Raw genomic sequence first — 59,149 nt, forward strand, 5'->3', positions numbered from 1 at the left:
TCCTCATCTAATAGTATTTGGTGCAGCTGGAACTGCACAAGACTGAGAAGAAACTGGTCCCAAGCTCCAGCGTGGTAGGCACCTGGAACTCATCCCCATACTCTGACCATGTTGGTAGAGTCCAGTCAAGTTGGGATAAATCCATAATAGTCATATTTTTCATTTGTATTTAGCCAAAGGACTCTTTTCAGTACTTCATTTGATCCTCCTAACATCCCTACAAGGTAGGGAGAGGCAGGCATTATTATTATCCATCCCTCATCACTTTGCAGATGAAGCAACTAAGGCCCAGAGAGATTAAGCCCAAGGTCACACAGCAGGCCGATGATAGAGCTGGAACTAGAACCAAGGTCTCCTGCCTCTCTTTCTACTAGACCTCCCTACCTCAAATTCATGAACAAAAGGTCCATAAAGGGAAATTTAGGAATTCAGAATGAAAAATGAGGGTCGTTAGATGATACATCCATTACCTTTACGACGGAAGCCATGGAGGAGACAGTTGGGTTGGATGGGCCATCGGTCTGACCCAGTAACGACGCTGCTTATGTCCTTAGGTTTTCGGGTGCTCCCAATCGGAATGTGTCAGAAAAATAGGTAGGACATAAAAACATCAGAATGAATCAGTCTTAACCAGAGTATCTTTGGTTTTCGCTGCTAGTTTGTTTCTGGCTTTAAATGTAATATAGTGTTATGCCTTTATTTTCCTTCAGGGTTTTTTTAAGGATCATATAAGGATTTGTTTCCATGGTAAGGCTTTTATATTATATTTTCTTTAAAATGGATTTACCCATTTACCCATTTCAGACTGTTTCTTCTAGCTTTCCCTATTGAGATAACTGCTAAAGGCTCACCTCACCCCAGTAATGAAGGGTGACCTTGGGTTGGCCCACACCAATGAAAGTCTTTGATTTTAAGTCATGAAAATTTTCTAGATATGCTTCTTTCATAACTGCTAATCCGTGAATCTAGTTTGAGGGTCACAGACAATTTTGTTTTGCTTTGTTTTAACAGTATTTGTTAAGCACTTACTATATGCCAGCCACTGTACTAAGCACTGGGGTAATAATAATAATAATGATGATGGTATTTGTTAAGCGCTTACTATGTGCCAAGTACTGTTCTAAGTCCTGGGGTAGAGGCAAGGTAATGAGGTTGTCCCACGTGGGGATCACACTCTTAATCCCCATTTTACAGATGAGGTAACTGAGGCACAGAGAAGTGAAGTTACTTGCCCAAAGTCACACAGCTGATAAGTGGCAGAGATGGGATTAGAACCTCTGACTCCCAAGCCCATGCTCTTTCTACTAAGCCACACTGCTTCTCGTGTAGATACAAACTAATCAGGTTGGACACAATCCCTGTCCCACATGGGGCTCACTTTTAATCCCCATTTTATAGATTGAGATAACTGAAGCACAGAGATATTAACTGTTTTGCCAAGGAAACATTCTCAGTCTCCTTTGCAGGCTCCTCCTCCCCCTCCCATCCCCTTACTGTAGGGGTTCCTCAAGGGTCAGTTCTTGGTCCCCTTCTGTTCTCTATCTACACTCATCCCTTGGTGAACTCATTCACTCCCACGGCATCTCTACGCTGATGACACCCAAATCTACATCTCTGCCCCTGCTCCTTCTCCCTCCCTTCAGGCTCGTGTCTCCTCCTGCCTTCAAGACATCTCCATCTGGATGTCTGCCCACCATCTAAAACTCAATATGTCCAAGACTGAACTCCTTATCTTCCCTCCCAACCCTGCCCTCTCCATGACTTTCCCATCACTGTAGATGGCACTACCATCCTTCCCGTTTCACAAGCCCGCAAACTTGGTGTCATCCTCAACTCTGCTCTCTCGTTCACCCCTCACATCCAATCCATCACCAAAACCTGCCGGTCTCACCTCCGCAACATCGCCAAGATCCGCCCTTTCCTCTCCATCTAAAAACTACCCTGCTTGGTTCAATCTCTCATCCTATCCCGACTGGATTACTGCATCAGCCTCCCATCATCCTGTCTCCCATTACTCCTCTGATCTCCCATCCTCCTGTCTCTCCCCACGTCAATCTATACTTCACACTGCTGCCCGGATCATCTTTGTGCAAAATCGCTCTGGGCATGTTTCTCCCCTCCTCAAAAATCTCCAGTGGCTACCAATCAACCTACACATCAGGCAAAAACTCCTCACTCTCGGCTTCAAGGCTCTCCATCACCCCGCCCCCTCCTACCTCACCTCCCTTCTTTCCTTCTACAGCCCAGCCCACACCCTCCGTTCCTCTGCCGCTAATCTCCTCACCGTGCCTCGTTCTCGCCTGTCCCGCCGTCGACCCCGGCCCACGTCCTCCCCCTGGCCTGGAATGCCCTCCCTCCACACATCTGCCAAGCTAGCTCTCTTCCTCCCTTCAAAGCCCTACTGAGTGCTCACCTCCTCCAGGAGGCCTCCCCAGACTGAGCCCCCTCTTTCCTCTCCCCCCATCCCCCCCACCCTACCTCCTTCCCCTCCCTACAGCACCTGTATATATGTTTGTACAGATTTATTTCTCTATTTATTTTACTTGTACATATTTACTATTCTATTTATTTTATTTTGTTAATATGTTTTGTTTTGTTGTCTGTCTCCCCCTTCTAGACTGTGAGCCCGTTGTTGGGTAGGGACCATCTCTATATGCTGCCAACTTGTACTTCTCAAGCGCTTAGTACAGTGCTCTGCACACAGTAAGCGCTCAATAAATACGATTGAATAAATGAATGAAAAGTGGCACAACAGGCATTGGAACCCAGATCCTTCTGACTCCCAGGCACGTGCTCTGTTCAATTTTTTTTGTTTGCTTTTTTATGGTATTTGTTACATGCTTACTGTGTGCCAGCACTCTACTGAGCAGTGGGGTAGATGCAAGATAATCAGGTTGGATACAGTTCACATTCCACATAGAGCTCACAGTCTTAATTCCCATTTTACAGATGAGACAACTGAGGCACAGAGAAGTAAAGCAACTTGCCCAAGATCACACTGCAGGCAAGTAGCAGAGCCAGGATTAGAACCCATTTCCTCTCACTCCCAGGCCCATGGACTTTCCACTAGGCCACACTGCTTCTTTACAAGCACTGCTTAGGTCCCAAGGGCTTCTGGGACTTCTATTTTGGAAATTCCCCCTTAGCCATGGTGACACCCCACAGAATAGGAGGCTGTGACCCAAGAGTAAGTGAGCACACACACACACACACACACACACACATTAACTCTACCCTTGAGCCTAGAAGCTTGCATTTTGTGACTGAATAGCACACCGATGAGAAAACATTTTCTTTCTTTCTCCCTCTTCTCCCCTCACCACACATGTGTATAATGTAGAATTAATAATTATAGATTAATATTTACATGGGCACAGCCACTTGAATCACCTCTGCTCTGGGTGGGATTTCTGGTGGCTCAGCCCTAAACCTCTTTATGGTGGGGGGGGGGGGGGCAGGTGTGATGATTAGCACCTATTTGTGCTAATTAGAAGTGGGAGAGTCAAGAGCAAGATGCAGTTAGAAGGTGAACTTGGGAAGAGGGAAGAATGTAAGGTCCTGAGTGACTTCTAATTAGGGGCATGGCTTTGGGAAAAGAGTCAATAACTGAAGCATCAAGAAGTCAGAAACATGTAGTCAATCAATCAATCAATTGTCAAAGCAGCATGGCCTAGTGGCTAGATCACGGGCTTAGGAGTCAGAGGTCCTGGGTTCTTAATCCTGTCTCCACCACTTTCCTGCTGTGTGACCTTGGAAAGTCACTTACCTTCTCTGTGCCTCAGTTTCCTCATCTGCCAAATGGGGATTCAATAACTATGCACCCTCCCATTTATACTGTGAGCCCCATGTGGGACCTGATTATTTTGTATCTTACCCCAGTGCCTAGGGCAGTGCTTGACACATAGGAAGAGCTTTACGAATACCACAATTATTATTGTTATCTATATTTAGATAAAGGAGAGGATGTATGTGGGTAATACTTAAACCACCATGAAACCTGGTCCCATCAAGCCCCAGACCCAGTGGTACTTCAGGTCAACAGTAGGGAAGTCACTTGCCAGCCTAAAATAAATCCTAACTAAAGAGACCACCTATTGTAATGGACTCCCCAACTGCTCAGTACAGGGCTCTGCACTCAGTAAGCACTTAATAAATATCATTGATTGGTTGGTTCTGTTCTCTCTTCCTTTTTTAACTTCACCCGGGATGATTAATCAATCAACCAATAGTATATATTGAGGGCTCACTAAGCTCAGAACACTATACTGAATGCTTGGGAGAGTAACAGTAGGATAGAGTAGGTAGACGTGAACCCTGCCCACAAAGAGTCTACTATCTAGAGGGGCAGACAGATATTCTGGAATGGTCTAGTGGCAAGAGCACGGGCTTGGGAGTCAGAGGTCGTGGGTTCTAATCCTGCCTCTGCCACTTGTCTGCTGTGTGACCTTGGGCAAGTCACTTAACTTCTCTGTGCCTCAGTTACCTCATCTGTAAAATGGGGATTGAGACTGTGAGCCCCACGTGGGACAATCTGATTACCTTGTATTTACCCCAGCGATTAGAATGGTGCTTGGCACATAGTAATCACTTAATAGATACAATAATAATAATAATAATATTCAAGTCAATTACAGATGGATACAGGCATAAATGCTGTAGGACTGAGGATGAGGAGAATACCAAGTGCTTAAAGGGGTACAGATACAAATGCACAGTCAACGTAGAAGGGAGGGTACTAAGGCGAAACCACACTAGTAAACTGTGGCTTTGCTGCAAGAAGATATTATTTCAAATGTAAGATTTCTTTTTTAATGATACTTATTAAGTGCTTACTATGTACCAAGCACTGTTCTAAGCACTGAGGTAGATACAAGTTAATCACGTTGGACACAGTCCCTGTTGCACATGCGGCTCACAGCCTAAGTAGGCAGGAGAACAGGCTTTGAATCCCCATTTTACAGTTAAGGAAACTGAGGCACAGAGAAGTTAAGTGACTTGCCCAAGGTCACACAGCAGGCAACTGGCAGAGTGGGGATTAGAACCCAGATCCTCTGACTCCCAGGCCTGTGCTCTTTCCACTAGGCCACACTGCTTCCCATGTAGGCAAGGATCATGTCTATACTTGTACTGTCCCAACTCTTGCTCTCCCAAGAGCTTAGTACAGTGCCCTTCACACAGTAAGCGCTCAATAAATACCATTGATTGAATGATTGATTGATGAGTGGGGGCTTCCCGCTTTTATGGCCCCACTGCTTAGGCCTGATATTCCCTCCTCCACTTAAGAGTCAGCGCATTACCCATACAGAACACAAGAGGGCGTCTTTTTGAGCAGAAAGAGACAGTGCAATGAAATCTGAGCACTTGAGATTTCAAACCTGGGATCTGAGAAGAGAGGGAAAAATTGTTTTGGGTTTTTTAATGCCAGACAGAGGAGAGTTAGTGTTGCCTACCGACAAGAGCGAGCATGAGCCTGGGAGGCAGAGGACCTTACCACTGGCTTTAAAGCACTTGAGCAGCTCACCCCATCCTACCTCACTTCCCTGATTTCGTACTACAGCCCCGCCTGCACACTTCGCTCATTTAGTGCCCGCTTGCTCACTGGGACCCGATCTTGTCTATCTCGCCGCCGACAGATTTCCCACATCCTCCCTCAGGCCTGGAACTCCCTCCCCCTCCATATATGCCAGACCACCACTCTCTCCACCTTCAAGGCCCTAAGCAGCGTGGCTCAGTGGAAAGAACATGGGCCTGGGAGCCAGAGGTCATGGGTTCTAATCCCGGCTCTGCCACTTGTCAACTGTGTGTCTTTGGGCAAGTCACTTAACTTCTCTGGGCCTCGGTTACCTCATCTGTAAAATGGGGATTAAGACTGTGAGCCCCACGTGGGACAACCTGATCACCTTGTATTCCCCCCCCCAGCTCTTAGAACAGTGCTTCGCACATAGAAAGCACTTAACAAATGCCATTATTATCTCCTCCAAGAGGCCTTCCCCGATTAAGCCCTCTTTTCCCTGGCTCCCTCTCCCTTCTGCGTTGTCTATGCCCTTGGATCTGTGCCCATTGGCCATTTGATATTCACCCCAACCTCAGCCTCACAGCACTTATATACCTATCTATAAACTATATATTATAAGTTATTTATATCAATATCTCTCTCCTCCTCTAGACCATGAGTTCACTGTGGGCAGGGAACATGTACGTTGCTCTGCACACACTAAGCGCTCAATAAATCCCATTGATAATGACGATGACCTCTTCTAATCCCATCTGCCATTTGCCTCCTGTGTGACCTTGGGCAAGTCACTTTACTCCTCTGTGCTTGGGTTTCCTCATGTATAAAATGGAGATTAAATAACTGTTTTCTCTCCCCCTTAGATTGTGAGCACCTTCTGGAACAGGAACTGTCTGCCCTGATTATCTTGTATCTACCCCAGTTTCAGTAGAGTGCTTGCCACATACTAAGCACTTAACAAATACCACAATTTTTATAAGCCTAAAATGACTCTAATCAATCTCTCTGATTGTGTTGAGTAATTTTATATGCTTCAACAACATGAAATATTTTCCAAACTATTTGTATGTATAATTAGCTGCCTTTGCTCATTTATCCTAATTTAAACAATTCTCAATTTACATAATATGGTTCTTTAATTTGACATTTTGGTGAATAGATTCATTCATTCTGCAAATATATTCAATGTCTTCTTCCTATATGTGGTGCTTTCTTAGAAAATCCTATTTTATATCCCTGGGATTTCAAATACCATGGAACTCTTGTATCTGTCGCATCAAATGCACAATTTTATTCCTTGGCTGCTTTAAAAATCCAATAAATCTTTGCAAGTTGCTGGCTTTTCTATATATCTTCGCTTATCTCTTTGATCAAGTTCTTCTAGCCATTCAGGAGTAATCCATGGGTAATTATAACTTCTTAGCTTCTTTAGCCTAAAAGGAGACAATTTATCACAAACTGTCATGAATTCAGATTTAAAAATATCAAGAGCCCAATTACCAACAGAAGTAAGGGCTCCTTCTTTCCAATTAAAGTGATTGATTTCATGGATGACCCAGTAGCATTTCACTTTTTAATTATGCTCATTCCGATCAAAAGTGAGAAGATTCTTCCTCATTTTATTTTCCATTCAGAGAATGTAATCCAACAAACATTAATCATAGACTGATACAAAGCCAGAGCTGATGATGCAAAGCCAGAGCTGATAATGCTTTCAGCATAATTTGACAATATCTAATCTATCAAAGGGGCCTATCCATTTTTATGGCAATATGTGGTTTCTTCTTTTTAATGATTACTCTGAAATGAACAGTAGTAACTGTAATATGTGTGTGTGTGTGTGTGTATACACACATATATATACACACATATATATATATATATAAATACATGAGAAGCAGTGTGGCTCAGTGGAAAGAGAGCCTGGGCTTGGGAGTCAGAGGTCATGGGTTGTCATCCCAGCTCTGCCACTTGTCAGCTGTGTGACTTTGGGCAAGTCACTTAACTTCTCTGGGCCTCAGTTACCTCATCTGTAAAATGGGGATTAAGACTGTGAGCCCCATGTGGAACAACCTGATTACTTGTATCCCCCCAAGTGCTTAGAACAGTGCTTGGCACATAGTAAGTGCTTAACAAATGCCATCATGATTTTATATATATATATATATATATATATATATATATATATATATACACACACATTGATAATTTGCTGTAGCAATGCTATCTCTTTAAACAGAAATCGAGTTTTCAAAGCAGGGATGGGGTATGTTTTGCTTTAATGAATAAGAAAATAGGGCACTTGTCCCATCTTCATTGTTTTCCAAATAGTAAATAATATTAAATAATGGTAAATGATGCTATTTATTAAGTGCTAGGTTCCAAGTGTTGAACTCGGCCCTGGGGTGGATTTCAAGATAATCAGACCAGATGCAGTCCCTATCCCACAATCTAAAGGGAAAGGAGAACAGGTATTTTATCCCCATTCTATAGATGAGGAAACTGAGGCACAGAAACATTCAAGGACTTACCTATCCAAGGCCACACAGCCAGCCAGTGGAAGAGCCGAAACTAGAACCCAAGTTTTCTGACATCCAATCCTGTGATCTTTCCACTAGGCCATGCTGAGGCAGAGAGGTTAAGTGATTTGCCCAAAGTCATCCAGCAGGCCATAGACACGGCAAGGATTAGAACCCAGGTCTGATCTATGCTCTTTTTACTGGAACAGCACAAACACTCCAACTCCCCACCCCTTACCTCTGCTACAACCATTCCTTCAGACAAAAATAGTAAAAAGTTTTTAATTCATTCAATGTATTTATTGAGCGCTTACTGCGTGCAGAGCACTGTACTAAGCGCTTGGAAAGTACAATTCGGCAACAGAGACAATCCCTACCCAACAATGGGCTCACAGTTTAGAAGGGGGGAGACAGACAACAAAACAAAACAAGACAAGTAGACGGGCATCAATAGCATCAATATAAGTAAATGGAATTATGGATATATACACATCATTAATAAAATAGAATAATAAATATGTACATATATACACAAGGGCTGTGGAGTGGGGAGGGGGTAGAGCAGAGGGAGGGAATAGGGGCAATGGGGAGGGAAGGAGGAGCAGAGGAAAAGGGGGGCTCAGTCTGGGAAGGCCTCCTGGAGGAGGTGAGCTTAATAATAATAATAATAACAATAATAATAACAATAATAATAATAATGGCATTCATCAAGCGCCTACTATGTGCCAAGCACTGTATCAAGTGCTAGGGTGGATACAAGCAAATTGAGTTGGACACAGTCCCTGTCCCACATGGGGCTCACAATCTCAATCCCCATTTTACAGGCGAGGTAACTGAGGCCCAGAGAAGTGAAGTGACCTGCCCAAGGTCCCACAGCAGACAAGTGGCAGAGCCGGGATACCAAGGGGCTTTATCATTACTCTATTTAGTTATAAAGGTAATTTGCATGTCAGAGTATGTGATGGCTTGTTTGCCTTTCTTTTGAAATTTTGTTCTTAATTTTTTGGTGATTACATTGTGTAATATTTTGCTAATATGAATATAGCTCCCTAAGTTTCCATGTTCTATCTCTCCCTCCTTCTCGACAAACCCAACGCTGCTCCTTAGATAGATTTCTACCATGTCTGACGTTTCCAGTAAAATCCTTTCCATTCCTGCCTCACGATGTGATAGTCCTCCAAGATAACCAAAGGTTCTGATGGAGCCCAGATAGGAATCATATTGAAAGGAGGGTAAGGGAGATACGTTTCCATGTCTGGGTCTGCATGGGTCAAGTCTAATTTTTCAAGAAATACAGCAATAGGGGAAGCAGCCTAGTGGAAAGAGTGTGGGCCTGGGAGTCAGAGTCGGAAGGTCAGACCTGACTTCTAATCCTGATTCTACCACTTGTCCGCTGTGTTAATTTGGGCGAGTCACTTCTCTTCTCTGTACCTCTCCTACCTCATCTGTGAAAATAGGGATTAAATTATCCTCCCTCCGACTTCGACCATGAGCCCCATGTGATACTTGTCTATCTCTCCCCTTTCCCACACCCTCCCTCTAGCCTGGAATTCCCTCCCCCTCTATATAGCCCAGACCACCACTCTCCCCACCTTCAAAGCATTAGTACAGTGCTAAGCACCTAGTACAGTGCTAATTGCTTAGTACTGTGCCTTGCACACAGTAAGCACTCAATAAATACGATTGAATGAATTATTAAAGTCACATCTTCTCCCAGGGCCCTGATTAAGCCCTCTTTTCCCCAGCACACTCTTCTATCCCCTTGGACCTATAACCTTTGGGCATTTGATATTCATCCCACCCTAACCCGACAGCACTCAGGGACATATCTTTAAATTGTATATTCTAAATTACTTATATTTACGTTTGCCTCCCCTTCTAGGCTGTAAGCTCATTGTGGGCAGGGAATGTGTCTGCTCAACTCTGCTGTATTGTACTCTCCCAAGTGCTTAGTACAGTGCTCTGCACATAGTAAGCACTCAATAAATACCATCGATGGATTGATTGACCGGGATTATGTCCAACCCGACTATCTTCTATCTCAGTGTTTAGAACAGTGGCAAATAGTAGGCGTTTAGGCGTCTGACTAGAAGAACCCTTATATTAACTACTAATCAGGTATCATCAGCACTAGCATGGCCTAGTGGAAAGAGCGTGGGCCTAGGAGTCAGGACGTCTGGGTTCTAACAATAATAATAATAATAACGATGGCATTTATTAAGTGCTTACTATGTGCAAAGCACTGTTCTAAGCGCTGGGGAGGTTACAAGGTGATCAGGTTGTCCCACGCTCCACTTACCTGCAGTGTGACCTGGGCTAGTCACTTGACTTCTCTGTGCCTGTTTCCTCTTCTGGAAAATGGGGATGAAATACCTGGTCTCCCTCCCACGAAGACTGTGAACCCCAATCAATCAATCACTTTGTGGTATTTATTGGGGACCTGCTGTATGTAGAGCATTGTACAAAGCTCTTGAGAGTGTGTGATACGCTATGGGGGACAGGGACTGTCCAACTTGATTATCTCATCATCATCATCATCATCAATCGTATTTATTGAGCACTTACTATGTGCAGAGCACTATACTAAGCGCTTGGGAAGTACAAATTGGCAACATATAGAGACAGTCCCTACCCAACAGTGGGCTCACAGTCTAAAAGGGGGAGACAGAGAACAAAACCAAACATACTAACAAAATAAAATAGAATAGATATGTACAAATAAATTAAATAAATAAATAAATAAATAGAGTAAAAAAATATGTACAAACATGTATACATATATACAGGTGCTGTGGGGAAGGGAGGGAGGTAAGATGCGGGGATGGAGAGGGGGACGAGGGGGAGAGGAAGGAAGGGGCTCAGTCTGGGAAGGCCTCCTGGAGGAGGTGAGCTCTCAGCAGGGCCTTGAAGGGAGGAAGAGAGCTAGAAAGAGAGATCTCATCTCTACCCCAAGGCTTAGTACAGTGCTTGACACATAGTAAGCACTTAACGAATACCGCATTATTTTCGTTATTACCCATTCCACACAGAAAAGTAACCATACCAGAGGAGAATGCATCTGCATACTGCATTCTGCATCAGCCTCCTCTCTGATCTCCCATCCTCCTGTCTCTCCCCACTTCAGTCTATACTTCACACTGCTGCCCAGATCATTTGTGCAAAATCGCTCTGGGCATGTTACTCCCCTCCTCAAAAATCTCCAGTGGCTGCTTGTCAACCTACCCATCAAGCAAAAACTTCTCACTCTCGGCTTCAAGGCTCTCCATCCCCTCGCCCCCTCCTACCTCACCTCCCTTCTTTCCTTCTACAGCCCAGCCCGCACCCTCCGCTCCTCTGCTGCTAACCTCCCCACTGTACCTCATTCTCGCCTGTCCCGCCATTGACCCCCAGCCCACGTCTCCCCCTGGCCTGGAATGCCCTCCCTCTGCACATCCGCCAAGCTAGCTCTCTTCCTCCCTTCAAAGCTCTACTGAGCTCACCTCCTCCAGGAGGCCTTCCCAGACTGAGCCCCCTTTTTCCTCTCCTCCTCCCCATCCCCCGCACCCTACCTCCTTCCCCTCCCCACAGCACCTGTATATATGTATGTACAGATTACTCTATTTTACTTGTCCAGATTTACTATTGTATTTATTTTGTTAATGATGTGCATCTAGCTTTAATTCTATTTATTCTAACAACTTGACACCTGTCCACATGTTTTGTTTTGTTGTCTGTCTCCCCCTTCTAGACTGTGAGCCAGTTGTTGGGTAGGGACCATCTCTATATGCCGCCAATTTGTATTTCCCAAGCACTTAGTACAGTGCTCTGCACACAGTAAGCACTCAATAAATACAATTGAATGAGTGAATGAATGTGCCTGTTGTTATATTGTCCTCTCCCAGGAGCTTAGTACTGTGCTTTGCACACTGTAAGCGCCCAGTAAACACGATTGAATAAATGGATGGGCAATATCAAAGAACATAAAGATTAGCCCAATCGTATGTCTTTGGTTTGATCAGGCATTATTTATATCCCACTTCATCCAACAGCCCTTTCCATGGCCTTTGTTTTGATGACAAGGCTAATGGTGAGATTTTTATCACAGGGGTGGGCGTGGCTGATAAAACCAAGAGACCACCAATCTCTTCAATATCATTTACATGTAACAATTTTCCCTGGCTGCAATATTGCATTTTTTACCCACAGTATCTTGTATTATTTTCTTTTTCTTCCTCTTGGGCTCACAATCTTCCCTCAGCCACCTATTAAAGCAGTGTGGCCTGGTGGCCAGGGCGCAGGGCTGGGAGTCAGGAGACCCCAGGTTCTAGTTCCAGCCCTGCCACTGACCTGCAGCGTGACCTTGGATGAGTCATACAATCTCTCTAGGGCCTCAGTTTCCCACCCACCTCCACTGTACAATGGAGATGATATGGACGATCTCTATGAGCCCCGCTGGGACAGGCCAGGTATTATCCTCTAGACTGTACACTCGTGAATAATAATAACTGTGGTATTTGTTAAGCAAACGCTTACTACGTTCCAGGCACTGCATTAAGCGCTGGGGTGAATATAAGCAAATTGGGTTGGACACAGTCCCTGTTCCACCTGGGGCTCACGGTCTTAATCCCCATTTTACAGATGAGGATACTGAGGCACCGAGAAGTGAAGTGACCTGCCCAAGGTCACACAGCAGACAAGTGGCAGAACCGGGATTGGAACCCAGGTCCTTCTGACTCGGAGGCCCATACTCTATCCACTAGGCCATGCTGCTTCTCAGTTGTGGGCAGGGAATGTGTCTACCAACTCTGTGGTATTATACATTCCCAAGCACATAAAACAGTGCTCTGAACACAGTCAGCACTCAATAAATACCACTGATTGATTTCTGACTGCTGCATGGCAAGCAGATTGATCCTTCAGAAGCTGTCCACCTCTACATTATAGTGTTGTTTTTGCTTCTGTGTGCCTTTAAAGTGTTTCTTTTGTTCACCTTTTCTACAGTTACCTCATTTCAGCTCACCACAAAACAGTTGTTTGGGTTTCCACTTGCTATGGAGAATTCCACAAAACACCAGGTAAAGAAATGCTCTTAAAAGTTGTGTTTGTTTTAAGACTTTAATGTGCTTCACCTCTGCAACATAAAATACTGACAAGTAGATAAACAAGATGGGAAACAGTCTTCCCAGAACGGTGACTACAACTCACAGTATCGTACCAATCAGTCAGAATAAAGTGGAAACGTCAAGTTAACTGAAAAACTAGCCACTTCACCTGAGACTTTAGTTTTGGGGAAGGAAGCCAAAAACCCCTTTCCCATTATCTTCAGAGGAAAGACCCAAACCACCACACCTTATTTCGGAGCAGAAAAGAAGCAAAAAGTTCCTTTTGCAAGGATACTCATGGACTTTGACGCTACATTAACGTTTCTAACTACATCACTGCTGAAACATAAACCGTGTAGATGGAATTACGACTTCGTCGATGGAGAAACAAATCTTATGTCAGTTTTATCTCTTTAAGATCCCAGTAGAGCCCGAATTGTGCTCCCTGACCTGAAGCTCTGCGTTACATAGCTAAATTTGGGTCTAAACGAACAGTCCTAAGGCTGCTAATGATGTGCACTTGGAATGTATTTAGCTAACACTTGGTCACGTTTAGCATTTGTTCACGTCCACCTTAGTGTGTGAATACAGAAAGGGTCAGTTGAATCCAATATACAGAGCTAAGCATGCAGCAAAGTTTACATATTAAGATTTACCGAAAAGAAAGCAGAGATGAAAGAACAATGTGAAACTGGGGAAAAAACAGGGAGAAGCAAGACTTTAGAAATCTTTAGAAATCTTACAGTACTAGCCAGAATTATCCTGGTAATTTAAGCAACAGCTTTGCAAATGTAAACTACACTATCGTAGCGGGAAAAAAAAGCTACGACAGACATGTTAATCAGGGGAAAATAGCTTATTTGTTCATTTCTATAACTGTGCCACATTTATTTTTAAACCCTGAAGAATTTTCAAAAGGTGCATTTTCTGCTCATTCCAGAGTTTTCAGAGCTGGTGTGTCTCCATAAAACTCTTCATGAATGTTGCCAGGAGCTGAACATCTTCCATTGTGATTGCATTATACAAAGAAACGCGTATTCCTCCAACGGACCTAGAGTACAAAATGGAAAATGTTGTTGACCATATGTAAAATGGAATAATAATAACGATGGTGCTTACAATATGTCAGACACTGTCCTAAGCACTGGGTGGATCAAGATAATCAGGTTGGACCTAGTCCTTCCCAATAAACTGTAAGGTCCCTCTAGACTGTAGGCTCATTGTGGGCAGGGAATGTGTCTGTTTACTGTTATATTGTACTCTCTCAAGCCCTTGGTACAGTGTTTAGCACCCAGTAAGTGCTCAATAAATACGACAATGAATGAGTGAACAATATGGAGCTCACAATCTAAGTAGGAGGGAGTAGGATTTAATCCCCATTTTACAGATGAGGAAACAGGCACAGAAGTGAAGTGACTTGCCCAAGGCCACACGGCAGGATAGCGGCAGAGCCAGGATTAGAACCCAGGTCCTCTGACTCCCAGACCCCGAGCTCTTTCCACTAAGCCATGCTGCTTCTCGAGATGTTATTTTTTTTAACATTGATTAAACTTCATTATCCCACTCTCTCTACTAGCACGTAATTGGCACTTACATAAATGCAATAAGAGGCGATGAAGATAGGGGTATTAGTTAACAACAACATCATTGTTCTCGTTCCCACTGTCTATGCATCAAAGGAATTCATTAGGTCCTGAGAGAATTATTATTCTTATTATTATTAATAACTGTATTTACTGAGCGCTTACTGTGTGCAAAGCACTGTACTGACCACTTGGGAGAGTACAATATAACATCAGACACATTCCCTGACCACAATAAGCTCAAAGTCTAGAGGGGGAGACTGACATTAATATAAATAAAAGATATATTCAGATATATTCATAATAATAATTATGGTATTTGTTAAGTGCGTACTATGTGCCAGGCACTGTTCTAAGCACTGGGATGGATACAAGATAACTGGGCTGGATACATATGTGCTGTGGGGAAAGGAGGGAGGATGAATGAAGGAGCAAGTATGAGCGGCGCAGAAGGGAGTAGGAGAAGAGGAGAGGAGGGCTCAGTCAGGGAAGGCTTCCTGGAGGAGATGGGCCTTTAATAAGGCTTATATCAGAGAATACAAGTATCAACAAAATATGTGCATCTTCCAAGCAGCATGGCCTAGGGGAAAGAGCACAGGACTGTCTGTCTCCCCTGCTAGACTGTAAACTCCTTATGGGCAGGGAAGGCGTATACCCACTCCATTGTGTTGTGTTCTCCCAAACGCTTGGTGCAGTGTCCTGTACACAGTTGAGTGCTCAACAAATGCCACCAATTGACTGACAGCAGAAATCCAAGGAAGGTTGGGTGTTAAATCTGCAATGGGGCCATGTTTGATCATCCACCTTCAAAGATCACTGATCCAACTGATCCAATCCCTGAAGAAAGTCTGGGGAAAGGGGTATCCTTACCTTGCTAAAACCCATCTTGTTGAATGGACCCAGCCAAAGCCCACTGACTGTGAGCTTGTTGTGGGCAAGGAACATGACTACCAACTCTGTTATACTGTACTCTCCCAGGTGCTTAGAACAGTGCTCTGCACCAAGTAAGCACTCAGTAAATACCACTGATTGATTGGTCATGGTTCTGTGCAGTGCTACTGTCACAAGTGCTCAGAAAACACTGCTGCCTGACTCCCTGACAACATTTATTTTATTGCCTCGTCTGGATTTTGAGGTTACCTGTCTGTAACAAATGGCCTGGCTTGGGAGTCAGAGGATCTGGATTCCAATCCCAGCTCTGCCGCTTGTCTGCTGTGTGACTTGTACTATGACTATGACTATGCTGCCAACTTGTACTTCCCAAGCACTTAGTACAGTGCTCTGCACACAGTAAGTGCTCAAATACAATTGAATGAATGAATGACTTTGGGCGAGTCACTAAACTTCTTGGTGCCTCAGTTACCTCATCTGTAATATGGTGATAAAATCCTCCTCTCTCCAACTTAGAATGGGAGCCCCATGTGGAGCAGGGACTGGGTCACAATCTGAGTAGGATTTAAACTCCATTTTACAGATGAGGAACCTGTGGCACAGAGAAGTGAAGTGACTTGCCCAAGGTCACACAGCAAGCAACTGGCAGAGCCGGTTTTAGAAACCAGATCCTTCTGACTCCCGGGTCCGCGTTCTTTCCGCTAGGCCATACTGCATTGTTGTAAGCCTCTCTCGCCATTTGCTATTGATTGTAGCCTTTAATTAATGCTGAAAGTTGACCATGGAGTTGCACGTGGTACCAGAGTGAGGCCCAGGTCTTCCAGTCCTCAAGGGAGCTGAACAGCACTTCAGCTCTGTAGGCCTTTAAGTTAGATCTGGAGCTTAATGCCACACTGCCGCCGCACTCTAACAGTCTCTCAAAGGATGGCTTGGCCTTCTTGACTCAGTTTGCTCCTTCCTTGTGCATTATCATATCGTTGTGCAAACGCCAAAGCAGAAGCAAAGTTCTCTTTTTGGCATTTGTCCTTGTGCTGGTTGTGGGCTGACCCGATGGCGGTTGTCCTTAAGACGTTATCGTCAGTCCAAAACACCTGGCTGATTCAACGAAGGAACTTACTGTGATTTGCGAGTCTTCGGGGGAAGACACCTCTAGGAGGCAGACTCCCGCATAAAGTAATCCTTGAATGATTGCATCAAACACCTTGGATGATGCTCTGAGTCTGCTGAGTTGGAAGCGTTCCCCTGAGAGTCTAACACCTGCATCAGGGTCTCTGGCTTCACCTTCCAATAGGGCTGGGTAGGATGAACTGTTACAGCTTGGCTCAGTGGAAAGAGCATGGGGTTTGGAGTCAGAGGTCAGGGGTTCAAATCCTGGCTCCACCAACTGTCAGCTGTATGACTTTGGGCAAGTCACTTAACTTCTCTGTACCTCAGTTACCTCATCTGTAAAATGGGGATTAAGACCGTGAGCCCCCCGTGGGACAACCTTAGAACAGTGCTTTGCACATAGTAAGCGCTTAATAAATGCCATTATTATTATTATTATGAACTGAACGAGACTGGGTTCATTAGCCACCTCCACTTTCCCCCGTCGGCGTTGGGGAATAGATCGGACAGGGCAACCTCGGAATCTCGAGGCATTCTTCAGGGCGGCCAGGTTTACCGACCAATTCCGGGTGTCCAGATCTACCCATGGTGTCAAATGCTTTCCTCTTCATCTGTAAAACTCTTCTGAAATGACAATGAACTGCTCTGCTCCCCACCCAACTACCACCTCAGCACTTCTGGGACAACTATATGCTTGTTTACTCACAACTACCTGGAACACTTCTTTGACATAACTACAGAAACAAGGAAGATGAAAAATGGATCTGTAGATAAGTGAATGCTTAAATAATGCTAAGTGAATGCTCTGCACACAGTAAGCGCACAATAAATACAACTGAATGAAAAATAATATCAACTTACACACCCTATTACTTAAGCACTCACTCATCTACGTAACCATTTTTCATCTTCCTTATTTTTGCACATCATTTTAGCATCCATCTCCTCCACTAAATTGCAAGCTCCTTTAGGGCAGGGATTTTGGTCTAAGTATTATACTCTTCAAAGTGCTCAAAACAGTGCTCCACAAGAGTTTAGGACAGTGCTCTGCTCACAAGAAATGCTCAATAAATCCTATTGATGGATTGACTGGTGTTGTCATAAAGTCTAGGAAAATCATACAGAAATCATAGTGCTGCTCCCTGCATTTTCCCTGTGACTTACACACAATCAATCAAATGTACTGAGCGCTTACTGTGCGCAGAGCACTGTACTATGCACTTGGGAGAGTACAATATAACAATATAACACAGTTGATAGACATGTTCCCTGCCCACAATAGTCTTACAGTCTAGAGGGGGGAGAGAGCATGTCGAGATCACGCCCGCTGTGCCACACTGTGGTCCGTGATTCCGGGGGCAACCGGCCAATGATATTCTTCAGTATCTGATCTGAGAGGACACCAATAAATCCATCAATAGTATTTATTGAGCACTCACTGTGAGCAGAAAACTGTACTAAGCTCCTTGCGGAGCACTGTATCGAGCAGATAGGAGGAGTACAATACTTGGTAGACATAATCCCTGCCCTAAAGACTGTGAGCTCATCTTGGGCAGAGAACACATCTGCTAATTCTGTTCTACTTGGCTCTCCCAAGGGCTTACTACAGTGTTCTGCACACAGTAAGCGCTCAAGAAATTTGACTGATTCACTAATTGATAAAGGAGCTTGCAATTTAGCGGGAGGGATGGACACTAAAAGGATTTCTAGGCAAGATTGCTGGCAAGAGAGATGAATGACAGGCCATGCTGCGAGCTGATCTTTTGCCTTCCTTCTTGAAGGTGGTGATTAGGGTGGCATCAACTCAGCATTCCATACTTTGAGGAGGAGCCTGTGGAAGTGTTTGAGGAGAGTGGCCCCTCTCCAAGTCTGTGGAGCACGGGAGGAATAAACATCGGGTCCAGAGGCGGGCTGGAAGGTTTTTTGCTTTTGAAGAGCCTCGTCTTCAGTAGTGGGATACTGAATTGCCACTGCCTTCTTTTCAGGATCTCCTCCTCATCTGCGACGAGGCTGGAGCCATTTTCATCCTTCAGTGGTGGCGGGAAGGCAGGTATCGGGCCTTACAACCCGTCTAGTGGTCCACGCCTGGGCCTGAGGCCTGCAGGAGGGCACCATATGCAGCCTCCAGGTTCAACCCTGATCCAAATTATCCTGGGACTAAAAATGAATTAATCAATCAATTGATGATAGTTATGATGCACCTACTTATATGCAGAGCACTGTATCTAAGCACTTGGGAGAGTACCACGGAGGTAAAAGACAAAATCCCGGCCTTCAGGGAGATTACAATCTAGCAGAGGAGACAGACAGACACAATATTATTGACAGGAGGAAAAAGGATATCCAACTGGTTATCGATCCATCCACTAGGAGCAGCATAACCTAGTGGCTAGAGCACAGGCTTGGGAGTCAGTCAGTCATGGGTTCTAATCCCGGCTCTGCCACTTGTCTGCTGTGTGACCTTGGGCAAGTCACTTCACTTCTCCGGGCCTCCGTTCCCTCATCTGTAAAATGGGATCAAGACTGTAGGCCCTATGTGGGACACAGACTTTGTCCAACCCGATTATCTTGTCTCTACCCCAGCACTTTGAACAGTGCCTAGCACACAGTAAGTGCTTAACAAATACCGTCAAGCGATGCCATCAATTGAGCGCACAAAAAAAAACAGAAAGACAGATAAGTTAGTGAATCAGACAGAAAGACAGAAAGAAAGAGAGGAAGTGTGATTTGGTCCATTCTGAAGCACCATGTTTAGGAAGGAAGGGGTAACTCTGGTTCACAGCAGTACAGTAGTGTCCGTTTACTAAACATTTCAAGGGAGGGGACCTAGATCCTAACTCTAAAACTTAATATTCCGCATTGTTTCTAGAATGCATTCTATGCTGAGGGAACAGAGTCAGGCCTCTCAAAAGCTTCTGGGTCAGATGTGTACTTACCTATGCCCTTTCAAAGAGATCATGTTCAGTTCAAGAGCTTTATCAAGAAACCGTTTTTCTAAGTTGTCATCTCCTTCCACACTGCCAATGTGGATCTGAATGTTCATTCTACTTCGGTATTGTTTTTCCACTGGACATCTGAAAAATATTTCAATCAAGTTGGGTCACACAGGTTACGGTTCAGGTGATGTGACACTGCAGTTAGGGTGTACCAGGACTGATCTGATCTTACACCCTCTTGTTAGACTAACTTAATTTGATTGCTGTTGGCCCTTCACGGCTCTGATGATAAGGAGTGGCTGATATTGAGCCTTCTCAATCATTTTCAGGTTTTCCAGGATCCAAGTTCCAATTAAGAATAGTGTGAAAATGAAACAGCGCACATAAACAATCTTGTTCATCACCACTAACTTGAAATCAAACTCCCCCACCCATTTGCCCCCTCAATTTGTATCCTCTTCTCAGTTTTTTTTCCAGAAGTTTCTACTGGGCGGGATTCATTAAAATTAAACCACAAATCCAAGTGGTGAGAGAAAGTGGCAGAAAAAGTTCTACTCTCCCCTTGAGGAGCATACGTGATTCTTATTCAAGCTAACAGGAGTCAAGCACTCACCTTTAAAGCAGAAGAGCTACTAAAGGGAATAACCAAATACATTATAATGGGCTTTGCACTTGAATTGCTGTCTCTCTTTTTCATGAAATGGTAAAGTTATTTCATTGCTGACATGCACATTCAAACTACAATGCTCCTTTTTGCTATGGCTATTCTTCTGGGTATACAGTCCAACACTATGGCCCTTTTCCTGATGGTTAGTAATTAAAGTGCACAGCTCAGCTAGAAATAGACGCCAACAGCTTCAGTGCACAAAATCAATATCTAAGTCTTCCTAAAGAACTGTTCTTATCCTATTAGAAGTGCATCCACACTAGTGAAAAAGCAGCAGAGAGGAGTAGTAGAGAAGCAGCGTGGCCTAGTGGATAGAACCTGGGAGTCAGAAGGACCTGGGTTTTAATCCCGGCTCCGCCACTTGTCTGCTGTGTGGCCTTGGGCAAGTCGCTTAACTTCTCTAGGCCTCAGTTACCTTATCTGTAAAATAGAATTAAGTCTGTGAGCCTCCTGTGGGACGGGGACAGTGTCCAACCCCATTTGCTTGTATCCACCCCAGCGCTCAGTACAGTTCCTGGCACATAGTAAGCACTTAACAAATACCACAATTATTATCATTATTAAAAATGTCTGCTGTTAGTTAAGTTGCCTGGGTTAGTTAAGCTGTAAAATTCCTCTAGACTGCAAGCTCATTGTGGGCATGGAATGGGTCTACCAACTCTGTTGTACTGTACTCTTCCAAGCGCTCAGTACGGTGTTCTGCACACAGTAAGCGCTCGGTAAATAGCACTGATGGACTCATCTTGGCTTCTATTATGAATAACTTGAAAGTTCTCCCTCCTACTTAGACCGTGAAAGACAGCCTCATAGGGGCCGGGGACTGTGTCCAACCTGATTAACTCGTATGTACTCAAGCACTTAGAACAGTGCTTGCTTGACAGGTTAAGTGCTTAACGAGTATGATAAGAATAAATAAATAAATACCTGATAAGAAGTCTCCATCACTGGCCTTTGCCTGTTCATTCATTCATTCACTCATTCAATCGTATTTATTGGGCCGCTTACTATGTGCAGAGCACTGTACTAAGCTCTCGGGAGAGGACAATATAACAGTAGACAGACTCATTCACTGCTCACTACGAGCTTACAGTCTAGATGGGAAGACAGACGTTAATATAAATAAATAAATTACAGATATGTGCATAAGTGCTGTGCAGCTGGGAACCTGTTCATTTTGCTCCTAACTCTTCTCCAGCAAATTTGCTTTCTCCGCCCAAGGCAACTGTCTTATCTGTTTTTCTTCACCTACTTTCTTGATAGGTCTCACAGCTCTCATTTTCACCTCATTCCTCTTACAGCCAAGGGAGCAACTTGACACATACTCCCACGGCTAACTAAGCCTTGGCATAATTGAGGGTAGAAGGAAGGAAGCAAGCTTTGGGCAGCAGCTGTCAATCAGCCAGGCCCATTCAGCAGGACATGTGCAGTGGTGGTCCCTTGGGAAAAAATATCCCACCAATACCAGCTCAACTCTTACATTTCAATTTTACTGTGCTGAACTGCGACTCAATGAATCTGACCCTCCTACATCAGCAGACTGAGGTGGGGGAACTCACCAGACGTTAACAGGTTCCATGAATTAGTCGGAAACGCCCCTAGTTTTAGTCCGTGCTGATGCAGCCATATTGTACTGTTCATAAAGCAGGAAGGACAATTTTCTCAAATTTACAATTCTTTTGAAATATATGGGGGCCTGAATACAGCACCGAAGTTCTCTATGGTTTTTCCATCGACGACCACGAAACCTTTACAAGCTCATGACCTTGCTATGTTGTAGAGATACATACGTTGGACTTGCTTCCATTTACATCGTGAAAGGAAGGAAAATGTGCTTTTCCTACACACACTTTGTACAGATCTTTCTGGCCTATCTCTAAACTCTAGGGCTCTACTCCCCTAAAGAGTACACAGTGTTTTGGGTACAGGGAGGAGAAGCAGCATGGCCTAGTGGATAAAGTACAGGCCTGGGAGTTAGAAGGACCTGGGTTCTAATACTGGCTCCACCATTTGTCTGCTGTATGATCTTGTGAAGTCACTACTCTGTGCCTCTGTTACCTCACCTGTAAAAGGGGGATTAAGACTGTGAGCCCCACGTGGGACAACCTGATTACCCTGTATCTACCCCGGCGCTTAGAACTGAGCTTGGCACATAGTAAGTGCTTAATAGATACCATCATTATTATTATTACTTTTCCCACTTATTTTCTACAAGTTACATGACTGTTAAAAGGCTCGAGGTCCAGTTTAAAGTCTATAGTGAACGGAAATCTCAGGCTCTCCTCGGCAGAGCCCCCACCGCAGCTAATGTCACGTCCTTTAAGACAATTCCGTTACCAGAAGTCCGACCTGGGTGTCAGAGGCCAATGAGAGGTGAAGACTAATCACCTCTGGGGGAGGTTCGGCGATGGACCCAGCCTCAACATGCAAATAGGTCCTTCCTCCTGACTCCCAAGGGGACAGACTTCTCTTTCTTCTCTTTCTCGTGCTTTCCAGAGCGTTCCTGCCCCAGGCCTCAACATGGGAAGCGAGGGCAGGTTGAATCCCAAGGCTTGGATCTCCAGGCGATGCACCAGGGCTTCTGAGAAGCAGAAAGAGCACAGGCCTGGGAGTTAGAAGGAACTGGGTTCTAATCCCGGCTCCGTCACCTGGCTGCTGTGTGGCCTTGGGCAAGCCACTTCACTTCTCTGGGCCTCAGTTACCTCATCTGTAAAATGGGGATTGAGACTGTGAGCCCTACATGGGACAGGGACCGTGTCCAACTTGATTAACTTGTATCTACTCCAGCGCTTGGCACATAGTAAGCGCTTAACAAGTACCATAATCATTATTATTCCCTCCAGAACAGCAGGAACCCAGGCTGATGGGGCCAGAGAACATGATTTAAGGGAGGGCAGGTGACAGTGCCTTCTTCCACTGGGTGATCCTGACACTGAAGCCATTAGAAGGCCATCAGAGCTCAGGTGGGTGGGGAAGGCATTAAGGCAAATCCGGGGTAACGCACTCTAATTGAGAGAGGGACGCTGAAGAAGATTTACCGACGACAAATCCCCTTGGGACATCGGGGACCAAATTCCTGGGGGAAACAGAGCACTGGATAGGTGCTCCAGGGTAGGGATTTCCAGAAGAGGATGCTGAGCCTGGATTCAGTTCTCTTCTGAAATGGAGAAAGCGGCCCTCACAGAGACAGTTGTTTGTGAATGGGGTATCCGTGGTAGGGAAGCTGGTCTGAGGAGGACTGGTCTCTGAGGGGGGTGTCCATGTTGGGGAAGGCAGGTATCCCCAGGGTTTTTACATAGTAAGTGCTTAACAAATACCACAATTATTATTAATTGTTATTTGGGACTCCTGGCAGAGGGGTATTCTGGGAAGGGGAGTCTCTCTGTCTCTGAAGGGCTGCCTCTCTTCCTCTGCTCCCCTGTGCTTTATTTCTTCTTTCCTCCTCCCTCTAGACGGTAAGCTTGCTGTGAGCAGGGGATGCATCTGTTATACTGTACTCTCCCAAGCGCTTAGTAAAGTGCTCTGCACATAGTAAGCGCTTGATAAATATGATTGACTGACTCCTTTCTCCCCCTTCCCTGCTTTCTCCCACAGCCACTCCCCTCACCCCCATCTCCAGGACCCCAAATGGCAATATGTCATTGTAAAATTTCTTGAAAGTTCTACGGTCTGCAAGGAAAGGCAGGAGGGTGATCCAGCAGGAGGGCATGTGACAGGGGAATGTCTCGGGCGGTAAAGGTGCATGCCCCGTGTCCCTTGGTAGAGAAATGCACCATTGCCGGGTATCCAAGGGAGGAAAATGTCCTGGGCGATGCAAGCCAAAGGGGCAAATAGTTGCTGGCACCTGGTTTCATGCAGACCCCAGCCTCCTCTGTTCTCTTGTAGCTGCCCACCTCCAGCCACTCGGAGCAGAGCCCCTGGGATAATGGGAAAATGAGCCGTTGGCATTTCCATTGGACACCCGGACCCTGTTCCTGTGGGAGATTGGGCGGTTGGGAAGATTGGAGCTGGAGAGCTGGTCAGAAATGGGTGGCTCTCCAGCAGGCTCGAGTACTGAACCAATCCCCTGTCCCCACCAGCTGGAACTAAAAAGCTAAATGTCCCAGAGTGGGAAGGAATTTCTGGGATGAGACGCTCCGGGCATAGGAGAGCATGACGGAGGAGTCCCCAGGGTCGGACATGGGGAAGGTGTCCCACGATTGGGAGTAAACCCCAGGATTAGGTCGTCCTCACAGGCAGGTCCCTAAATTAATACATATACACCTTCTGGTAGTCTCTCAAGGGGGTCGGGAAAGTTGTGTCGAGGCATCTCTCTAGGCAAGGGGTGGGGGAAGGAAAGGAGGGTCTCCGCAGGGTGGTGGTCTGTCCCTGGGGCACAGTTTTCCATGTGAATTGGCCCCCGTAGTGCTCTTAAACAAGAGGATGTAATCCCCAGTGTAGGGGGTGTTACCCAGGCAGCAAAGAGGGGCAGGAGGGGTTGGATCTGTGCATGGGGAGGAGGTGTGCCTTGGGGGACAGATTCCAGTGTAAGGTCTCTGCCAAAGGCTGATCTCAAGGGATTGGGAATGGGTTTCCTGTTCCCTGGTTTCTCTTTTCTCTGTTCCTCCCACCTTCCCCCTCGTCCCCCAGAGAAGCCTTTCAGGGCCTTCCACCTTGATTTCTCGGCTCTTTGCACATGCTCGGTTCCAGTCGGCTTTTTGCACAGGCTCAGTTCTTTGAGTTTGTTCGGGGTTCCTACTTCCCCACCTCCTTTGCATGTGTTCATTCCTTCCAAATCCCCAAAGCATGAACGGTGTCACTTGCTTTTTATATTTACAATGTGGCCTTGAGACTAACCAACCACATAAAAGCAATTTAAACATTTCAGCAAATCTGGGAGGGAACTGAAGATTCCCTTTTAGAAATAACCTGCAGCGTTACCTACACTTGGGAACTCATGAGAAGCAAAGCATAAAACAAAATCATATTGACTTACACATAGAATCCTTGGGATTTATCAATAATATCATAGATCATTTGTGATTTGCTTTTGCTCAGCTTCTCCATAGCTGTAGCACCTCCACTGTTCTTTATCCACTCCAGGACCAAGCTCATGACGTAGATACTGAAATAATAACCAAAGAATATGTTAGTCGAGCTCTGGGAAAAGGGAAGGAGATATCTAAATGGCAGGGTAGGTTTGTGGGTTCAGTGGTACCCCTCTCCCCCACACCCGCAGGGTCTCAAACCAGACTAGCAGAGAATCAGCATGGCCTTCTGGAAAAGAGCCTTGGCCTGGAAGTCAAAGCACTTGGGTTCGAATCCTGACTCCTGCCTACTGTGTGACATCAGGCGAGTTACTTCTCTGGGCCTCAGTTTCCAGATCTGTAAAATGGGGGATTCAATCCCTGTTCTGCCTCCTACTTAGATTGGGAGCCCCATGTGGAGCAGAGACTGCATCCAATTCGATTATCTACACCTAGGCTTAGCACAGTGCTTGGCACAGAGTAGAGGCTCAACAAATATCACAATTACTACAACTTCCATGTTACTTTGAAATTTTCTCAAGCTTGAAAGCCCCTCTAGGTTGTTTGAAAATATTGATTTTTCCCCTTGTGCTAAGTTCTTTGTCAGATGAAAAGTCATTTCTTTCCAAAGATTTCTTTTTTAACCTTGGGAATGCTCAATACGTAGCGTGCCTCAGATACTCTGGGAACAGGGTTTCCAGGTAGCTTTTACATTTTTATTTATGAGCCTCAGAAGAGGAAATACCCTGTGACTGCTATGCTCATTATATTTTCTTTGGCACATTCAATAATAACAATACCTCGAATATTCACAGCACTTTTCTTTCTAAGAACTTGAAGCACAGAGAAGTCAAGTGCTTTACCAAAGGACACAGAGCAGGTCAGGGAGGAGTAGAGGCAAGTCTCCTGAGGTCCCCATCCAGGGCTCATTCCATTCAAGAGCACTAAAATGTGTTAATGATTAGACTGAGACTCAAGATGGGGCCATCCCTCTGCAAATGTGGCTGACTCCTTCAAAGGCTTATTTATGGAGTGCTTACTGTGTGCAGAGCACTGTACTAAGCGCTTGGGACAGTACAATATAACAGACACATTAGGGAAGCAGTGTGGCTTAGTGGGAAGAGCACGGGCTTGGGAGTCAGAGGTCCTGGGTTCTAATCCCGGTTCTGCCGCTTGTCAGCTGTGTGACTTTGGACAAGTTACTACACTTCTCTGGGCCTCAGTTACCTCATCTGTAAAATGGGGATTAAGACTGTAAGCCCCAAGTGGGACAACCTGATTACCTTGTATCTACCCCAGCACTTAGAACAGTGCTTGGCACATAGTAAGCACTTAACAAATACCGTCAGTATTACTATTATTATTCCCTGCCCACAGTGAGCTTACAGTCTAGAAGGGGAGACAGACATTAATATAAATAAATACAATTACAGATGCTAGTCTGAGAAGGCTTTTTGGAGATGTGCCTTCAGTAAGGCTTTAAAGGAGGAGAGAGTCACTGTCAGGTCACTGCCCAGCCCTCTCCCTCTACCCACAGTCGACTTTTCAAGCAGCATCGCTCCGCAGGCAATGAGCTGTTGACGACATGAGTCGGACCGTGTCTTCTACTTTTACTGTGTGCTTCCAAGTGACTGAGTATAATGCTCGGTGATCAAATCAGTCAATCAATCAATCAGTCGCTTGTCTCTACTAAGCCACAAATGTGGGAGAGGACAGTAGGGTTAGAAGACACAATCCCTGCCCTCAAGGAGCTCACAGTGGAGTAGGGGAGACAGACACCAAATCATTTACAGACAGGAGGAAGAAGAGAATGGGAAGACCGTTAGGTGGATGAGTAAATGCACAGATAATAAAGTCTGTACAAAAGGACACTAGGTGACTGTGAAGAAAGAAACGCTGACGTGACACACACAGAACCGGGGAGAAGAAAAATGTATTAGGGAAGGCCTCTGGGAGGAAGTGGGATTTTCCAGTAGGTGCTCAATAAACTCTGATGATGATGACAATGATGAGTTTGCTACTCTAGACTGTATCTAGAGGAATTTAAGTCACATACTAAAAAGGTTCCAGAAGCCAGCACGTGTGCATAGTTTCTTAGTTGTCTTTTTTATTTGAGGAGAAGGCTACTGCCTGGGACCTCTCATCATGTTGGTCTTGGCACTGTCACCTGCTCTCTCTGTCCTCTGCTCAATGGCTTTCCCTAATTCATTTTTCTTCTCCCCAGTCCCATGTGTGTCATGCCAGCATTTCTGTCCTCACAGTCACCTAGTGCCCTTTTGTACAGATCTACTATCTGTGCATTTATTCATCCACATAACTGTCTTTCCATTTGCTTCTTCCTGGATCCTAGTCCTGGCTCTGCCTCTTGTCTACTGTGTGACCTTTTCATTTGCTTCTTCCTCTGGTCTGTAAATGATTCGGTGTCTGTCTCCCCCACTCGACTGCAAGTTCTGAGGGTTTTCTGCCATTGAAAACCAGTAAATGCCCGCTGGGGAAGGGACTGAAGGGGTAGAAAAGGGGACTGAGGAGAGTAGGGTGGGATGGAAATTTAGCTAGAGAGGCCAATTTTATCAATTGGATGTCCTCTGCTTGCAGGGGATACTGTGAGCTAGGAATCTTTGTCAGGTAGGGAAAGAAAAGGATCAATGTTCAGCATAGCTCTCTAGACTGTAAGCTCATTTTGGGCAGAAAACCTGTCTGCTAATTCTGTTCTACTGTACTCTCCCAAGCACTTAGTACCACTGATTTGATTGTCCAATTGATCAATCCGGACCAGGAACACTCGGGTCTGATCTCTTCCACATTTGTGCGAAGACGGCTCGAGATCTTCTTTATAGGAAACCCCGTGCCAGGTCAGTTGGTACCATAGCGCCAAGCCAGGGGCAAGCCATCGCCAGACCACACGGCCTCAGCCGTAGCCTGGAACCGACGAGGTGTCACTCTCCAAAAGTCCCGGCAACTGCTGCGGGGCTTCTGGGAAGGCCGCTTCCAGGAAGCACAGCCAAGGTCATTGTTGAAGGGGAAGCAATCTCTTCTACCAGCTGGCAGCTTCCTCTGCTGGCTCCTCACTACTACTCTGGAGGAATTAGGGGCAGGAATGGCAGCAACCGCAGAGGGGCAGCGGGGCAGCTCTCATAGCACCCAGGGCCTTCTTACTGCCCTGCAGCCCTGGACACTTGCTGTCTCCTGGGGCCTGCCTGGTGCTGGTTTCAGTCAGGCAATGGACGGCCCCCAGAAGACCTCACCCACTGGACCACTCAGGCAGTCAGTCAATTGTATTTATTTAGCGCTCACTGTATGCAGAGCACTGTATTAAGCGCTTGGGAGAGGACACTATAACAACATAACAGACAGATCCCCTGCCCACAATGAGCTCCAACGGCCCAGTAATGGTTCCCAACCTGGAGGATAGGGAAGGCGGGGAGGGGGAATCACAATTTGACCAGAAAGCACTTCAGATCCACCCCACCCCTGACTCTCTCTGAGAGCTCTGAGTGGTGCAGTGGGAGAGGTCTAGAAAATATTGAGGTTAAATACACTACCCTTTCACAGTGCATTCTACCCAAGGGTTCAACAGGACATGGATCTGGGCCCGTATTTAGGCGCTGAGAAGTGCCAAACTTGCCCATGTCCACAGTCACAGGGCCAAGTTTGCCAGCCCCGGGAGTCCCCGAACCCAGCAGGGAATGAAACCGCCTCAGGGACCCCTGAGCCACCAAAGGCAGGCGGCAGCCTTGGGGGAGATAAGGTCAGGGTGGGCTGAGACAGGTCTCTCAGTGCAGTGACCTGTACAGAGCTGGGGCAGCTCCAGGACTCCTGCCAGTCTAATGGGGACCAGGATGGGGTCGAGCCACTCTGGGTTTCCCGGCTCACCATTTCACAAACCATCAGAACCCCAGGGGGGCGGTTCCAGGACTGCCTCAGCCCCCAGAGGGTTGTTGACTAGCTGGGAGCTGGGCTCATCCGTCTGGAGCTTCTCTGGGGTTCCTGGGGCGTATCCCAAACCCCCATGGCAGTCTTGATAGACACCACGATGCCACGGAAATCTGGAATGCCGCTGGGGTCCCCCATGGGCTGGGTGAACTCTTGCATGTTGGGAACTGGCTGAGTCAGCATCTTGTCAAGCTACCCTTTATTCCTACCCAGGTACCAGACAGATGTCTGGAAGCCATTTCATTACCCAAAGCTGCAGGTCAGCTAGTGAAGCATTAAAATAACTAAATCCTCCCAGCCACTTGCCGTTTTGCTTTAGCCTGGGAACAAATCTCCTGTTTTGGGTATTTCTGAGGTCTTCATTGCCATTGATGATAAAATGTTTCCCTGGGATATGCTTTTCAACTCTGACTTGCTGGTTTCTAGGGAAGGGATTACATAGGGTTGCTATGCATATCTTACTCCATTGTCTCTATAAGGAGGCCCTTCTTCCTTTTCCCACCTTGAACTCCCTAAGCTTGAATCTCCAAGCCCTTCCAATACGCTGTCATTCAGCAGGATTTCTAGATTTCTTCTCACATTCAACTGCCATTATTTTGCTTCATTACGGCCCTGAGGACACCACAGAAATTCCCACAAGCCTCAGGGAAACCTGATCGGAGTCTAACCTGCCAACTGAAAAACGCACTTCCTTGCCAAGAATGTAAGCAGCTTTTCTACAGAACAGTCTCTAGACGAGAACGCCAGAGGCTTCGAAGATGGGGCATTCAGGCACAGGACAGATCAATCACTCAATGGTATTTACTGAGCGCTTACTGTGTGCAGAGCACTGCACTAAGCATTTGGGAGAGGACAATATAACAAGAGTTGATAGACACTCTCCCTGTCCACAACTAGATCCACTCACTAGGGCCCTGGCCCTTGCTGAAAACTTTCTCCCCAGCCAAGAACTCCCACTGAACTGCCTGCTCCTGTGCAGGACCCTTCCCTCAGAGCGAATTCCCCACCTAGGATTCGGTTCTCCACAGAAGCCCTCAATTCCAAGATTTCACTCTGAGGAATTTGGCCTCCATCTGCCTGCTAAGGGGCACAGATGTAGCACTCTTGCCCACATCCCGCCTCTGGCCTGGAACACCCTCCTCCTCATATCTGACAGACAATGACTCTTCCCACCTTCCAAGCCCCTTCACCATCCACCCTCCGCCATCACCTTGCCCCTTCCTACCCTCTTTCTACATCCCAGGCCACACACTCCGCTCCTCTGGTGTTAAACTTCTCACTGTGCCTCCATCTCGCCTGTCTTGCTGCCAACCCTTGGCCCACATCCTACCTCTGGCCTGGAACGCCCTCCCTCCTCAAATCCAACAAGCAATCACTCTTCCCCAATTCAAAGCCCTATTGAAGGCGCACCTCCTCCAAGAGGCCTTCCCAGCAAAGCCCCCTGTTCCTCAGCTCCCCGTCCCGTCAGCGTCCCCTCGACTTGCTCTCTTTGTTCTCCCCCCCCAATCCACAGCACACACACACATATATATGTATAGATCTATAATTCTATTTATTTATATTGATGCCTGTTTACTTGATTTGAAGTCTGTCTCCCCCACTCTAGAGTGTAAGCCCATTGTGGGCAAGGATTGTCTCTCTTTATTGCTGTACTGTACTTTCCACACGCTTAGTACAGTGCTCCGCACACAGTAAGTGCTCAAAAAATACGACTGAATGAATGAAGCCTCGTTGAAGGCTTATCTCCTCCAAAAGGCCTTCTCTAAGTCTTTCTTTCCTCTTCCCCCACTCCCTTCTACGTTGCTCTGACTTGCTCCCTTTATTCATCCTCCCTCCCAGCCCCACAGTACTTATGTATATATCTGTAATTGATTTTTATTAATGTCTGACTCCCCCCTCTAGCCTCTAAGCTGGTTGTGGGCAGGGAGTATGTCTGTTTATTGTTGTATTGTACTCTCCATTCAACTGTATTTACTGAGTGCTACTGTGAGCAGAGCTCTCCCAAGTGCTCTGCACACAGTAAGCAGTCCATAAATACAACTGACTGACTGACTGAATGAATGAATTTCCCATCAAGGACTCGGTTCTCCACAGAAGCACTATTTCCCAGATTTCACCCTGGGGAATTTGGCCTCAATAATAACAATAATAATGTTGGTATTAAGTGCTTACTATGTGCCAAGCACTGTTCTAAGTGCTGGAGTGGATACAAGGTAATCAGGTTGTCCCACGTGGGGCTCACAGTCTTCATCCCCATTTTACAGACGAGGGAACTAAGGCCCAGAGAAGTTAAGTGACTTGCCCAAAGTCACACATCTGACAAGTGGCAGAGCCGGGATTTGAACCCACGACCTCTGACTCCAAAACCCAGGCTCTTTCCACTGAGCCACGCTGCTTCCATCCGTCTGCTTGGGAGCAGATATAGTACCTGTTATCCTTCCAAACACACAAAAATGCTTCTATCGGAATAACAAATCAAACCAAATGACAAGGATCTCCTCTCTGCCAAGGCTGCCTCAACGGTTTGGGCAGAGCACCTTTTGGGGAAGAGGCTGAGGTGACAGGGTACCCATGGAAATTTCTACAAGGAAAAGTCGTATGCACATTAGCACCTAAGCGTGAACTCTCAGAGACCAAGGCGTTAAAAGCAGTCTTAAAGTCAGGTTGTCCTGCTCCTACAGAACTAACCGGCTGCCTAACATAAAACACAACTAATTTAATGCTTGGCTGCAGTCTCCTGCAGACTTGGTTAAAGAGTTAAATGGCATTCTCAAGCCAGAATATGGACTGGGAAATTGCCAGCCAACAGGGAGGGGAAGAGAAAAGGCAGCAGGGCTTGTGGCTACAGGGAGAGACGGGGCTGACTTTGCCAGCTCTTCCCAGTGCTGAGCTGGCTATTCTGAATGCAAGTCACACATCTTGCCAAGTTCAGTCAACTTCTCAGTTAATGTTGAACGGTTGGGATCTGGCACGCAATCAATCAAGGGTATTTACTGAGTGCTTACTGGGTGCAAAGCACTGTACTCAGTGCTAGGGAGAGGATAATATAACAGAGTTGGTAGATGAGGTCAGATCACCCCACCCTTCGCCCCCCCCCCCCCCCCCCCCGCAAAAAAAATCAGCTGCATGAAGAGTGGAAGGGAACCACAAAAGGAAGAAGATGATGGATAAAGAGTACCTTGGGCTGTTAAATCACCTGACTAGAACCCCACTCGAAAAGCCACTTTAAGCCTGAGGGAAGTCGAGAAAGCTACTCAAAAATTCTGTCCCTGAACATTACGTAACCGTAACTTAACAAAGTTACCTGAAACATGGAGGCGTGTTGTATAAGGAAGAATTCCCAACTTGCACTTTGTAGTCTAATACTGATGGGCACTCTTTCAGTGCAAATCCCAGCAAGTCTTCCCGTATTATAACCACTGTGACTCCAGCTGAACCAACGTTCTTCTGAGCACCAGCAAAAATGACCCCAAACTTTAAAACAAAATACGATTTAAGGATTTTTAGTTGCAGCCACTGGCTATCCACAAACACAATCAAAGCCTGAAACCTCCTTTCAAAAGACAGTAGTTTTCTAAATGAATGAGTGGGGTTAGTTTCTACAGCTCACCACCCTTTTGCAGTGAGGGAAAAACAATCCTCAGATAGACCTAGCAAACCAGTGTCCTTCCCACTCCCACTGACAACAGATTGTAAATTCATTTCCCATCATGATTTAATCCTTCTTTAAAAGGGAGTGATTCATGTTTAAAAAAAAAAATCATCACTTCGTAATCAACTATCTGTCCCGGCAATAAACTCTCCTCAAAGTTCTTAACAGACGTATTGGACTTGATGACCTGCAGAAGTACTCTTTGTCCAGAAACGCTCTGGACATATTACTCCCCTCCTCAAAAACCTCCAATGGCTACCGATCAATCTGCGCATCAAGCAGAAACTCCTCACCCTGGGCTTCAAGGCTGTCCATCACCTCGCCCCCTCCTACCTCACCTCCCTTCTCTCCTTCTACTGCCCAGCCCGCACCCTCCGCTCCTCCACCACTAATCTCCTCACTGTACCTCGCTCTCGCCTGTCCCGCCATCGACCCCCGGCCCACGTCATCCCCCGGGCCTGGAATGCCCTCCCTCTGCCCATCCGCCAAGCTAGCTCTCTTCCTCCCTTCAAGGCCCTGCTGAGAGCTCACCTCCTCCAGGAGGCCTTCCCAGACTGAGCCCCTTCTTTCCTCTCCCCTCGTCCCCCTCTCCATCCCCCCGTCTTACCTCCTTCCCTTCCCCACAGCACCTGTATATATGTATATATGGTTGTACATATTTATTACTCTATTCATTTATTTATTTATTTATTTTACTTGTACATTTCTATCCTACTTATTTTATTTTGTTGGTATGTTTGGTTCTGTTCTCTGTCTCCCCCTTTTAGACTGTGAGCCCACTGTTGGGTAGGGACTGTCTCTATGTGATGCCAATTTGTACTTCCCAAGCGCTTAGTACAGTGCTCTGCACATAGTAAGCGCTCAATAAATACGATTGATTGATTGATTGATTGATTGATTGGCATTCAAAGCTATAGTTGCAGGATTGTGATGGGTTTGTTTGTGGGTTTTTTGTTTTTTTTCTGGTCCTCTTATTATATAGGCCTTGGGGCAAGTCAATTTTATTTCTTTTGTTTATAAAAGACAACATGGAGAAGGAGCATGGCCTAGTGGAAAAAAGCATGGGCCTGGGAGTCAGAAGGTCATGGGTTCTACTCCTGGCTCTGCCCCTTCTCTGCTCTGTGACCTTGGGCAAGTCATTTCACTTCTCTGTGCCTCGGTTACTTCATTTGTAAAATGGGGATTGAGACTGTGAGCCCCAGGTGGAACAGGGACTGTCCAACTTGATCTGCTTGCACTCCACCTCGATCATCCTAGCGCTTAGTACAATGCCTGGCACATAGCACTTAACAAATATCACCGTTATTATTAGTATTATTATTATTAATAACAATGGGGACAGACAACAATGAAAGCTGACTTCACTTCAAAGTCAGATACTGGGACAGAGTTTTGCCTTTCATTCCAGGTGGTTCTCACTTTATGGGTCTCTTTCTGGGGGGTCTATGGTGGTTGCTTAGTCTGGGGCTCCCGAGGCTGCCAAAACAGGATCTGCTGTTGCGCACTCTGCCCAGCAGGACTCATTGAAGTGGCCTGGAGTAATTGTACCCAGACTGACCCCAGACTCAAAAACAGTGAGCATCAGGGTATGCACAATGTCCTTGCACTGTGTACAGGGAATGAGCCAGAATCCCCCCTCGATTTGGCTTGCAGAGAAATGACATCTTTGAAGCTGTACCTTTGAGATATCCACAGGCTTGGACAAGAAATTTGAGGACATGTCACAGACCAGGACCGCTCCCTTGACGTCCGGTACAAAATCAAACTCCACTCCATGGACAGTCTCGTTCGCACAGTAATACACGTAGGACGCATCTGGGTTCAGGTTCCAGCTACCTGGATCAGGAATTTCTGGGACAGAAACAGATTAGAGTGAGGACTCCATTTTGGATTTTATTATTATTACTGTTATTATTACTATTATAGTAGTTGTGGAGTGTGTTAAGTGCTTACTGTGTCTGTGTGCCAAGCACTGTACTAAGATCATCAGGTCCCACATGGGGCTCACAGCCTAAATAGGAGAGAGAAGGCCCGTTTTGCCAATGAGGGAATTGAGGCACAGAGAAGTTGAGTGACTTGTCCAAGGTCACACAGAAGGTAAGCGGAGGAGCCATCCCCGCTCTTTGATCTTGGCTCTTAAATGCATTTAAAAATGGGGCCAGGAATGGTGCCCTGCAAAAGCGATTAGTACGGTGCTTCGCACACAGTAAGAACTCAATAAATACGACTGAATAAATGAATACTTTCAATGAACCTAGCTGACCCCTTCTTCCCAGGAGAGCAGACAACCACCCCACCTTCTTTCCCAGTCAGTCACACCCCTGAGGAGCTGCATGCAGGGTGGAGAGGAATAATTGAACCCCCTAACCCATGGAAACCCAGCCAGAAGAATTGGGCCAAGAGTTTTCTGTTTCTGGGAACAGGACCCACACTGTTTCTGGGAAGTAGCACGGTCTAGTGGAAAGAGCCCAGGCCTGAGTGTCAGAGCACCTGGGTTCTCATCCTCGCTCCACCACCCATCTGCTGTGTGACTTTGGGCAAGTTATCTCACTTCGCTGCGCCTCAGCTCCCTCTCTCATCTGCAAAATGGGAATTCGATACCTGCTCTCCATCCTACTTAGAGTGTGAGCTCCGTGTGGGACCTGATGATCTTGTATCTACCCTAGTGCTTAGTACAGTGCTTGGCACCAACCAGCTTCTGCCCCACTTCCTTAGCTGGCCAACCTGCTTCTCCATGTGTTCCAAGAGTCTAGGGTTGCCAGACTGCAGGTCTGAGAAGATGGACAATGCCTCTTTGTGCCTGGTGTGACATTGTAAACAAAGTGGTTGGATGGTTTAAAAAAGCAGGGTGGGGGGAGGAGGGAGGAGGAGATGTGTTATTCCCTTAACAAGTGCCAAGCACTGTGTTAAGTGCTGGGATAATGCAATCTAATCCCACTGGACAAAGTCCCTGTCCCACAAGAGGATCACAGTCTAGGAGGTGATGGTGGGGGAATAGTGTGGAAGAATTAATTGTCAATCAGTGTTATTTATTGAGCACTTATTGGGCACAGAGCACTGTACTAAGTTCTTGGGAGAGTATGATTCAAGGAATTTGGAGTATAGAGGACGATCAATAAACACAATACCCCCCATTCCCTCGGACTATCCATTCTATCACAACTTCGGGGACACCGGGCTAAAGTAATGCCAGACAAGATGGTCTTGGGTAGACGGAATTCTCCTGCCCCACTATCAGTTGCCTTTCCCAGGTCACAATGACCAGGATGTGAAAGCGACTGCAATGGCTAATGATGAACCCCAGTGGTGGCCTTGCATGTGAGCTGGGCTTGGAATCAATGACCTATGTTCCAACTGGAGTTCTCTTCCCATCACCCTGTGTCGGAAAGGAGAAAGATTCTGCCCAGCCAGGGTGCAGTCTGGCAAGGAGAGGAAAACCCCGCCCTTCTAGGCCGGGAAGGGAAGGAATTTTCCTTCAACTTCATTGAGGAACTTTTAGAAGATAAAGTTAGCCAAATGACAAAGTACTCAGTGACCCCACACATCCCTAAAAGCTACTCCTCAGTAGTAATTGGCCAGCTGAGCGGGTTCGGGGTTGTTCTGCGCTTTTGAGTGCTCCGCTCCCGTGCCCTCCGGACCCTGGCACTCACTCGTGTAACTCTCAAGTTTGGGATGAACCACGTTCACAGTGGCGAACTTCTTGGCCTCTTCGGCTGCCTTGGCTGACCAGGCTCCCGTAACCACGTAGTCGGCACACCGCCCTTCTTTCAGCCGGATCAGGTTCAACGGGACCGCGCTGAACTGGCCTGATCCACCTCCTTGCACAAAAATCACTTTGTAGTTGTCAGGGACAATCCTGTGGGAAGCCGCATACGTCACAGACAGTTACGGGATTGGAGAGCTGGAAGGGATGCCCATCCCCCTGGCCCCAGAAATCAATCGATGGTATTTATTGAGCGCTTACTGTGTGCAGGGCACTGTACTAAGCGCTTGGGAGAGGACCGTACAACAGAGTCAGTCAACATGTTCCCTGCCCGCATTCCCTCCAGAAAGAGAACTCTGAGACAGAAAGGGTTGAAAGGCTGACCAAATTTTTCTGCTCTCTGGTACCACTCAACTCTGACTCCAAATGCTCATGCTCAGCAAAATAAAATGCTCCAGAGTTTCCTAGAGAAGCCACAACTGGGAGCAAAAGCACCACAAATTCAAGAAGGGGAGAGATATTTTCAGCTTTTCATTCACACAGGACGACCCACAACGACTTCCATTCGGTCCGTTTAAAAAATGCTCTGCGCTCGGCTGGGTTGCATAAGTACTAGGGAAGTAAGTGTTTCTCCTCCTCCCATGCATCAACACGTTCTAGGCTGACTACAGTCCATTCTCGGGTGCCATCTTTTCCCCCACACACAGGAGAGAAATTAGCCCCACTAAATAATCAGGCATAATAAACTTCTCCAATATTTCGCAAATCCCACCAACACTTACTGCGGGGCCAAATTCCCTGTGAGTGTTTAATGAGGAGTTTCCTTTCACTTCTAACTCCATCCCTTTATTTTTACACCAGTTTTCTTTAAAAGTATCCAAGACACTTTTCTTCATTTGTCTTGAGGCATTTTTGAGTTGCCTTGGGCAGGTCAACAAATCTTCCCACTAAACTGTCCTCCCCGAAACAGGGCTGGGAATATGCAGACTGAACTCAATTAAACAAAGGATATTTTCAGCGTGCCTGAAAATCTAAACTACAACTTGAAAAATATTTTTTGTAGTTATAAAAAAACTTACAGCAATTCACGGATAAGGCTCTCTGTTGTAGTAACAATTTTCGAGAAATCAGGTGATCTATGGCTCATTTCTGTGGGAAACAAAATACATTTTTGCTATACAACCAAAATACATGAGGGCACAGTTTAAGTTTTTCTAATTGATTATGAAGGGGAAATTCCAGTTATATTATAATCCATTCATTTTTTTAACTTGAACTCCCATGGTGATTCATTCAATTCATGGTAATAATCTAATTCATTTGTTTTCCATTTTATAACAAAAAAATCCTCCACCAAGTGGCTTTATCATCAGGGCAAAGTGGCTTTTCAAGTGGCATTTTCTTCTCCTAATCCCCAGGAGGAATTGATTCATATTATGCAGTAATTAGATCCCCAATCCATCTCTTTCTCAAATTTCAAATGTGTTTGTTTTTCTCTCAAGTAAAATGGGTAAAAGGTATATCACACAGTACCTCTTGGTTCAGCAGCAGTGAATATAGTTCTACCTTAAAGACTCAGAGAATGAATAATGCAGACTCAATCTAGAGATCTGGACAGATTTAAAGAGCAAACAATACGCAGTTAAATATCCTAGAGTCCTGGGGAACTTCCAGTATGTTTGTGCAAGTGTTTTTTCCCCCCCTACAGACAAAAGTCTCAGAAAGTAGTTGTCATCTAGTTCCAAGCTTGGTGATACGATTCCTTCAATAATATTGACCCCAGAGACGTGAGGTGGAGATTCTCAACAGGGTGGAATCACAAGCTTAGCCCTTCTCTTCCCTTAGCACACTGCTCTGCATACAGTAAGCGCTCAATAGATACCACTGATTGATTGCCTTACTTTTCCTAGCCTAGGGTTTGGCCCTTCTACCTTACTTTCAATTACTGAGATTTGCTGAGCATCTGATGGGGACTTATTGTTTGCTGATTAGTCAATCAATAGTATTTATTGAGCACTTGCTGTGTGGCAGAGCACTTTACTAAACACTTCGGAGAGAACAATAGTTAATATCAATCAATCAATGATATTTATTGAGCACTTACTATGTGCAGAGCACTGTGCTAAGCACTTGGGAGAGTACAATACAACAGAGAAGCAGCATGGACTAGAGGAAAGAGCATGGGCTGGGAGTCAGAGGACCTGGGTTCTAAACCGGGCTCCGGCACTTGTCTGCTGTGTGATTGCGGGCAAATCACTTCACCTTTTGGTGTCTCAGTTTCCTCATCTGTAAAATGAGGATTAAGACTGTGAGCCCCATGTGAGACATGGACTTTTGTCCAACCTGATTATCTTGTACCTACCCCAGGGTTTAGTACAGTGCCTGGCACATAGAAAGCACTTAACAAATAGTAGTAAAAAAAAAAAGGCAGTAGACATGCTCCCTGCCCAGATGGAACTTACAATCTAAAGGAATGCTTTCCTATTTTGCCAAGAATTGGCAAGAGTCCCAAAATGACGGAGTTGAAAGGTGGTGAATTTTAGGCCTCAGAGGACTTCTTCCCCTCCTTCCCCTTGCCCCATAGCATGGCCCAGACTGTTTTCTTCCTAGAACTGCCAGAACTGTTTTCAAATCCAGTCCTGATGACCAGGGGAACGGGTCAGCTACATCTGGAAAACTCACTGAATCCCCAAACAGCCTTACCAAGAACACTTATCCCAAGTCCTTTGTAGTCCAACAATTCTTTCTCTACTTCCAGCAATACCTGCAGAAAAAGTCAAAGAAAACAAGGTTTCATTACTGGGCATACTAGACAAATTATCCACCTCGGGTCACTCAGACCCCATTTGCAAAGCTATTCATTCAGATACAAACCTGAGATACAAACCTGGGATCAAATACCAATTACCAAAATACAGTTTGCATTGTAGGAAGTTGTTAATACTGTGTTTGTTGATGATAACTTGGGGTGGGGAGGAGGAGGAAGAAAGGGTTTGCCAGAAATAGGAAAAGGGGTCACTTACGTTTTAAACTAATTCACCAAGCAGAGGGTAGTAAATTCTGCTTAAACCCTTTCGGGGAAAAAAATTAAGATTTTGATGTAAGATTTTACTTTTGTCTACTGTAAGATTTCTCTAATTTTGGAAAAACAGTCAGAGAATATGAGACTCAGGTGAGAAGTTTAGAGATCACCTGGTCCAGCCCCCAGCACCAAAACATATGTTCACAGGATCAAGTGCCAAATCCATCAATGAATGGCATTTTTTGAGCACTCTCTGTGTGCAAAGTGCTTGGGAGAGTACAATACAACAGAGTTGGTAGACACATTCCCCGCCCACAACAAATTTAGAGTCTAGAGGGACAAAAGATCCTAAATGATTAGCAGGGAAAGAAGCAACCAGCCCCACAGCTCCATAAAAGAAATTCAGCATATTGGAAAGGAACAGAAAGCCAATGTAAATCAATAGGCACCTACTTTGTGCAGAGAACTGCACTTGCCTTGGAAGTGTACAACAGAGTTGAAGAACAGGAAGGAGCTAGAAAATAGTCTAGTGAGGGAGGCGAACAGTAAATTACAGCTGGAAGGGGGAAGAGAATGTGGCACGATAGATAATGGATATATAGCAAAGTGTTGTGTTTACCTGCTGAGGTGCTAGGAGGAAGGAAGGAAAATGACTCAGGGAAGGCCTCTTGGAGGAGGTGGAGTGGAAAACAAAAGTGCTGACAGAGCCAAACCTTTAGGGGGCGAACTCAAAACTGGTCACTACCTGACAACCAAGTCATCTCCGGGCCTAGTGGAAAAAGCCCGGGCCTGGGAGTCAGAAGGACCTTGGTTCTAATTCCAGCTCTGCCATTTGTCTGCTGTGTAACCTTGGGCAAGTCATCTAATTTCTCTAGGCCTCAGCTACCTCACCTGTAAAATGAGGATTAAGACTGTGAGCCCCACATGCAACAAGGACTGTGTGCAACCTGATTTAGCTTGTATCTACCCCAGCGTTTAGTGCACTGCATGGCACATAGTAAGTACTTAACAAATAACATAAAACAAGGGGGCAGAGAAACTACAGCAGTGGCTGTAAAAAAAGTCAGTGGCTACTAATGTGTTTTGCCCCAAAATGGAGTCCGAAGTTCTAGTTCACGATTGAGGCTATGGTGCTGTGATTCACAAAGCAGGGTCTTGCTTGGCTGGGTAGCATTATTATTCATGTTAGCAATATGTCCAAATTTTTTCTAATGCTGGCTGCTTTGCTTTTCAATCAATCTAACAATCCATATTACGTACTGAGTGTCTCTTCTGTGCACAGCACTTTATTAAGTGCTTGGGAGAGTCCAATAGAGTTAGTAGACATGACCCCTGTCCTCAAGAAACTTACAATATAGTTGTTGAGACAGGCAAATATAGGGGGAAGTGACAGAGTTTTTTAAGATGTGTACATACGTTGGGGAGAGAGATAGGGGCTTGGGAAAGCTTTGCTTTCTAAAAGGCATCTGTGAAGTCTTCCTATTTAAAGAAAAGCATTCACATTTCTCTGAAGCACAGCTAAATTCTTCAATCTGGGGGTTTTCACCCCCTAAAAAATGTATTTTACTGCTGAAAAAGTCACCTCTCTAAAAGCCGAGTTCACCTGTTCGAACTTTTCAACCATAGCCACTTTCTCTTCCCCTAAGAACTTAAGAGAATTGTTTACTACAGGTCAGTGGATTACAGAATTGGAAAGAACTTCACTGGCAAAAAGATACCTCAAACAGGAAACCTTACTAGGAGCAAGTAAATCCATGAGAGACAAGGATATCTCACGGGTCACAGTCAAAGACCCGGATGCTACCGATGAGGACCTTGCACCCATGTGTGGTGGCACGAAGAGTAGTGATGAAATTTTGTGAGCACCTACTGAATGCAATGGAGAATTGGCCCACATCCTACCTATGGCCAGGAATGCCCTCCGGCCTCACATCTGCCAAACTAGCACACTTCCTCCCTTCAAAGCCCTACTGAAAGCTCACCTCCTCCAGGAGGCCTTCCCAAAAGAAGCCCTTTTCCTCTGCTCCTCCTCCCCCCCCCATCGCCTCGACTCCCTCCCTCTGCTCTACCCCCCTCCCCGCCCCACAGCACTTGTGTATAGATGTGCATATTTACTGTTCTATTTATTTTACTGATGATGTATATATATCTATAATTCTATTTATTTATATTGATGCTACTTGTTTTGTTTTGTTGTCTGTCTCCCCCCTTCTAAACTATGACACATTGTTGGGTAGGGATTGTCTGTATCTGTTGCCGAACTGTACTTTCCAAGCGCTTAGTACAGTGCTCTGCACACAGTAAGTGCTCAATAAATACGACTGAATGAACAGACGGAGAAGAATAACAGAAGTACAAGAGACACGTGCCCTGTCCGCAAGGAGTTTACACAATCTACTGAGGGAGACCGACAGGGAGCTATTTCACAAGCAGTGGAATCAGAAGAAAACTGAATGTTCAATAAATACCACTAATCGTCCTCTAGAGCGTCGGCCTGCTGTGGGCAGGGGGCGTGTCTACCAACTGTGTTGCACTGTAATCTCCCAGACACTCAGAACGGTGCCCTGCACATAGTAAGTGCTCCATAAATACCACTGATGATGATGATGCTGTAAAAACACAAGCGGGAGAGTCGGCTGCGGAACTGAGTACCTTTGGGAGGCAATCTCTTGAAAACGGTGTCCCTCAACGACTGCTTTGAACTCTCTAAACCCAGGGATGCCTCTGTCACCGGCTTCGGTGGCAGGTCCCCTAGGGTGTAGTGCAGTGTCCTGCACGCCGCCAATGCTGGAAAATTGCTGTCGGCGACCCGCTAGATTTAACCGGGACCACCCACCTGGGGAACAGAAATGAAAACCATCTGGTCCTGGAGCTGGACAAGAGCCCGTCCGTCAGGCCCCATTCCAGTTCATTCATTCATTCGATTGTATTTATTGAGTGCTCACTGTGTGCAGAGCACCGGACTAAGAGCTTGGAAAGTACAATTCGGCAACAGAGAGACAATCCCCACCACCCAACGGGCTAGCCTTGCCTTAAGTCCTGAAAGTGAGAAGCAGCGTGGCTCAGTGGCAAGAGCCCGGGCTTGAGAGTCACAGGTCGTGGGTTCTAATCCCGACTCCACCACATAATAATAATAATAATAATAATAATAATAGCATTTGTTAAGCGCTTACTATGTGCCAAGCACTGTTCTAAGCGCTGGGGGAATACAAGGTAATCAAGTTGTCCTACATGGGGCTCACAGTCTTCATCCCCATTTTACAGATGAGGTAACTGAGGCCCAGAGAAGTGAAGTGACTTGCCCAGTCACACAGCTGACAAGTGGCGGAGCCGGGATTAGAACCCATGACCTCCGACTCCCAAGCCCGTGCTCTTTCCACTGAGCCACTGTGTGACCTTCGGCAAGTGACTTCACTTCTCTGGGCCTCAGTTCCCTCATCTGTAAAATGGGGATGAAGACTGTGAGCCCCACGTGGGACAACCTGATCACCTTGTATCTCCCCCAGTGCTTAGAACGGTGCTTTGCACAGAGTAAGCGTTTAACAAGTACCATCATCATTATTATTATTATTCCAGCAGGGTGAAAGCCAAGTTCCTGCTGTTGCGGATGAAGCGCGCCTCCAGCCCAGAGCCCCAGCGGCTCTTCCCGGGCCGCACCCACCGGCAGCAGCACCAACGGTAGCGACACTGTGAGACGGTGCCCTCGTGCAACTGCACGAGCTCCTCCGCAAGCGGCCACCGTTGGCAGTTCCTACTTTTCATTCATTCATTCAGTCGTATTTATTGAGCGCTTACTGTGTGCGAAGCACTGTACTAAGCGCTTGGAAAGTACAAGTTGGAAACATATAGAGACGGTCCCTAGCCAACAACGAGCTCACGGTCTAGAGGGGGAGACAGACATTAAGACAAATAGATAAAACAATAAATTACAGATATATACAGATAGATATATATGTGCTGTGGGGAGTCATTCATTCAGTCGTATTTACTGAGCGCTTACTGTGTGCGGAGCGCTGTACTAAGCGCTTGGGAAGTACAAGTTGGAAACATATAGAGACGGTCCCTACCCAACAACGAGCTCACGGTCTAGAGGGGGAGACAGACATTAAGACAAATAGATAAAAACAACCGAGGGGCTCCTGCGGGCGGTGGGGGGGACGGTGGAGGCTCACAATCCTGGTGCCAAGGAGGGCGGGGCGGGGAGGCCGAGGTGAATAGGCAGGGAAAAAGCGGCATTGCAACCCAGCTCGGGGGCTCTGGCATTGAATGACAGGGCACCCAACTGCCACCTTTCCTCCCGCCCCATTTCCTCTTCGCATTACCCTCGAGGAGCTCTCGGCACTTACCGAGCGCGGCAGCTTGGCCGGCCCCGGCCCGAAGTTCACCACCTGCCTTCGGGTGTCCATGGTGCTGAGCTTCCCGGCGACGGCGGAGACGGAGAGATAGCGACAGAGACTGGGAGGGAGGGAAAGGAGAGGAGACGAGAGCGAGAGGAGAGGAGATGAGAGCGAGAGGGGAGCGAAAGTTTAAGAGCGTCGGCCGGTTGCCCGCACCGTGGACGGCCCAGCGGTTTGGCGCGCTCTCTGCGGCTGCGGGGCTCCGGGCTCCCCACCCAGCGCTCCGACACTGCCCCCTCCCCTCAACTCCCGCTTTCCCATTGGCCCCTTTCACGGGCCCATTGTCTCCAAAGCTCCTCCGATTGGTGCCTTCGGCAAGACGCGCCGCCTCATTGGCCGTGGGGGAATGGCGGGGAGGGGAAGGCTGGGGGAGCTCCACGAGCAGGGGGCGTGATCCCCACATCTTAGTCTCCTTTCATTCTATAACTTCCCTGCCCGTGCAAGGCCGCCTCAAGATTGCACCATCCAAAAGACCGGCCGGAGCGGGAGACTCGACTCCCACAGCAGACCTGTTCCAACTCTCCCCTTCCCTAACCGAGCTGACTCCCCTCTCTTTCATTCTTTGACGAGTGGAAGGGGGGAAGAAAGGGAAGGGGAAAAAAGTTGGGGTTATTTTGAAGCGAACCACAAATCTCATTCCTTCCCAGTGCTTACTATAGTGCTTTGCGCACCATAAAAGACTAGTAATCATCATGATGATGGTATCTGTTAAGCTCTTACTATGTGCCAAGCACTGTTCTCGTTGCTGGGGTAGATACAGGGTAATCAGGTTGTCCCACGTGGGGCTCACGGTCTTAGTCCCCCTTGCACAGAGGAGGTATCTGAGGCATAGAGAAGTTAAGTGGTTTGCCCAAGGTCACACAGCAGACAGGTGGCAGAGTCCGGATTAGAACCCACGTCCTTTGACTCCCAAGCCCGGGCTCTTTTCACTAAACCACAATGCTTCTCTTAAGAAATGCCACTAATAATTGTGATATTTGTAAGCGCTTACTGTGTGCCAAGCACTGTACTAAGCGCTGGGGTGGATAGAAGCAAATCTGGTTGGACACAGTCCCTGTCCTAGTACTGCTACCTCCTCCACAGCAGCAGGAGGGATGACTTTGGAACTCTCGTGGGGACACTACCCAGACACTCGAGCTGTGAATCAGAATTAAGGCTGTACTTCACCCAAATCAGATCTGGAACTTCTTGGGGATTTGTTTTGGACTGGAAGTGTCTTTTCAACTGACCATGGCTGGGGGTGGAGGAGACCTCCATTCAGTTCCTTCAGTCTTATTTATTAAGCGCTTACTGTGTGCACAGCACTGTACTAACCGCTTGGAAAAGTACAATACAATAAAGAGTGACTATCCCTGCCCACAACGAGCTCACAGTCTGAAGGGGCGGGGGGGGGGGGGGGACAGACATCAATACAAATAAATAAAATTACAAATATATACACAAGTGCTGTGGGGCTGGGAGAAGAGGGAAGAGTAAAGAGAGCAAGTTAGGGCGATGCAGGAGAAAGCGGGAGATGAAAAGTGGGGCTTAGTCTGGGAAGGCCTGAGGTGAGAATGGGCGGGGTAAACAGGAGGGGAGGAACAGGAACATGGAGACAGCAAGCAAGAAGGATTGCTTTCGTGCTTTATATTTCTTTCTCAACATGAAAGATATTGACAATATCGGCAAGGCCAGTGGGTAGAGCACGGGCCTGGGAGTCAGAAGGTCATGGGTTCTAATCCCAGCTCCACCACTTGTCTGCTGTGTGACCTTGGGTAAATCATTTTATTTCTCTGGGCTTCAGTTACCTCAACTGTAAAATGGGGATTGAGACTGTGAGCCCCACATGGGGCAGGGACTGTATCCAACTCAATTTGCTTATATCCACCCCAGCGCTTAGTACAGTGCCTGGCACATAGTAAGCACTTAACAAATACCATTATTATTATTATTATTATAGTTGTTGTCTTACTGGGAAAAACAACAATTCAAGTCTCATTTCCTGCACCCGTCTCAGGTTGTAAACTACACTCTGGGGGGAAGCAGCCCGGCAGAGGAAATGGGTTTGAAATTAAAAAAAATTGGGTGTCTGAATCAACTGTTCCTCTCACCAGTTGACAGATGGCACAGGGGAGGTGATGGACTCATTCTCACTCACCAGCCCCCAGCAGCAGCAGCAAAAAAAAAAAGCCCTCCTGTCCCTCCCATTACTTTTTTTCAGTCCACCTTGGCACATTCTTCAGTGCCTCATTAAGCACGTTACAACAAGCTCTTAACTAGCTCTTTAGAGATCATTCTGTTGCACTTCCCACCCCCCAGGTAAGGAATTGCGCAAAACAATCGCTAGCTCAGTTCACAGATGAGCAACTGGAAGTGTGTGCCTACAGTCTCCCAACATAACAGGAGTGTTAAGGGAGTAGTACCGCACTTATTTTTAGTAAGTCATTTGCCTCCTGGACTGGAAATGGCGGGGTGGCGGGGAGGGACTGTTCTGGGGAGCTCTGCTTCTTCCTAGGCTGGGGCAAAATGGGCGGGAGATGCTGCCAGTAGTAGTAATAGCAGTAGTAATGGTATTTATTCAGCTCTGATTGTGTGCAAAGCATTGTATTAAGTGATGGAAGAGCATAGACAGATGGGAATTAGAAACAGTCCCTAGCCCTCTAGACTGTGAGCTCGTTATGGGCAGAGAACATGTCTGATTATTGTTGTATTGTACTCTCCCAAGCACTTAATACCGTGTTCTGCACACAGTAAGTGCTCAATAAATACGATTGAATGGATGAATGAACCCCTCGTGGGGCTCACCTCTGCCCCACCCGTGCACACATTACACGCTCAATCAATGCCAGTGATTGATTATTTTATTTTTATGCACAGCCTTCCTTTAGCTCTCCACTAAGATTTTTCCCAGGATTATATGGAAGTGCATAAAATAGGAGGATCGAAATGTGTCCCAATTTGGCATAAAATGTGTTGAATTGTAGGTGCCTTCATAATAATAATAATGGCATTTATTAAGCGCTTACTAGGTGCAAAGCACTGTTCTAAGCGCTGGGGAGGTTACCAGGTGATCAGGTTGTCCCACGGGGAGCTCACAGTCTTAATCCCCATTTTACAGATGAGGTAACTGAGGCACAGAGAAGTTAAGTGACTGCCCCAAGTTATACAGCTGACAATTGGCAGAGCCAGGATTTGAACCCCTAACTTCTGACTCCAAAGCCAATGCTCTTTCCACTGAGCCACGCTGCTTCTCATTGACTGTCAGATGATTCTCAAGTAAAAGTCACCATCCTTTGTGAAAAAAGAGTGGATACATGATGCCTTTTCCCCCAAACTGAGTGGAATGGGTAGGAAAGCCAAAAGACATCGAGTCAGAGGAAAGCAGCATGGCTTACTGGAACGAGCGCGACCTCGGGCAAGTCACTCAACTTCTCTGTGCTTTAGTTTCCTCCACTATAAAATGGAGAATCGATACCTGTTATCCCTCCTACTGAGACTGTGAGCCCCATGTAGGAGAGGCACTAAGTCCAACTTCAATAACTTGTATTCATTCATTCATTCAATCGTATTTATTGAGCACTCACGGTGCAGAGCACTGTACTATTCATTCATTCATTCAATCGTATTTATTGAGCACTTACTGTGTGCAGAGCACTGTACTAAGCGCTTGGGAAGTACAAGTTGGCAACATATAGAGACGGTCCCTACCCAACAGTGGGCTCACAGTCTAGAAGGGGGAGACAGAGAACAAAACAAAACATATTAACAAAATAAGATAAATAGAATAAATATGTACAAATAAAATAAAATAAATAGAGTAATAAATACGTACAAACATATATACATCAGGCAGAAACTCCTCACCCTTGGCTTCAAGGCTCTCCATCACCTCGCCCCCTCCTACCTCACCTCCCTTCTCTCCTTCTACAGCCCAGCCCGCACCCTCCGCTCCTCTGCCCCTAATCTCCTCACCGTGCCTCGTTCTCGCCTGTCCCGCCGTCGAGCCCTGGCCCGCCGTCGAGCCCTGGCCCACGTCATCCCCCTGGCCTGGAATGCCCTCCCTCTGCCCATCCGCCAAGCTAGCTCTCTTCCTCCCTTCAAGGCCCTACTGAGAGCTCACCTCCTCCAGGAGGCCTTCCCAGACTGAGCCCTCTCCTTCCTCTCCCCCTCGCCCCCCATCTTTCCTCCTTCCCTTCCCCACAGCACCTGTATATATGTATATATGTTTGTACATATTTATTACTCTTATTTATTTATTTATTTTACTTGTACATATCTATTCTATTTATTTTATTTTGTTAATATGTTTGGTTTTGTTCTCTGTCTCCCCCTTCTAGACTGTGAGCCCACTGTTGGGTAGGGATTGTCTCTATATGTTGCCAACTTGTACTTCCCAAGCGCTTAGTACAGTGCTCTGCACACAGTAAGCGCTCAATAAATACGATTGATTGATTGATATACATATATACAGGTGCTGTGGGGAGGGGAAGGAGGTAAGGCGGGGGGAAGGGGGGGAGAGGAAGGAGGGGGCTCAGTCTGGGAAGGCCTCCTGGAGGAGGTGAGCTCTCAGTAGGGTCTTGAAGGGAGGAAGAGAGCTAGCTTGGCGGATGTGCGGAGGGAGGGCATTCCAGGCCAGGGGGATGACGTGGGCCGGGGGTCGACGGCGGGACAGGTGAGAACAAGGCACGGTGAGGAGATTAGCAGCAGAGGAGCGGAGGGTGCGGGCTGGGCTGTAGAAGGAGAGAAGGGAGGTGAGGTAGGAGGGGGCAAGGTGATGGAGAGCCTTGAAGCCGAGGGTGAGGAGTTTTTGCCTGATGTGTAGGTTGATTGGTAGCCACTGGAGATTTTTGAGGAGGGGAGTAACATGCCCAGAGCATTTCTGGACAAAGACAATCCGGGCAGCGGCGTGAAGTGTGGACTTGGGAAGTACAATTCAGCAATAAATAGAGACAATCCCTGCCCACAACTGGCTCACAGTCTAATCAACCCCAAGCACTTAAAACAGTGCTTGACACAAAGAAAGCACTTATCGAATACCATTTTAATCATACACCATTATTATCATAACAGACAGTAAAGCTACCTCTAAGATTGAATATACCTCAACCTTTAGTACAGTGCTCTGGCATACAGTAAGTGCTTAATAAATGCTATAATAAATAATTATGGTATTTGTTAAGCACTCACTATGTGAACTAAATGCTGGAGGAAATGCAAGATAATCCTGTTGGACACGGTTCCTGTTCTATTTGGGACTCACATTCTAGGAGGGAGGGAGAACAGATATTGAATCCCCATTGTATTAATGAATAAACTGAGGCACAGAGCAGTTGTGACCTGCCCAAAGTCTTTCAGCAGGCAAGTGGCAGAGTCAGAATTAGAACCCAGGTCCTCTGACTCCCCGACCAGTGCTCTTTCCACTAGGCCATGTTAGTAGACCCAATCCTTGCTCTCAAGTAGTTCACAGCCTAGCTGGAGAGGCAGACATTGAAAAGAATTACAGAAGGGAGGAATAAAGAAAATCAATCAGTCATCTTTATTGAGCACTTTACTGTGTGCAGTGCACTGTACTAAGCACTTCAGAGAGTACGAAACAGTACAGTTGGCAGACCCATTCCCTGCCCACAATGAATTCAGTCTACAGGGGATTGATTGATTGATTGATGTAGCTCACCAACTAAGGGGCAGGAAAAACAGGTATTTCATCCCCATTTTACAGATGAGGAAACTGAAGCACCAAGAAATGGACCAACTTGCCCAAGGGCACGCAGCAGACAAGTGGTAGAGCTGGATCTAGAACCCAGGTCCTCTGATTTCCAGGCTCAAAAAAATAATAATCTGTATTTTTATCAATAATGGCTTTGGATCATGATAGCTTGATGGTTTAATTTGCCAACAGCTTTCAAAAATTCCATTAGTAATAATCTGTATTCTTATCAATAACAGCTTTGGATCATGATTGCTTAGTGGTTTAATTTGCCAATAGCTTTCAAAAATTCCATTAGTTATTCCTATGACTATCCCCCACCTCCTCCTATCTATCCCCCATATTACCATCACCATCAATAGCGCCTAGTTTGCACAAGTCCCAATTTTCAATATATTGAGGAAGGGGCCTCCAACCTGTGACTGGCTGTTCTTGGGACCAGTTGTGATTACAGAGTCTCGAGTTAGTAGCAAACATAAGAGTTTAACAGTTAAAAGTAAAAATATTTACTTTTTTACAGTATTTGTTTAGCGCTTACTGTGTGCCAGGTACCATACTAAGCGCTAGGGTAGGGGACAGTCCCTCTCCCACATAGGGCTCTCAGTCTTAATCCCCATTTTGTAGATGAAGTAACTGAGGAAAGGAGAAGTGAAGTGACTTGCCCAAAGTCACACAGCAGACAAGTGGCAGAGCTGGGATTAGAACCCAGGGTCTTCTGACTCCCAGACCTGAGCTCTATCCACTAGGCCATGCTGATTACTTTTCTTTCTCTCACTCTTTGTTAATTTTTTTTATTTTATATTATGAGCTGTGTTTTGCTTCCAAACAAGTGCCTAGTACAGTGCTTTGCAAGCAGTAGGCTCTCAGTAAATACTCTTGATTGATTGACCGTAGCCAGAAACCTGCCCCAGTTTTCCACTCTCCCTTTAGGGACTTCAAAGTGGTGGTGTTGCTACCCAGAAGGGAAAATTTAGAAGTGGATTTTTAGGTCTCTACAGGACTGTGGGAATGAGTGGAGTGGAAATGACCGATCCCAGGCTAATATACAACTTCAGGCTTTTTCCATCTCCCTGCTACTCAGTCATGCTGCTCTGACTTTGCAAAACTATCCAAAGTCCATTGTCTTTATGTGAGTGAAAGGAGTGGGGGAGAAGAGTATTGACATGGTTTGGGTTTCTGTTGGTTCACTAAATCCTAAAGTTGGAAGGCTCTTCAGAGGTCAGATGGTTGATACATCCACCCCCAACTTCACATTGCTATCGAACACCTAGAATGGTTTCATGGTCTGTGCGCTTCAAAGACAAATCAGCAGAAAGTAGTTCACAAAATGACTGCCTCAGGGCTTTTCAGTGAGATTTACAGCATACTGAGGTGGAAAATCTTGCAAACAGATTGGAAATATATCTCAATACCGGCATCCCAGAAATTTGTGGCACTAGCAAGCAATTTCTGGAAAAAAACAGGTGAGTATTCAAGACCCACCTCTCAGTCCTCAATCCAGCAGTAAGATTTATTCAGCCTTTACCATGCTTCGAGCACTGAACGAAGCCCTGGGAAGAAGCCCACCTGTCGTTATGCCTGCCAAAATGCCTTCTCTTACTCAGCAGATTAACCCCGGTTACCTTTTGAGATAGTACACTAGTGGGAAGACCCCAAGGCCTGAGAGTCAGAAGGACCTGAGTTCTAATCCCAGCTCTGCCACTTGTCTGCTGTGGAACCTTGGGCAAATCACTTCACTTCTCTGTGCCTCCATTTCCTCATCTGTAAAATGGGAATTCAATACCCGTTTCCCCTTCTACTTAAACTGTGATCCTTGACATGGGACAGGGACTGTGTCAGACCTGATTATCTTGTATCTACCCCAGCACTTAGTACAGTGCTTGGCACATTATAAGTGTGAAACAAATACCACAACTCTTATTAATAAACCAAATAAAAAATAACAGTAAAAGGTAGTAGTTCGCTTCATGTCAGAGTGGCTCAATGGAAAGAGCTTTGGAGCTTTGGAGTCAGAAGTCATGGGTTCAAACCCCAGCTCTGCCAGTTGTCAGCTGTGTGACTTTGGGCAAGTCACTTAACTTCTCTGTGCCTCAGTTACCTCATCTGTAAAATGGGGACTAAGACTGTGAGCCCCCCCCGTGGGACAACCTGATCACTTTGTAACATCCCCAGCGCTTAGAACAGTGCTTTGCACATAGTAAGTGCTTAATAAATGCCATTATTATTATTATTATTATTAATATGTCTCCACCCTACTACAACCTGGACAACCCTATCCTAACTGCCACATCCATCCTAACGTTCCAATCTTCTGTTAAGATTGTAAACTCCTTGAGGACAGGGATCATGTCTCCTAACATCTTCTCACCTTTGAAGTCTTACAAAAGTCCCATCTTCTCCAAGAGGCCTTCCCCGACTAAGCCCTCATCTCCCCTACTCCGTCTCCCTTCTGCATCACCTAGGCACTTGGATCTGTGCCCTTTAAGCCCTTGTTTTTCACCCACCCTCAGCCCCACAGCATTTCTGTCCCTATTCGTGATTAATTTGTCTGTCTCCCCTTCTAGACTGTCAGTTCTGGGCCAGGAACGTGCCTACCAACTCTGTTGGACTGCCTCCCCGGTGCTTAGTACAGTGCTCTGGATCTAGGAGGAACTCAGTAAATACCGCTGATTGATTCCACATGCTTTCTGAGTGTCTTCTCCGGGGTTCCTAGTGAAGAGGCTGGCGGAGGACCCAGCCCACCAGCCTTCCAACCACACAGCTAGTCAGAGATAATTTATGCAATCCATCACAGAATGACTTCAAAATGTCCTGCCGCTTCGGGGAGCAGCCAGATTAGAGTTACAGTTAGTTAGAGTCCAGGTGCACTGATAGTTTTGAATACAGGGCCAAAGGTGAACCCAATCATGCCTCTAAATCCAAACTATTTGGATTGCAGACTAACAAGATAACTCAGTGCTAACAGAGCTCTCCAAATTGCCTCTCTCCTTTCCACCCTTAGCACTTATGTACATCAATCAATCAATCAATCAATCGTATTTATTGAGCGCTTACTGTGTGCAGAGCACTGTACTAAGCGCTTGGGAAGTACAAGTTGGCAACATATAGAGACAGTCCCTACCCAACAGTGGGCTCACAGTCTAGAAGGGGGAGACAGAGAACAAAACCAAACATACTAACAAAATAAAATAAATAGAATAGATATGTACAAATAAAATAAATAAATAAATAAATAGAGTAATAAATATGTACAAACATATATACATATATACAGGTGCTGTGGGGAAGGGAAGGAGGTAAGAGGGGATGGAGAGGGGGGCGAGGGGGAGAGGAAGGAAGGGGCTCAGTCTGGGAAGGCCTCCTGGAGGAGGTGAGCTCTCAGTAGGGCCTTGAAGGGAGGAAGAGAGCTAGCTTGGCGGATGGGCAGAGGGAGGGCATTCCAGGCCCGGGGGATGACGTCAGCCGGGGGTTGATGGTGGGACAGGCGAGAACGAGGCACGGTGAGGAGATTAGCGGCAGAGGAGCGGAGGGTGCGGGGTGGGCTGTAGAAGGAGAGAAGGGAGGTGAGGTAGGAGGGGGCGAGGTGATGGAGAGCCTTGAAGCCCAGGGTGAGGAGTTTCTGCCTGATGCGCAGATTGATTGGTAGCCACTGGAGATTTTTGAGGAGGGGAGTAACATGCCCAGAGCATTTCTGGACAAAGACAATCCGGGCAGCAGCAATGAAGTATGGATTGAAGAGGGGAGAAAAACAAGGATAGGAGATCAGAGAGAGGGCTGATGCAGTAGTCCAGACGGGATAGGATGAGAGCTTGAAGGAGCAGGGTAGCGGTTTGGATGGAGAGGAAAGGGCGGATCTTGGCAATGTTGCGGAGCTGAGACCGGCAGGTTTTGGTGACGGCTTGGATGTGAGGGGTGAACGAGAGAGCGGAGTCGAGGATGACACCAAGGTTGCGGGCTTGTGAGACAGGAAGGATGGTAGTGCTGTCAACAGAGATGGGAAAGTCAGGGAGAGGGCAGGGTTTGGGAGGGAAGAATTTCAGTACATATCTGAAATTTATTTAAATATCTCTCTGTCTCCACCTCTAGAATGTCAGCTTCTTGTGGGCAGGGAATGAGTGTACCAATTCTGTTCTATCGTACTCTCAATCAATCAATCATATTTATTGAGTGCTTACTGTGTGCAGAGCACTGTACTAAGCGCTTGGGAAGTACAAGTTGACAACATATAGAGACAGTCCCTACCCAACAGTGGGCTCACAGTCTAGAAGGGGGAGACAAACAAAACCAAACATATTAATGTGCTTAGTACAGTACACAGTAAGTGCTCAGTAAATATGATTGATTCCACACGTTGTTGTTGTCTTACGCTGTCAAGTCACATCCAACCCATAGCAACACCATGGACACATCTCTCCCAGAATGTCCCACCTCTATCTGCAATCGTTCTGGTAGTGTATCTAGAGAGTTTTCTTGGTAAAAATACGGAAGTGGTTTACCATTGCCTCCTTCTGCACAGTAAACTTGAGTCTCCACCCTCGACTTTCTCCCATGCCGCTGTTGCCCAGCACAGGTGAGTTTTGACTTGTAGCATATTGCCTTCCACTCGCTAGTCACTGGCCAAGCTAGGAATGGAATGGGTAGGACTCTGCTCGACTCTCCCTTCCATAGTTGAGACTGGTAGAGAACTGAAAACTCTTCAGGTGTGACCCTGAGAGTTGGATTCCGCACTTAGCTCAGTATTATGATTATGTTCAATATTAGTATTTCCAAAGGGCTTTACTGCCCTTACAGTCCCTCAGACACGACTTGAGACTTAGTAGGGTAAATTAGTGAGATTTTTGCCATTTTACAGAAGACTTAGCAGGGTAAGCAGAGTAGTAGGTGGCCTAGTGGCTAGAGTACAGGGCTGGGAGTCAGAAGGACCGAGGTTCTAAACCCGGCTCCTCCACTTATCTACCGTGTGACCTCGGGCTAGTCACTTAACTTCTCTGGACTTCAGTTACCTCATCTGTAAAATAGGAAATAAGAGTGTGAGCTCCACGTGGAACAGGGACAGTCTCCCACCGGATAAGCTTGTATCTATCCCAGTGCTTAGTACAGTGCCTGACACATAGTAAACACTTAACAAATGCCATTTAAAAAAAGGTAGAGTACTTTTCTTCTCCTCCCAGTTCATAGCCCTCAGGCCCATTGTCTCCACAGTGCCGCATCAAAGCAGGCCACTGTACAGAAATAGAAAAGATAGAAACAATGACCTGTGGCTAGAGAAAGCAGTTTCACAAATTTCACAGAAGCCCACTCCTCTGATAAAACACCAGTCCACAAAATTTCTTTTTAATTATTATGCATAATAATGCTTATCTTACGAACTGATGGACGACTCTGGGGTCGAATGGAACTCTGGGTAGTGGGAACTCCCACTGGAATTGAAATAAATCCCATGAGCAGTAGCATCCATATTTGTCGAGGAGACAGGGCACTGTACTAGAAGCTGGAGACTACGACAGAAGCAAAAGAGACAGTCCCTTGCTATCTAAGGTGACGAGCCATATGACGTTAACCCAGAATGGTATTTGAGGAGGGTTCACCTCAACCAATAGTATTTATCGAGTTCTTACTGTGTGCAGAGCACTATACTGAACTCTAGGGAGAGTAATAATAATAATGTTGGCATTTGTTAAGTGCTTACTATGTGCCAAGCACTGTTCTAAGTGCTAGGGGGGATACAAGGTGATCAGGTTGTCCCACGTGGGACTCACAGTCTTCATCCCCATTTTACAGATGAGGGAACTGAGGCACAGAGAAGTCAAATGACTTGCCCAAAGTCACACAGCTGATCAGTGGTGGAGCTGGGATTAGAACCCATGACCTCTGATTCCCAAGTCCGGACTCTTTTCACTGTGCCACGCTGCTTCTCTACCATATAACAGTACCATATAACAGAGTTGGTAAACACATTCCCTGCCCACAATAAACTTACAGTTAAGCCACTGGATGCATACCTCACCTCACGTTGTGATCTGTACTTCTAAAGCAATATCACCCATCTTTCTTCTTCCTCACCTTGACTCCAGTTCCATGCCCACTTTTAGTCAGCACCATTGGCCAAATCATTACTATTTATTGGTACAGGTTCCATTCTTGGAACTCTCAAAAGAGGACTGAAGAAAATTTAAAGCACAAGGGAGGTGTTGATTCTGGAAAAGCATTCAGAGAACATGAAGTGACTGAGCTGTATCTTTGAGGCTGTGGGTCTAATACAGGAGGGGAGCTCCGGTGGAGGAGAGGAAGAAAGGGAAGTCCCTTCTGCCTCTTTTTTTTTTTAATTGAGGAGCAGCATGGCTCAGTGGAAAGAGTACAGGCCTGGGAGTCGAAGAACCAGGGCTCTAATCCTGGCTCTGCCTTGTGCCTGCTGTGTTACCTTGGGCAAGTCACTTCACTTTTCAGTGCCTTAGCTTTTCTCATCTACAAAAAAGGGGATGTAATACCTGTTCTCCCTTCTACTTAAACTGTGAGTCTCATGTGGGACAGGGATTCTGACCAACCTATCTTGTATCTACCCCAGCCTTTTCCCCTCTCAGGATTGATTTATTATTTAAAAGAAACCAAAAAAAGAGAAGTTTTTCTTACATGGACTAAACTCCACTAGACTGTAAATTTCAGGGCAGCCACTTAGTCCAGTGCTTGGGGCACTGTAAGCACTCAGTAAGTACCATTGATTGAGTTAATGATAATGATAATAATAATAATTGTGGCATTTGTTAAGCATTTACTATGGCCAGGCACTGTACTAAGTGCTAGGGTGGGTATAAGCAAACTGGGTTGTGCACAGTCCCTGTCCCACCTGGGTTTCACAGTCTTAATCCCCATTTTACAGATGAGGTCACCAAGGCTCAGAGAAGTGAAGTTCATTCAACCATATTTATTGAGTGCTTACTGTGTGCAGAGCACTGTACTAAGTGCTTGGAAAGTACAATACAGCAATAAAAAGAGACAATCCCTGCCCACCATGGGCTTACAGTCTAGTGGTGACTTGCCCAAGGTCACACAGCAGACAAGTGGTGAAGCTGGGATTAGAACCCAGGTTCTTCTGACTCCCAGACCTGTGCTCTAGATCCACTGGGCCATGCTGCTTCTCTGAATGTTTATGAGACTGCACCCCTTCCTGCCCCAGAGCCCTTCCCGGAGGTGAGCACACTACAGGAAGGCAGTGTTTGTAGGGTACAAATTACAATCTGAAAAAAAAATATGTATAGGTACCTTATCCTAGTAATATAAAAAGTTGGGGGCTAGGAGGATTGGAAAAGTCGCCATCCCCAACACAAATTCCACCACTCTCAGATGGGGCCAACTGGAAAACCTGCCACCTCTTAAACTACTTAAAATATATTTCAGGCAACTGCACATTCTTCATTCCAGAGCATCAGCAGAAAGTGCTCATTCCCCATCTCCACAGCCCGGTCATACCAGATTTAAGTCTTGGAGACTGTTAGCTTTTCCCTTCAAAAGAATGATGCTATCGCTTTGACGGGTCAAAGTCAGACAGACGTTCCATCGCACTACTTAGTTTAGCTGTTGGCAATTCTGCAAACGGAGACTTGCTTCTTCGGGGAAATCCCAAAGATTCTCCAGTTCTTTGAGGCAACCCAAGAAGCGCCCAGGCCCAGACTGGAAAGATCTGGGACCAAATTTATCATGATGCCCAACTCAATTGTTTATCAGCCCTTGAGTTTATTGACCTAGGGCATGTCTTTCTCGACTTTCATTGGGCTGCCAGCTAGAGTAACAACTAACACTGGATCAGAGAGATGGGAGTTGACGCTATTGTAGAGACAATTATGTCTGTAAAGAAAATAACCACAACAGCATAATTAATGCTGTCCCTGTCCAGATGCATCACATCCTTCCAAATGCGCCATGCATGTTCTTGCTGAAAAGGCAAAATGATGTTTGTGAAATTCAAACGCACTATACGATGAGCCTGTGGTGGAAACAGCGTGGCCTAGTGGATAAAGCACAAGCCCGGGAGCCAGAGGACCTGGGTTCTAATCCCGGCTCTGCCAGTCACCTGCTCTGTGACCTTCAGCAAGTCACAACTTCTCTGTGCCTCAGTTTTCTCAGCAGCAAAATGGGGATTCAGTACCTGCTTTCCCTCCTACTAAGACTGTAGCCTCGTATGGGACGGGGACAGTGTCCAACATGATTAACTTGCATCTAGTCAGAAGGTCTTGGGTTCTAATCCCAGCTTCGCCACTTGTCTGCTGTGTGACCTTGGGCAAGTCACTTCACTTCTCTGTGCCACAGTTACCTCATCTGTAAAATGGGGATTAAAACTGTGAGCCCCACATGGGACAACCTGATTACCTTGTATCTACCCCAGTGCTTAGAGCAGTGCTTGGCACATAGTAAGCACTTAACAAATACCATCATTATTGTTATCATTATGTACCTCGGCACTTAGAACAGTGCTTGACGTAGAGTAAGCACTTCACAAATACCATAAAAAAATGGTGGAAGAGAACGTTGCAGAGATAACAATAAGAAACATTCAAAACTATGAAAGTAAAATGGGCTTTGGTACTCTGGGGGATGGGGCTGTTTCTCTGTCCACACATGAGAGATGGAGAAATAGAGGCCTGTTCATTTGAGCCTACAGCCAGGGCACACTATCTTTCCAGGTGGACAAATGCAGTACCTTGAATCTTATCTAGCCACGTAAATGCTGAATTATCATGAACGTTAGCCTCAAAAAAACCTATGACCCTAAAACCCCACACTAAGGCTCCAACCTGAAATACACAAGTCCGGTAAGAACAAAGATCACGTTTTGGGGGCCAGGAGTCTGGGTTCATAAAGATGCTTCCGATAATTGACTAACTTGGTGGGTGAACATAAGAATATAGACCCAGAGTTTAAAAACATTTCCCCACCCAAAAGACAGAGGACCTTTCATTTCATTTCACATCGCTCTAGCTAATCTGGTTCCATCCCTAGTTCAGAAGACCAACAGTCCATCTGCTACCCACTCCCCTCTACACTGTAAACTTGTTGTGGGTAGGGAATGCGACTGTTGTATTGTTGTTTTGTACTCTCTCGAGTGCTTAGTACAGTGCCCTGCGTACAGTAAGCGCTCAATAAATTTTCATTCATTGATTGATTCCCTGGCACATTTGCACAATCTGGACTGTAATATGGACCAAATCAATACAGGCAGCCAATTAGACTGAAAGATGCCAAGTTCCTTCCACGTCGTGAAAATCATAATGTGAGATGATCACACTACTCATCAAATGTTGTGTGTGTGGCGGGGGAGAAGGTTGGTGAGCTGATCTGGAACTGGCAGAAAAGGGGGCCAGAGATTGGGGAGGAGGAGGGCGAGAGAGGGAGGGACAGACAAACAGACAAACAGAGACAGACAGTCAGACCTACTTCAGCATGATACTCCTTCCAGCCCTCT

At 46.1% G+C, this 59,149-nt stretch overlaps 1 protein-coding gene across 2 annotated transcripts; it reads right to left on the reverse strand.

The window, feature by feature from the left end:
* Positions 1-13,111: 13,111 nt before the first annotated feature.
* PSAT1 (phosphoserine aminotransferase 1) lies at positions 13,112-44,169 on the reverse strand. Of its 2 annotated transcripts, none has more exons than XM_038769762.1 (9): positions 43,956-44,169; positions 39,291-39,351; positions 37,667-37,736; positions 36,535-36,740; positions 34,563-34,735; positions 32,537-32,706; positions 25,269-25,397; positions 19,630-19,767; positions 13,112-14,163 (listed from the first exon to the last, which is right to left on the reverse strand). In XM_038769762.1, exons 1-9 carry the CDS (start codon positions 44,013-44,015, stop codon positions 14,058-14,060), a joined length of 1,113 nt encoding a protein of 370 aa, XP_038625690.1. In that variant the 5' UTR covers positions 44,016-44,169; the 3' UTR covers positions 13,112-14,057. The 2 variants fall into 2 exon arrangements, with proteins under 2 accessions (XP_038625690.1, XP_038625691.1); XM_038769763.1 differs by lacking the exon at positions 43,956-44,169 and adding an exon at positions 38,121-38,197 and having other exon boundaries at positions 39,291-39,318.
* Positions 44,170-59,149: the final 14,980 nt, after the last annotated feature.

The sequence above is a fragment of the Tachyglossus aculeatus genome, chromosome X4, assembly GCF_015852505.1.
Source record: "Tachyglossus aculeatus isolate mTacAcu1 chromosome X4, mTacAcu1.pri, whole genome shotgun sequence".
Lineage (NCBI taxonomy): Eukaryota > Metazoa > Chordata > Mammalia > Monotremata > Tachyglossidae > Tachyglossus > Tachyglossus aculeatus.

What these genes read in the sequence shown, in the direction of transcription:
- PSAT1 (XM_038769762.1), bottom strand. Translation starts at nt 44,015, where the DNA reads ATGGACACCCGAAGGCAGGTGGTGAACTTCGGGCCGGGGCCGGCCAAG. An exon ending in AACACGCCTCCATGTTTCAG is followed by an intron (nt 25,398 to 32,536) that starts GTAACTTTGTTA and finishes TTATTATTTCAG; the next exon opens with TATCTACGTCATGAGCTTGG. An exon ending in AAATCCCAAGGATTCTATGT is followed by an intron (nt 19,768 to 25,268) that starts GTAAGTCAATAT and finishes AATATTTTTCAG; the next exon opens with ATGTCCAGTGGAAAAACAAT.